We start from the raw sequence: 62,331 nt of genomic DNA, 5'->3' as shown, positions 1-62,331 counted from the left end.
TGGAGGAATATGTAAATATTGATGATATATATATTGCTAGATATAAATTACAGAGATAAGAAGCCCAACTAAATCTTCTCTTATATAGAATAATAGGAGTAGAAACTCAAAATTGAATAAAGAAACCTTCATCTGGTTTCTTGTTTAACAGAAAAATTCTGAAATTCAGCGATGAAGTGCAGGCTGTGTAGCAATTTTTTTTTTTTTTCAAATAAATGATAATATTGGAATAATTGGGTTAATTTTATTAGAGTTGTGTGTAGAAATTTTTTTGCTGGATTCATTTAAAAAGACCCTTATATAATCCGTGATTTTACGTATTAAATTTGGTTAAAAGTTAGCTCATGAGTGTCTCTAATGCTGATAGACTCGTAACTACAAATCTTGGTAAGTGACTAAAAGAGCGAGTGTCATGCAGTCATGGTATCGAGACAATAACTGGCCAATCTAATCTAATGTGTTGTAATCTTTTCAATTATTAATTTCTGATTGAAAAGGTGTACTGTACCTATACCAGTTGTATGATCGGGTATATTGTTATGGACCGTAAGAATAAAAGGAGGAACAAAGACCATTTAAATACAGAACCAAACAAAAGGGAGAAAGAGAGGAAGGGAATTGAAATTTAAAAAAAGGAAAAGCGAAAAGGCCAGCAGCGTATCGTATATGCTCCAAGGCCTCGAATGCTCTAAGGTCACTTCTCTCTGCAATTACCCAAATCACTACGCATCTTCTTCTCTACAACTCCACATCCGATTTCTCAATTCTCGATCTGGGTTTCCTTTCACACGGTTCGTCTCTGTCTATCTTCCACTCCCCCATTCGATTGCGTTCAATTCCAGTTTTCCTTCACAAATTTCACATCTTTTTTGTCTCTCTTGCCTAAATTTTGTTGCTTTCAGATCCAAACCTTGATGGGTTTCAGGCCCTGTTTGTACTACATCAACATTAGAGCAAAATCAGATTGAATTCTCGGGTTTCAAGCTTTGTGGGTTATGCCTGGGCTATTGGGAACCTCTTTATAGCTCAGAGGGTGTATTGCTCACTTGGGTTTGGCTGAGAGTTGAGTTTTTCTTGGTTTTTTGGATCAATTGTAGTGAATTGAGAGTTTGGAGGATCTGTGGTTGTGTAGGAAATATATAATTTTGGTAGTAGACAATGTTCTATGGTGCATTAGTATGGGACCCTTGGCTCATTGTTGTCCAAATTGTGTGCCTTCAATGTCTGTACTATCTCACTCTTGGATTGTTCTTGGCAATTCTTGTTGGGACTCGCGTGTCGCGAATGAGCCTTGTGTATTTCTTTGATTATGCTACCCTCACCATCTCCACTGTCACCGGGTGGTGCGTCGTTACTTCCTTTGTGCTCAGTGCACTTGCAAGGTGAGAACTCCATTGTACTTCTCTTTCCGTTTGCAGTTGCAGTTCAACTCAATTAGATTATTTTTCCTGTGTTTTTCGTTTTATCTTGCTGGATGTATGCTGCTGCATTGAGTAGTTATGGTTTAGGAACACAAAGTGGGAGTGCATTCGAGTTTTATCTTGTGCTTGTAGAAGTAGAGCTAATAAAGTTTGTGAAAGGAAAAAGTGTGCTTGTGAATTGTGAAAACACCATTTAATATGCTGACATGAAGAGTTTAAGTAACTTCCCCTCTTCTTTGTTTACAGCGCTGGGTATCTACTGCTTCTGATTGAGAGGTCAAAAAAGTGCTTAGATTTTTCAGTCACCCTGTACATCGTCCATCTCTTTATCTGCATTGGTTATGGGGGTTGGCCTTCTTCAATAACATGGTGGGTTGTAAATGGTACTGGAATTGGAGTGATGGCTTTGTTAGGTGAATACCTCTGCATGAGACGTGAACTGCAGGAGATCAAGATCCCTACAACACGATATCGCTCAAGTAAGAGTCCCCCCACCACTTAGTATGTTAAAGTAAAACTGAAAGTGTGCAACATAAAATTCTGTTGTTAATATACTTGTTGAATTAAACCTTCTTTTGGGTGCTAGTGATATTTCAGTCAAGTACCATTTTCAATTCAACCTCATTAAGGACTTGATTTGTTATGCTATTCTGCTACATTTTGGTTTGAGCATCAGGAACTTGCACTTCTTTCCTATTTGTTGGTAGTTTTCATTAAATCAAAACTCTTTCTGTTATTTCCTAGATGAAGAGAAAACAATAATCTTGCTACTTTAAATGCCTGCTTGTTTAGTGAGATTCTACAGTCTCTAACATGTGTAGGAGGAACTTATATGCTACAGATACACTGATTTTTTTAAAATGCAGTCACTATTATGCGTAGGTTTCAATTGGTCCAACTCTGTAAGAATTGATAAAAAGCAATTGCATAATTGCCCCTTTCTTTCTTCACAAGTTGTTGTAATGTATGCAAAATTAATTTGGAACCATCTCCATGCAGATGTTTGACTGAGGAGAAACGCAGCATGCAAGAATATTCTGGTGGGGTTATAGAGGGTATTTTTTGTTTCTTTGGAGGAGCTTCAGGATAAACCTCATGAACACCACATCCAATATTGGATGAGAAGAAATATTTTAATCTGTGGATTCTTTTGTCTATGCTGGTGGCAATTACATAGAACTCCTGTAGAAGTTTGACACAGTGCTTCAAATGATGGGAGGTTTGAGCACATGAGACTAGGTATGAAGTGTTATAGGAAAATCATAATGTACAATTCTAGGTGGAGCAATGAATATTGTGCTTCTGATTTCACTCTCTCTCTTTCTTTCTCTCTCTCTCTCTCTCTCTCCTGTTCTGTTTCCACATGATAAGCATTATCAATTCAGTTTATATTGTTATTGTTATTGTTATTATTATTATTATTAGTTTCTTGGTAATTTTTTTTGTTTGGTTGGAATCTGTTGTATGATGATTTGGAAATTTGCTACAGACACCTTTAACCTTGTAATACTTGTGCAATTTTTTTTTCTCACTTGGCTATATGATTGTTAGTCACATATTCTAGTTTGGCTATGGCTTGTATTTACTGCAGAAAAATGTTAGATTGTAAGCAAATTGCATGCGAGAGTTTGCAAATTGAAAAATAGCATTTGATTATGTCTGAATGGAAAGCTTTCTGAAGTTGGACAAGCTATGAGCTAATTTGATGAATACTTAACAAATTGATTCTTGGTATCACAAAATTGAACATTCTAAGTAATTTTGATATCTCTAGGCAGACTGATAAGGTACTAGCATGTTAGATTTCATGCTTCTATAGAATGTTAAAAGTATGTAAATTCACCTTTCTAAGGGTTAGAAACTTAGAATATCTTTTCTGTGCCAATTTTAGTTTTAGAAAATACATTTTGGAGGTCAATTTTTAGTGCCTTTGAGATGATTTTGCTTCATTGCATTAGAATGAATTTGGTTTTCATTGAGGGTCACCTATCAAGCATAATTGTATACATTTATGCAAATCTTGTCATGTAGCTGACTCTCTCACTATCATCTGTGAACTAACACAGAATTGAATAGCCAGTTAAGTTGAAGCTTAACCATGGTTATTAAACATGGAGGCAAAAAACTTACATGTTTGCTTTTTTTTTTTTTTTTGCCTCAGAAAAATTAGAAGTACTGCTGGCCTCACTAGAGCTCTTCCTAGTCTGCTGATGAATGCAGAGTTAATCTTATATCTTTCCACCCATTGTCCCACTTAATCTCCATCTGAGTTAGGACATCATGTCGATACAACTAGTGTCTGTCTTTTGCAGCCCAGAGAAGTTGTAAAACTCTAAGCCAGATGAAGAAAAACAGTTGTGAACAAATTGTTGCTTAATGCTAGGATTCTAAGAGTAAACAAAAGAGCGGAGATACTGACTTACCTGTCACGTCCAACATTATCCTTCTAATCTGTCATGCAATTAAAAAGGATGAAGGACCATTATCAGTAAACTTTGTTTTATCGCTAAATTGGTCAGGCATGTCTCCCTCACTGCTGCATTCCTTCTCAAGTCTTAATATAAAACAAAGGTTCAATTTCATTTGTGGTCTGACTAGTTTCATCTCTTAATCTATGTACTATTTGTATCCAGCATTCTTTGAAGTTGGCATATCGAGTAGTGCCTAGTAGAAGCAGAGGAATGTAACATTGATGCAAATGGCGTACATATTGCAAGTAAATTGAAAAAGAATGCATGCATAATCATCCATCGAAATTCTGTCACTTTCTGCGAGTAATGAGTTAATTTGATGAATGATTCTGACTAACTGCTTTATGAAAATTAAAATGGATGTGCCTTTGCAGACTGTTGAGCTACAAGTGTGTTAGCATTATACTGTAGATGGAATGTTTGGATCTTGGAACACTAGAAAAGTCAAGGCTCCTCAATTCTTAGTTTTAGAGGAGACATTTTGAGGTTAATTGAAGTTCCTTTGGAGGATTGTGCTTGAAACAGGATTTCACCGTGTGGTTCCTCCCATCAACTGTAGCAGCATAGATACGCTGTGCACTATTGATAGAGAAATTGATAGTGCTGACTTTATGCTCCAGTGTTGTTTTTGCCTCAGCATAAATCTATTATTCTTGCATAACATTACTAGGATGATTACTAGAGCAGTCCTTCTATTCCCCATCTTTTGAATTGATGAATGGCATTTAGGGTAAGCTGCTTTTATCACAGCAATGGAAATTGCACAAGTTTTACTATATTTAAGTACAGGTTTTTATTTTGATTTATTAGATCTCACGGCCTTTAGGGTTTTGCATATCATTGCTGACTGTGCTTCAGAAATTCCTGCATAAACGTCTAACCAGTTCTGGGTGTGAATAAACTTAGATTTCAATTTTCCTTGCTCATTATATCTCTTGCCTGGTTTGTGAAATAGAAATTCAATGAATGGGAAGATGAAGCTTATACTATGATCAAAAGTCAGAACTTGGAGTTTAAAAACTTCATAATTTCTAATTCAAACAAAATGGTTCTTTTCAATGGATTCCCCACAAAAAGACGTACAAAAAAGGAAAAACCGCTGGCCTTACTAAAGCTCTTCCTAGACTGTCAAGCAGTGCAGAGTCAGCTTAGCCATATATATACTTCTCCATCCATTCCTACTGAAGCCCTTTACGAAGTCATGCTCGAGCCTTCCATACTGATGATATGTCAGCTACAGCTTCTCCAACTGTGAGATAGACACCATTCATTCCGAATGACTCCAAAGTCTTTGATTGGTGTAGCTTTTCCATCACACTTCCAACAGGATTTGCCAACACAAGCTAGGGTGGTAAACAACACCAGTACGAAGATAAGAAAAATGTCTTCCCAAAATTCGCCAGAAATTCACTACCGAAGGCAATTTCATTAAACCCTTACCTGAAGCGATCTTTTCTCCAGAATCTTTCTGAGTTCGGACAATGTGTCAATACCACTGGTGTCTATGGCAGTCACAGCTGAGATAATATGTAAAACCGTCAGTCTAATGCAGAAAAACATTTGCAATGGCACTTTTACTTAATGTTATGGTAAACATAGGTGAAAGAATTCATGTAATGTCCTACCTGTCATGTCTAATATTACACATTTTAGTGTGCCCTCATTGTTTGCTTTTATCCTCTCTTCTTCTTCGCAAACCCATCTTAGTATCCTGTAGTAGCAGAATCCGCAAGTTAGAAAACCATGACCAGAAGTTTCTCATAAATACTACACCATTTCTTAGTGTAGAAGTGTTTCTTAAAACCATCTGATACAACCTTTCACATTTAACCCCCATTTGCTAATAACATGAGAGACTTGTTGTATACAACTGTTATAGGGAAGAGTTTCTTGTAAAAGGGGAGTGAAGTAAAACTGACCTTTCTTGTAGGTAAGTTGAATTTGCAAAGTAGAAGGGTGCCTCGATAGCTAGAACAAGAAATGAAGGAATCCTTAAAGCTTCTCTGTATCTACTGAGATTCTGGTATATTTGTGTTCCTGGAATATTCCCCATAGCCAAGGTGTTTGGCCTGGTGACATGAAGAAGGATCTTGAAAACTGATACTACAACCTGAATGTACAGATAAGTTGTTAGAGATTGATGATAGAGAAATATCATTTAGAAAAGAAGAACCCAGTTTAGGAATTTTATTTTTTTCTACAAGAAGATTGAAGCTTTGTGAATCCTGTAACTAAATTTTTAGCTTCATTGTCTTGCTTTCTAATCTTAATAACATGGTCAATGAAAAGACAACAGAAAACCTAAGATTAGGAAATCTTACTGCAATTGCGAGACCAGTTGGGACAGAGATGAAAAGAACGCCAAAGAAGGAGCATAAACAGGTCATGCAGTCGAGTTTGTCAACTTTCCACAAGTTATATGCAGCTTGATAATCAATTAGTCCACTCACAGCCGTTAAGATTATGGTAGCTAAGATAACATTGGGGGTGTAATAGAACAGTGGCATTAAAAAGAGAAGAGTTATAAGCACAGCTGCAGCCATAATAATGTTTGAAACAACTGTTTTTGCTCCAGCATTGTAGTTCACTGCAGATCTAGAGAATGAACCTGAAAGTAAAGAATGTATTTATAGTTATTGCATCTAACCAGCGCATTTGCATTGGTTTAGGGTAGTCTAAGTATCACATTGTAGGATCAATCTTTACCTGTGGTAACATAACATGAAGAACAAGAACCACAAATGTTCATGAGCCCGATTGCCATCATTTCTTTGTTTCCATCCACTTGGTAGTTTTTCAGAGATGCAAATGTTCTTCCTACTGCAATTCCTTCCTATAATATAAAAACAGGGCTTGTATAATAGCTGTAGGTGTATAATACTTCATAAGAGTCGAGAATTAATGAGAAGCTCTTGCATACAACCGTTGCATATAACCCCTAAACATCACATAATTGATCGAATGATCAGCATGTGAAGGTTTAGCGGATGTATGCCGTGCTTTTTCTAGAAAAATGTACCAAACTAAATGAGAAAGGGTTAATCTTCATGGTGACTTACGGTCAGAGACAAGATCCCAGTGATAAGGCCAGTTTTCATAGCAAGAGCTAGGTAAGGGCCATTGAAGTACAGCATGTTTGATGAAGGTGGATTAAGACCCTTTGGCAAATGACCAATCTGTTAAATAAACATTCTACTTTAGAGAAGTAATTTAACAAGAATCTTCCATATACCACCAAGTTTAGATGTTAGTTCTTACAAAGGAGATTCCAGGATTCTTTGAACGGAGGAGGAAGACTATGAGTGTGGAAACGATTACTGATGTTAATGGAGCTGCTGCTGCAACCCAGAAGAGTTTCGGGTTTCTTTTGCTCTGTTCAAAACAAGAAAAACAAACGTTTCAACATATTATAACTTGGAAGAAATTGACACATACTTGTAAGTGATGGTGTTGAAAGTATAGAAAGACACTTACAATATGCCTGGTTGTGAAAAGAAATAGCAGGAAGCTGAAGCCCATCACTATTGTTTGCCATGACCACTGCACATCAGAAAGAAATATTACTAACCCAGTTCTACTATCAGTAACTTTTCTGTTAGAAGCACAGTAAACTTTCACCATGTATTTTCAACCGAGTACCGACCATTGCTAAAAGAGTTTATCAAACATAGACTACCTCCCGACAATATAAAACTCTAGCTTTATACAATCGGAGATTAACTTGAGATTGGACTGAACTATCACCCAATACGTTAAACAAAGTTACGTCTATATCGAATTAATCTACTTCGTACTTGTCAAAAGTACTTCTTAGCAGACAGACACATGAAATGACCTTAAATTCTTCAGCTGTTGGAAACATGAAGTAAAGCAAGTGAGAGATTCTCTTATTATAAATTAAAAAAAGGTTGACACCTGTTTGGTTACGATAAAGCGTCTTCTAGATACCTTCCAGTTTTATACGATATACTTTGGAACCTTTTGATCACTACGAGAAAGTAACCTCTAGAAAATAGCTAAGCAATCTTTTTCTCAGAGCATTAGTAACAGTAGCAACGACATTCTTCCCAATAGTACCTTTCATGATTTTATTCCATGATTTTGCTTGTACCCAAAAGTCCTACTCTTTTTGTCCTTAAGAAATGAAGAACAAATTGCTTGACCTTGCTCAAAGAACTTAATTACCTCTCCTCTGTTGCTGAAAACTGACGCCATGACTGGAATAAATTGCATTTTGGTGGTGAAGTGGACGATCCCAAGCAACCCTTTCAACTGTTGCAAGGACACAATGACTGCTGCACCGGCCATAAATCCAACTAGAGTTGCCTTTGACAGAAAATCAATTATGAAGCCTAGTCTGTAATAAGATATCCAATCAATCAGTTAGGAACTCTTTTTTCAAGAATAGATATTAAACATTTTTTAAAAATAAGGCGGAAAAAAAAATTAGTACCCAAATAACATTTTATAAAATGGATCCACATATTTTGTATTAGAGGGTTTATAGCCCTAGAAAGATACTTCATGTTAAGAGATCCACATATTTTCTATTATGCGTTTGACGCTCAGCTCAAGGCACTAAAACACTTGTTCTCTGTAAATTAGTGGACTTGACATATTTTGCACTAGAGAGGAACACATCAAGCTCGGAGAATCAAAGAATCGTTTTTTACTTTGATTTAAAAAGAGCTAGTATAAAATCTATGAAAATTACTAACATCCTCTAAATATTTTTTGTCCGGTAAAAGTAATGATTAATAATATATCAGAATGTTGTTACTATCAGTTTTTCTCCAAGTAATTTATTACCTTAGGAAACCCAGAGAAGCCTGGAACAGACCAGCAAAACATGTAGCTGTGAAGGCCAACTTGAGATAAAGAATTGGCTCTTCAGTACTAGAGACGGCCTCACTTAACATTGATCCCATGACTAATGATGCTATTGAAACTGGACCAACAGCGAGATGCCTTGAACTCCCAAGCAGTGAATATATCAGTGGAGGCACAAAACTTGAGTCTGCATAGAAAATCCAATTAAAATTTAAGTGTTCATGGTAATTAATTGTTACATTTATGATCTAAAATGGGACTTGAGTTCAAGTATTACTAACATAGCCCAACTATTGGTGGCAAACTTGCAAGCTTTGCATAACTGATACCCTGCAAAAATTAAGAAACAAGTTCAATCAGATCACCAAAAACCTGAGTTGTCTTAAAGTTGTAATTGTTTAGGAGACTAGCACTATAGGATTATATACCATATTTGATTCCCAGCAGAACATGACAATATGGTTCACATGACAGTTAAAAGACAAGCATTTATATCTAAATGATGATGAATTGAAATTGCATAATCCCCCTTTTGGATTTTCATTAAAACCATAGCCACCTTTCTTTTTTTCTTAATCAAAAGCCATGCAATAAACGCAGAGCACCAAAAATCTGGCTTGTTTGAACCCAATAAATGACAATACAAAATTTGCATATATACCTGAGGAATTGCAAGGCTAGCAATAGTGAGGCCAGAGATGATATCAGACTTCAAAAGCTGAGCATTGTATTCAGGACCCCATTGGAAGATTGGGAACAAGAATTGAAGAGCCAGAAGCAGTTTTGTGAACCAAGTTTGGTTCTTGAATCTATGAAGTGGGTTTTCAGGGAAAAAGATCTCACCAAGCCTATGCTTGAGTTTCTGCAAGGTGCTCTGTTTTGGTGGCAAACAAACCCTGTGAATTTCAGGGGGTGGCATTGCCTCTAAATCTATATCTGATGGGATTCTCACAGTGGTGGTTTGATGATGATCATGGTGGCATGGAAGGTCCTCAACTCTGTTTGAGTTGACACCCATGTCTGATTCTGATCTTCACACTTAGGATCGGACTCTCTCCTCTCCCTCACTAATGCAGAATGAGCACCCTGTTGGAATAAAATGACAGTATGGATTTGTATTTATAGTGATTTTGAAGGAAGTGGGGGTGGCAAGTGTCTGGAAGGCAGTTATCATGCAGTTGTTCTTTTCCTATTAAGGGGTTGTTTGGTCCATTTGTATTCAAAGCTTCTTCTTCTTTTTTCTTTTTCTTTTTTTCAATGATATATATTTTTTTCTTTTCTTTTTTATAAGTTAAAGAAACTTTTCTTTAAACTTAAGAATCAACCTAAATCATAAAAAGGAGAACATCAAAGTCTTTTTCAAAGTGGTCCTTGGTTAATGAATCCATGGTGGTTGTGGGGGTTTAATTGGTTTACCACGACAATTTCTTGCTTCAATTTTCATTAAAATAGATGTCATTTCGAATTTCTTTGTAAAAGTTTTTTTTTATTACTATATTAGTTTCCAAAACCAGGTTTTTTCGTGTTTGCTATTTTAATATATATATATATATATATATATAATTTATTACACATTCCACATGTTAAATAAATACAACCAAGAGGTCTAGGTAGCATCTCATGTCTCTCTCTACGGAAAACCCTAGCTGTAAGTGACTCTCTCTCAAAACTCTTCTCACTCATCCGGCAACGTGTTCTATGGACGTTGTTACAGGACGGGTAGGCTTAATGTCGCTGTTTATCTGCAAGTACTGGCGTTGGGCCTTTGGTCAATAGGTTTTGGGGTTGAGGGTTTGCATGGTTTTTGGCCGGCAGAGGCTTGGTAGGAGGACCGGAATGGCAGCGACTGGTCAGAGTTTGACGGAGGAGCTGTACGAGAACGTGGTGGAGGGGGTGGCTGGATCGATCTGGTTTGCAGGGTCTGTGGGTGGTTGGCAAAGTGGGGTTGCTTTGATCTATAGTGGTTATGCTGGGCAGACTCTAATAAGATGGGATCTAACCTCCGATCCAGTCTGGTCCGGTGTCTGGCTGGGGATGGGAAATTCTAGTTTAGGGGTGATGGCTGGTTTGATCCTGATCTGGCTTAAGGGGGATGGGTGTGGCGGTACTGTGCTTGTCCGTGACTCCAATGTGGCGATGGCGGTCTGGTGGGAGAGGCGGTACGACGGCAATGGCCTCCTGCTCTCTTGGATGGATCTTGGGCCTGTGTCATGACTTTGGGCCAAGGCTCTGCTGTAGTGGGCCTGATTTGGGCTAAAGTTGGGGTTAGGTCTCAAGTTTTGGGCCCAGCCTTACATTTTATTTCTTTTATGTTTTTGTTTATTTATGTTGTTTAGTTTTGTTGCGTTTTATGCGAGCAATAAGTCCCTACATTAGTTGTGTAGGGCTAGTTGGGCTATATGCATGTATGTGCACTCAGAGTGCCTTGTCTACTATAGGTAGGCAGCGAGTTCCTTGCTTTGTCAAATGGTCGCTACCGCCTAGTGTCAGGGTGAAGATGAGTGTCGTCGGATCTATTCTCCGACAACAACATAGTAGGAAAGTTGTGTTTATAGTAATTATGCTATGTTGTAATCAGGTTACATATTGAGTTAACATAGTAGGAAAGTTGTGTTTATAGTAATTATGCTATGTTGTAATCGGGTTACATATTGAGTTATCTTTCCGTTATGTCACTACTATATCAAAGTAAATGGAGTAGCCAGTATAACACTCTTTGCTAGTTGGTGCTTGTTAGAATACATGTCTTCTGTAGAGATTCCTAATATTATTTCGGGACATACTCTAGATGCTTATTGTAATCAGAAGTTTAGGCTCAATTCCCCCACCCCTCCATGTATTCTGCAGTTTCATTAATCAAGGCTTGAGGTGCACCAACCCTTTATTAAAAAAAAAATACAACCAAACAATAAAACTTGCAATAAATAAAATTCTAATTGATGAAGTTGTAAATTCCATTATTTCAAAATTTCTTGACAATTTATAATTGTCTCATACTCTCATCCAAACACAGTGTTATAGGAATGTCTGATGCATAAATGAATTATGTATCCTTAATAGAGTATCACTATATGTGACTTTAACTAAATCTTTTTCACAATTGGTTAAGCAGTAATAATTTATGTTCTCTAACCAATCGTCCACACTAATTGATACAAAAGTTAGGGCAATTGAGGGGTGCCAATTTCCCGTTCTGGGTTCCGACCTTTTTTCTGTGCACTTTTTCTTCGTTCATTTTCTCTCTACTTTAAAATGTATATTTACTCACTTTTCTTTTGACTTCGCATGCATTAAATTCAACAATCAACAATATATAACTGTTTTTTTTTTCTTTGTCTATACTTTTGTATATTTTCTTCATTCATTTCACTAGTTTGCACTCTATTGTGACATACAATAGTGTTCATCTGGTCAGTTGCTGACCAAAGAATTTATGTTCAACAACCTTTAGATTTACATCTAAGGGTAGAAAACAAAACACCTCAACTTAATAATAATTCTCTCTGCCCTTCAACTTAGATTTACATCCAAGGGTGTACAATTAATTACCAATTAACAGACTATCAAAATATGACTTTCTATTATTAGTTATTTGTTGACCTTTTTACTCACAGAAAATAATATGATGCAATTACACAAGTTAATCGAAGTGCAAAGTAGCATGAAAGATCGTCTGCCAACATGGCCATGTTCTGACACCCTTGGCCGGCTTTGATCTTTTGGTGGGAGAGTGCCTATTCATTCCGACGCCAAGCTGATTTTTGTCAAATTGTGCGTTGGAGCTCGATGGGTAGTCAAACCACCGACTACTCAAATCATTACACGGCTGCAATCCATAGTGTAAAATCAGCGCTGCGTTTCAATGCTGCTGCTCTTGCATTTTTAATTCTTTGTATTTCTGATGCAATTTTTGCATCTTTTCTTTTCGCATTGTTTATTTTCTTTTTTATGCCTATTGGCTTGATATAGTTGTAATATTTCAATTTTAATAAATGGCTGATCTCATTTTACTAAAAAAAAAAAAATAGTAATCCAAATTAATGCAATTTAGTAAAAGGAAATATAACAATAATAATTAATGTACAACGGACACCACTCAATCTCCAGGAGAGATATAAAACAACTATTAGAAATCATTGAAAAAATAAAATTAAGTATTTATATCCAAAATTATGAACCTAATTAGAGGGTTGAGAGTGAAAAATTACTTTCATTTTTTTTCTATGGTTAATTAGAAGAACGGTGAGTTCATGTTGTTCCGTTGCCGGACATATTCAACATATCAACGGTGTGTGCAGACTGCAGACACTTTTTTTGTAATCAATATTCGACCCGAAGAGTCTTCATGTGGTCACTGTTAAGGCTTTGGGATGCTCAAGGCACAAAGAAACAGAGAAATTAAGGCTGCAGTCAGTAAATTAACTCTGCAACTTAATATGATCGAATTGATTGGATACCTTAGGGCAAGCAATCACTTACCCCACACCAAGTACTATAGTATTATATTGACCAAAACATTATTGCATGTGTTTCTTTGTATTGACCGTTGGAGTTGCATATATATGGATTCGATGAAAAGCTCGAGTGCTTGCTTTGTAGGATTGAACTCGCGAGATGGAGCAGTTGGCACAATTTCTTTGACCAAATGATTCGATTACCTAGTTAGACACTTAGACCTACCAGATCGAAGCCAAACCATATCCTACACCAGATATAAAGTGAATGTGCACACTTCAAAAAACACGAAAAATGCAGGCATCTTCCTTTAGGTCATTATGCGAGGCAATTTAATTGTTGATTGAGACTGAGTTCTTGAGTTAATTTTTTTTTATTCATTCATGTGAATAATTTAGTTAAATTACTTTTATTCATCTAAACTAAACTAGGCACAATATAGTTAAATTTATTGTTTGGTCACCTTTATGATCAACTCATCAAAGTATTAACTTTTTCTCCCATTTCCTTGGATTTTGTTTTTCTTTTTGTTTTATCTTGGAAATGCATGGGTGGTGTTGTGTGCCTGTGTGGTGTTCTAGGTTGAAGGGGGGAGTTGTGTGGTGTTGTCGGGCTTGTTTCAAGTTAGTTTGGTTGGGCTAGACGCGGCTTCGATGACATGTGACGGCTTGAAGACAATCGATGGAATTCTACCCGTCTCGATCTAATGCTGGATTGCTGGATATTGTTGATGAAAAATTAAAGTGGACTCCCTGACTACTGCTATATACATATGTTGTCATGGGGTCCAAATGATGTTATGGTACAATATGATTGTTATGTACCAGTAGCACGATTCTAGCTCCAATTTTATTGTTCTTGATTTGTTCGATTGAAGTAGTAATACCTAACATTATTATGTAGCACAATGTTAGGTATTACTACTTAGATAAATGATATTTTTGTTCACAATATGAGTTTCAGTCCTTTATCATCTCTTAGGCCCTTAAAATGAAACAACTATATATAAGGGTCATTGACCCAAAACACCAAAATTGGTCAAAAGTATCTCACTTACCCCAGTCTCCAGCAACAAAATTTTATTCTCAATCACCATTTTTAAAGAAAAATGATAGTTTTGCCCTTAAATTAATTAATTAATTACACATGCTGCCAAGATCCTCTCTCTCTCTCTCTCTCTCTCTCTCTCTCTCTCTCTCTCTCTCTCTCTCTCTCTCTCTCTCTCTCTCTCTCTCTCTCTCTCTCTCTCTCTCTCTCGCTCGCTCCCTCCTCCCCCCAGATCTCCACCGCCGGCACCGCATCAATCAAATTCAACGGACAGTTCTTGCCAAGATTCCAAACCCGATCGTTCACGTACATGCCCGGAGATGGAGCTCCGCGTCAATCAAAATCTCTGGCGATGGAATCAGACCGCTCGTCACGAACGTCATCGAGAAGGTGATGCACGCGCCGGTCTACTTCGAGAAGTAAGATGTCACTGACGACATACTGAGGGGTGCCAGAGGAGGTGATCGAGTTGATTAGGAAGAAAAAGGTATGCCTGGTGGCCTGGCGATGGCGTTAGCTAGCTGAACATGCAACTTTGGTAGCGACCGTGGGATCTAACTCGGGCAACAACATCGGAATCGGACCGTGCAAGGCATTAATGGCGACGAGCTTCCAAGTTTCCAAGCAACGACGTGGGATCTGACCCGAGAAGCAGGTGTGGGTGCCTAGAGCATTTTCTGGATGCCCATATAATTTATAATAAAAAAATAAAAAATAAAAAATTGTGGGCAGAAGTCTGAGAAGGAAAGAAAAAAAATGTCTATTGGAGGCAATAGATGTCTGTTAAAGGTCTATTGGGGGTAAAAGACGTTTTGAATTGATGCAATCTCCTCATTTTTTATTTAATCAAAGTTTTATTTGTCTAATTTTAAGAATATTAGCTCCCATTCCCGCGACCGAAAGTTCTATTAGGGGGCAATACAAGTTTATTCAGGCGGCAATGAACCTCTCTGGCGCAATATGAGATCTACAACAACCTCTTTGGAGACTTCAGGCAAGGTTTCAGAAACCTCTATCGGCCCCCAATAGACGTCTATTGGGGGGCAATAAACTTTTCAGGCGACCTATGAGATCTTCAACGACCTCTTTGGGGACCTTCGGCGAGGTTTTCAAAGAAGTTAGGTGGGCTGTGGCAGGTGACCGGATTTCGGCAAAAGTAGGTTAGAATTCGGCAATCGGTGACCGGGTTTCGGTGAAGTTTCCTATGATTTCTCTCTCTTCCATTCTCTCTCTCTCTCTCTCTCTAAGTAACAAAGGGATGAGAGTAATAAAATAGTCTAAAAATAAAATAAAAAAACTTAATTAGGTATTAGGGAAGATTTTCTTAGTGTTTTGGATAAAAAGGAATTAAAAAAATTTAACGGGATAAGTGGAAAAAAATTCCTAGAAATGGAGTAAATGGAAAAAATCCCTATATATAATTTGTTCTTTTTGAAATGAAGACATAAAGTGTATAACTTTAAATTAATCAAACCCCACAACTAATGGTAGATCGATTATCAGTGTTAGGTTAAACTTTAGGATCGATGTTTATTAATGAGTACATTTGAGATGGTAAATCTAAGTGCCTAACTAATTTAGCTCAAAAGAGCGCATGCCGGCCGGTATGATACAGTTGAATCCTACCAATTCCTGGGTACCATTTGGACTATCGCGTCAAAAAAGTTGTTAAAAAAAAATGATACCATGACCTCGACAATAATTCCATCACTAATTTGAATGGTTAAGACATTAACTTTTTGTTTGAATAGTATTGCCAATTTGTATATCTAGCCATATGATATCGTAAAAGGGGTATAGATAAAGTGGCTTTTTCTAAGTGCTTAATTGAAAATTATGGTCCTGGTAGAATTCCTAACAGAAATAGTATACTTGAAGGAACTTATCAAGATACACATGTATGGTACTGTAATTTATTCCTGGGGATCTAGAAATTAGTGTGGAGAAGAAACATCCGTCTTTGATTGGTATTTTTTTTTTTGCTTGCCTTTAATTTGGCAATCTCGGTGCATTATGAAATTGTTTTGATGTGGAAGACTACTGTCTTCATGATTCTTTTCACAAAGAAAAGAGGAAACGAAAGATTATATATATAATTCTTAAAGCTAAACTCAAAAACTAAATTGAAATTAAGCGTTAATTAGTATCGGTCTAAAAAAATATTTCATTCACACAAAAAGAAAAACATGACATATGACAGCTCTGATTTTCTTTTTATTTATCATTTGTGTGCATGGTATGAGCTGCAACTTCTAGCTTTCTACTTCATGACTTAATTAGCATGATCTTCCTCATATGGTAAACCATACAAAGAAAAACATATTTGAATGCAAGTTGTCTGGATTAGCGGTTATTCCTCGACTCAAAAGTTCAAATTCTTTAAGATCGATCATCCGCTCTCTTATCATGATAAAATTATAGTTGTCGATTTACTGTTGCTCTAGGAAACAAAACTGGCCATGCGGTTAGTTATAACATTGTAATTCCATCTTCTAGCTAAGAACCTTGCACAGAGCAGAATCCCCACGAGTCAAAAGTTCAGCTGTTGAACGTGCTGTGATTTGGCCTCCCACAAGATAATATCTTGAACCACTAGCTAGTATTATAGAAATTTCTAAGGCCAGGGCCAGAGAGAATACTTTTGACTTGCAGCACACGTATCTCCAATAATATACGCAATAAAAGAGTAGAGATTCTATTGCAGAAGAAGGACGGAGACAATTGCTTGTACGCGGCGATAGGAAGATGCATTTCATTGCTTGTTATATATAAAGAGATTGCAGAAAGTTGAGCTATATGGCCGATCAATTCTTGTTGGTGCATGTCCACAATTGATGGACCAGTTTAATTATATCCCATTTTCCTTCTTAGCTAGGGCCTAATTCTTTCTGTTTTTTCCTTTTTAGATATAGAAGAATATTCTGGTTTGTTGGATTTGAAGAACTAGATCTGATAGGTACACATGGACTCATGGAGTGCCATGCATCACTGTGAACTAGTTCACGATTGCAGGAGAGCACTTGTGGTTGTGGTCAGTTTCTAGGGTTGTGGTTGCAACACCTCATTAATTCATTCAATCAAACCCCAGTTGGTTTTATTTGCCTGACAGGAACTGATTCTTCTTTTTCTGGAAAGAAAATTGAAAACAAATAATTGACAGTCTGGTCGTTACGTACTTTGCTAGCTAGCTAGAGCAAGCAAGCAAGGAATGATACATTTTTGCTTTGGACGTATTCAAAATGAGCAGAAAGACCACAACATTCACCGGCAAATATCACACTTTTAATTTGATCTGTCTATCGATCTAGCTAGTAGGTCTGTCATTCAATAGCACTTCATCTTCAAAGCAGTTATTTTATAAACTAAACATTTAAACTCAAATTAAACACAAGAACGTATATTATGCAAAACGAGGGTTGGGTTCGGACTATCTAGAGCTACACGTACGCAATTCCTTTCATTTTGAAATGAACGCATATCCAAACGATATGACTTTGCACTTGTATATATAGGCAAAATTATTAAAGGATGAAATATGTGGTGCTTTATAATTTTAAAAGTGATTGTTGGAATTAAGATTTGAATTTGGCTTTTCATACTCAAAAATATTTATTTTTAACCAAACAGTTACAGAAACACTTCATTCATGAAAGCTAGCTAGGTGATCAGCTCATATCATGGCATGTATATATAACCCTGATCAGGAAGTACAATAGAGACTTTGCATTTGAAAATGAATTGCACAAAACACGTTTCCTAGACCTAACTGCTGGCTCCAAAAAGGAGCTGAGTGCCATTATTTCAGATATAGCCAAGATACTTCAATGGATTTTAACTACCAATGCGCAATTGATCGAAAGGGAAAGCTGAAAGCTCCACCAAATTATTTAATACCAAACTTAATTATCAACATATGTATGATCATTCTTATTGCATATATTGTTTGTAGTTGAATTTGCACTCGAATACTTAGTAGATCATACATATAATGATCGACTTATTCCGACAAAATATATAACATGTCGAATAAACAATGTCGATGTCATTTGGAAACGAATAGTTTCAGTAGAATTGAAATATCGAATAAAAGAAACATAATCCCACCAACTAATTCCGAAACATATTTCGGAACATGTACCCTATGATAAACTTCGATCACATGTAGCTAGGTTTTTCAGAGGTAAGTAGACTAACTAATTTCACGTTTGTAATTTGCTCGATATACCTATCCACAATACCACTTTCTTTCAAGGTAGCTATAGACTAGTTGAATGTCAATGTCATTCATGAGGATCCAATGCAGCAAGAATGCCCTAATACTACATGCAGTTCCCACTGCTGGTTTATCAATCAAGTCTCTGTGGGCGTTCATCAATCAGTTAAAAAAACCGTATGTAATCTAGTACATTAAAACAGAAGAAGCTGCATGCTAGCTACTAGCTCTGGTCCTCTGTACCGAGTGTCTGAGTCCTCCATTAATGACCAAAACTTAAGTCGGGTTCGTCAGCCAATGTTGATAAAATTAAAAGCATTATGAAAAGGAACATAGGGCTGTGAATGTTGGCAAATGCACTTCTATTGGTTGAGATTGGGAGAGCATTGAGTACTTTGAGAAGGGGAATGAGTGCAGAGGTTTATCCTTGGAATATACCATCGGCACATTCTGAATTCTCATCTCTTTCACAAAGTCACAAACACCTTTTGGTGTCCTTTCATGGCTATAATCATTCTCGGCTCGACTACTGGTTTTAATTTCATGAAACTTCTTTCGAGTTGTTGTTTCTTTAAGTACACATATGGATATGGTCCCTCCCTCCACCAAGTCAACTGGGGTGGACAATATTGAAGCGTTCAATTGATCGATCAAGCTCGCTTAGCTTCTGCTTGTGCTTCTGCGCATCAGTTTTCTACCGTAAATATTTGTGGTGGTTGAGGCACTACTATTCTAGAACCTGATTCAAGCTAGCTAGCTAGAGGGCTATAAGGCTATACTAATCTGCCATATATAGACCAGTTATGATTGCGCGAAATCGGTTGAGTAAAGTCAAATTCTTGCTAGCTAGGGTTTCAAGTACGGATTAGAGGATTGTTGAAAGTAGTCGGAAACAGTTTTTTTTTTTTTTTTTGGTAATGTAGTCGGAAACAGTTTGAATATCTTCCTAGCTAATTCTTGCATTCTGTTGTTGTGCTGTTCGACTTGCTATATGTAAACCCCAGGGCCGAGAATGTATTTGTACGCGTGTCATTTCCTTTTATGAAGTCCGTATAACAACATGCAACTGTTGTATACAACTTTCCTTTAACTAGTGACATGCATGTGGAGCAGTGGAGGTAGATTGAATATGAGAGAAAAGTTGAATACAACGATTCGATGGTCTTTATTCATATGGGTCAAAGACGTAACTGACAATGGTGTTTATCACTAATAAACCCTAGCTAGGGATCAGGGACAAAAGTAGTTGAGGAATGATTGTATATTAGAGTTCTGATGAAGAATGAAATATATCATTATAAGAGGACATAGCAGCTCTGACAAGTTTTACTTAGAGGAGAGAATCTTGCGTGGGGCAGTCGCAAGGATAGGTGGTGGGGCGGACCGATCACTGTCTATGGAGTGTTTTGAGTATTGCACTTTGAGGAGCAGGGGCAGTTTCGGAAAAGATAGAAAATTTCCTCTCTTTTGATTGGGTGACCCTAAATCCACGTGGCGGGGAAACCCCCACTTAAGAATTTCTTTACTTGTAGTGCGCTAAGTTTCTGATCTTCATAAATTAATATTTGATCTAGGGCTTTTAGCCACTAATTAGTTACAATTATTTGTTTAATTAGAATTATTACATAAAGAAGACGACATAATGAGTTTATGTTCTGAGTGCTAACGAGATTCCATGGATATTCTTCCATCTGCTTATTTAGAGATCGATGGGGGTGCCATTGGTGGCTCGATCGCTTCTCATCAATTCATGTCCGCAAGAATGCATGGGCAACTAATGACTTCCATTAATTATTGCTTAGTTATATTATCATATGTTTGACGGCCGAATAACGTAATATAAATAAACATTGGTTAGGACTGGTCGGATGACTCTGCACACTACCGGAATTGCATTAAAAATAGAAATGAGCTATGGAGTTCTTCTTTTTTCGGAGCTATTTAGGGTTTACTTCGACATTTTGGTTAGCTCTAAACCCCGAGGTTAGAACATTAACATTTCAACATACTTAAGTAATGAACTATGGAGTCGGTACGTCGTACGTGGTACCTTTTAAAGGAGTTAGGAGTTAAGAGGCACGAAAGGGGCCGGGGTAACTTGGGAGTTGGGACCTTAACTGCAAGGCCGAGAGCATAACTACCCTACAAGCCCTAATGAGTAAGTACTAGAAAAGGATCAAATCATTTTAAAGCCAATACGATAGCAAAACTATCAGGACGTACTCCATGAGATCCGAAAATATTTTGGTCATATTTCGATGTTTTGTGGCAAGTATCTATGTAAATCCAAGTTTACTCCAATAACTAACGCGTTAGTAGTGGACTCGAAATACCGGATTAAACCATGAATACAATCTCTGATTGAGAACATCGGATTCAGATCAAAATATGATATACACACATTCACAAGTTATACTTATTGCTACCGAGAAAAAGAAAAGGGAAAGAAGAGTTAAACTCATTCCTACTAATTAATCGAATATTAGTTCAGTGACAGATGAGTTGGAATAACCAGACCCTCTATAATCAAAACAATTAATTGTCAACTTTTATATAGTTCGTTAGAGGGTTCCATTAACTCGAAAGCCCAATATGCATGGCCTGCATTTTAAGGATCAATTATCCTACATATAACAGCCTTTTAAGGAGAAAAAGAAAGGGATTTTGTCTATTTACCTCAATTCTAGGGATTTTTTTTCCACTTACCCCATTAAGTTTTTTTTAATTCACCCTTACCCAAAACACTCTTAAGGATATATTCCCTAATACCAGATAATTTTTTTTTTTTGAGACTGTTTTACCCTCACCCCTTTGTTACATAGAGAGAGAGAGAGAAAGATCATAGGAGACTTCGCCGGAGCTTGATCACCGGCCGCCGCCCACCAGACTTTTCTGAAAACCTCGCCGGAGATTCCTAAAGAAGTCGTCGGAGATCTCATAGGTCGCCAGAAAGGTTTATTGTCTTCCAAATAGACGTCTATTGCCCCAATAGACATCTATTGCCCCAATAGAAGGACAATAAATCTCTATTGCCCCCCAATAGACGTCTATTGGTCTATTGGGGGGCAACAGAGGTTTATGAAACCTCACCGGAAATCTCCAAAAAGGTTGTCAGAGATCTCATATGGGGTCGGACTCAGTCGGAGAGGTTTATTTCCCCTCCAAATAAACCTGTATTGCCCCCCAATAGAACTTTCAATCGCCAGAATGGGAACTAATCTTCGTAAAATTAGACAAATAAAACTTTGACTAAGGAAAAAAACGAGAACATTACATCAATTCAAAATATTTATTTCCTCCCAATATTGCTCCCTAATAAAACATTTGTTTTTCTTTTTCTTTCTTTCAGGGTCTTCTACCCCCACTACAAAAAAAAAAAAAAACGAGGCCTGAGTTGTGGTACTCCACCGGATCGGGTTATGCAAAACGATGGCAGCTGGTGATTCTGCCTCGTCGAGGAGGCTGATCGGAGCAGCAAAGACGACTGGTGATTCTGCAAAACGATCGGAGCAGAGGCCGGAGAGTTGTCGACAAGGTCGGGTTATCTAGTCATTTTCCGGCCATTTTGGTACCCTCCACCGGCATAGGAGCCTCGGTCATGGAGCAACCCAAGCTCAGAGGTGTCGGGTTTGAGTTGTCGCTGGAGTTGAGAGAGAGAGAGAGAGAGAGAGAGAGAGAGAGAGAGAGAGAGAGAGTAAGTAATTGTTTAATTGAGTTGAAGGCAAAATGGTCATTTGGTGTTAATTTGGGTAGGTGAGAATAAAAATTTGTTGTTGGAATAAGTGGAATAATTTTTGTTCAATTATGTTCTTTTAGTCAAGGACCCAAAAGGAAAGAACAATAAACAACATTCAAACAACAAATCCTCTAGAAAGCGTCTTCGAGCTTCTCGGAGCGACTTTGGTTTCGAAACCTAGGTTTCGACTGGCGGCGACGTTCTTCCTTCAGGCAAGGCGGCGTCCGTGGAGCGGCCAGGTTAGGCGGCGGCGCGGAGCGGATCCTCAACGTCGATCATGGGTTGCGGCGAGAGGTTTCTGAATTGGAGGCCTCTCTGATCGTGTTTTTTCTGGGTTCGATCCAGCCCGTGAGCGTCCTACGGTGTAGGCGTGGAGGAGGTGGGTTGCGGATGACTTCGATCTCCTTGGTTTTGACTGTTGTGCAGGTGCTCGAAATTAGCAAAGCTGCATCGTTGTGTCATCGGAGGCATCAACGAGTCGCCGGCTACTGTGCAAGTGATCAGATTGTAGAGTGTGGGTCTGTGATCTCTGCAGTGATTTGATTTGGCTGGTGGTTTAGCTTTGAGTTGCACCGGGGGTTCTGCTCGAAGTTCTGATGCTGTGGAGAATGGACTGGTCGCCGGAGGGCCTTACGGTGGCGGAGGCGGCACGGCTGCAGTGGCCTAGGGTTTCTGCCCTATTGGCTAGGGTTTGGGCTTGGGCCCTTGGGCCTGGGGTTAAGCTTGGGTTGTTGGGCTCAAATATGTGGGCTCAATTTTATGGGCATAGGCTGATGGGGCAGGAAAACCTTCCTGTTGGACAAGATTCGATTTGGGCTTGGGCTTACGGCCTTGGACCCAGGTCGAGGCAAGCTGGGCCCTAATGTATTAGGGTATTGAGCCTGTGTGAGGTTGGATAAACTTCTAAGAGTCTTCTATGACGTTTCTAGTTTCTTGCTTGTACCACAATTGCGTGATTGACAAGTGAGGGTTAGTTGAATGATATCTTTCTGTAGGAGGCGAGGTTTTTTCATTCTTGTATAGGCTCGCTTAAATGTGAGTGTCCCAGTGATCCTTAATAGTGTGCTTTAGCTTAGGTAGGTTCTCCGGATTTTCTTGCCGGATTTCTTATGTAAGTTTTGGTAGACTACAGCTTTTTTGCTATTGATCTAATGATATCAACTTCTATTTCAAAAAAAAAAAGGACCCAAAAAGAAAATAAACGAAAGAAATTAGGGACAAATACTAGGCAACTGATCACTCTCAAAAGATCCGAATCAACTGTTGACAAACCAGACCAAGCTCTTAATGTCCTTTGTTAACTATGTTATTTTAACCTTACCTTTTGACCTTTTGTTTGTGCCATAACATCATCAGAAATATATATACAAGACGAGACTCCCATGTTTTACCTCTACTAAGTCTCACTGCCTTGCATTCGGAAAAATGAGAAAGGCGAGGCCTTCCAGTACCCCATACAAGGAGCTCTCAACACGGGGTCTAAACCTTGGTTGGTTGAACCACATATATCTTGTGTTCTTTATTAATTATGAAAAGAAAACTTAATACGAAGCAATCACACAAATGCAATTCACTTTCATTTTACTCTTAGCTGATAGTTCCATATGAGAGGACGATTGTCATTTACCCGGTGCACCTAGGAGACAAAGTTAAACTTCCTCATCGTTTTAATGGTACTAATTAATTAGCTAGCTAATACTTATTTACTACTAATTTTCTCTACACGTACTGTTATATAAATTTCAAAGTTTGAGTCCCTCTGTTTTTTTTTTATGACAAAATAAAACCACGCACAACACCCATTCCCAGCTGATTTAACTGGAATGTTGGGGACACCGAACTAGGTAAACAAGAAAACCATATCTTAGGGTACATTTGATCATAAGCAAGAGATGTTAAGTGATCTGCGATGAAGTTGGCCTCTCTGAATTTATGTCGAAAAATGATAGATTGAAATTTTGTAGCTAGCGTCTTGATATCCTTAATCAAAGTTTGAATTCTCCAAGGAATGTTTGCTTTACCAGTGAGGCAGTCAATAAGAAGTTTTGAGTCTCCTTCAACGATAATATTAGACAACTGCTAGGGATGAGCAGTATGCAGTCCTTCCTTGAGAGCAGTAGCTTCAGCAACTAAAACATTAGTAGATCCAATATTCCTACATGCAACAATTAAAGGATTTCTATCACAATTTCTAATAACAAAACCTAAAGTAGCTTGTTTACCTCTAACAGACCCATCAAAATATAGCTTAACAAATGAATCATAAGGACGATGCCATTTTATTTGGTAGTATTTAATTAGAAACCTTAATAGAAGTATGGTTAGAGTTTACCTGGTTATACGAGTTTTCTAGATGAGAAGCAGTGACCAAAGTAGAAAAAGCAGACACAGAAGCTTGTTTAAAAACAACTTTGTTCTTAGAATTCCATGCAAGTGGACCAGAGTAACGTAGAGATTTTAGAAAGATTATCAGAACAGTTACTTTCATTTGAAAAATTCTCTAACCAAGATATCAAAGAAGTAGACGTAGATAAATGATTAGGCAGTTTAGAAAACCAAACTTGAGAAGCAAAAGAACAGTGAATAAACAAATGATCACAGGTCTCTATATGAGTACTATAAAGAGGACAAACAGGAGAAACTGACAAATGATGTGAAATCCTATCTCGAGTTTTTAGCCTTTTCTAATGAGAATCCAAGCAAAGCAAAGATTTTTATTTTAGGAGGGATATTTAACTGCCACATTAACAGCTTAGATTTTGAGTGAGGAGGAGAAATACTAGTAAATCACTAAATTGCATATCAGAAGCACTCTTTATGAAAAACATACCAGAGCTAGAAGGTCCCCGGACAAAAGAGTCAGGACAGTCATAGATTGCCTCAATTAGCTTAACTGCCACATTCTGGATAACAAAAACATAATCAAGGTTTCAAATTTATCCAAAACTATCAAAATTTCTATCAAAATTTCCGTAATTTAGAAGTACTGAAACAAAATTAATATGCTATATCATTTCTGTCAAGAGTTTCCCAAAATTTTCTATACATTTCCGCAAAATTCTTAATTTCTGAAATATCTACACACACAAAATATATTTAAAAATTCACACTGAAATTTTGTCAAAAATTTCTCCATGTTTTTTAGAAACGGTAATTGAGAGAAAGTTGTTGTGTATTCTCATTGATAATAGGGGTCTCTTTATGTAGAAGATTACAATGCATAGAATCTGAATTGTACAAGGAAAAGAAATCATACATTGAATGGATATCTCTAAGATTCTCCGAGATTATCTCTAATTAAAATCCTATTACCACTAGGTCAAGTAACCTAGAGTTTGGGCCAGACACAATTTGGATTTACTTAAACACTCCCCCTTATGTCGCCCAAAAGCGGTGTTTCTCTCATTGCCTCGTCAAAAACCTTGCAGCGTAACAAAAACCTAGTTGGACAAAAATAACATCTGTCGAAGGAGAAAAAGAGCACAACACACCCTTCACGTTTCAAGATCAACATGGAGACATCTCCCCTTGATGTCTGTGTCTCCCCCTGATGACCACGATCATGGGAGTTCAGATAACTTTCGCGATCCAATGCTTGCAACATGTTTCTCGAACTTGGATTTAGGCAATGACTTAGTAAATAAATCTGCCACATTGTTCTCAGATCAAACCTGGTTTACTTTGATCTTGAAGAGCTTCTGTTGTTGCTTATCCTAGAGGAACTTAGTCTATATGTGCTTAGTGTTGTCGCATTTGATGTAGCCTTGCTTAATTTGCTCAATGCAAGCAGCATTATCGTCATAGATGCTACTAGGCTCATCTGTGGTGGATTCCAAACCACAATTACTTCAAACATGCGTAACTATGGATCTAATCCATATACATTCACGAACTGCTTCGTACGTGAAGAGCAATAATCTCTGCATGGTTTGAAAAAGTAGCGACTAAGGTCTGTTTAGTAGACCTCCAAGATATCGCTGTCTTACCCATAGTGAATACATAACAAATTTGGGAACAACCTTTGTGTGGGTCAAAGAGACACCCAGCATCAGCAAAACCTTCCAAAACACTTATGTCATTTTGGAATGGGGACAGAGAACGCAGACTACTTTTGGTGGCATTCTTGACATATGATGGATCCGAATCCATAGTCTCTCTATAGGGATAGAACAAGCTCATATCAATCATACCACTTAGGTATCGAAAGATATCTTCAACACCAGTCCAATGGCGTCGTGTTGGTACAGAGCTATATGTAGCTAACAAGTTCACGACAAATGAGATGTCCGATCTTGTGCATTGTGCTAAGTACAATAATGCGCCTATTGCACTAAGGTACGACACTTCTGCCTCTAGCACTTCTTCATCGTCTTCTTTTGGACTGAATGGATCCTTCGTTGGATCAAGACTATAGATGACCATTGGGGTGCTTGAAGGCTTAACTTTGTCAATATTGAAATGCCTAAGCATCTTTTGGGTATAAGTACCATCTTCATGGTGCTCAAGTTCCAAACCGAGGCAAAACCGTGTTTTCCAAATATCTTCCATCTCAAACTCGAATCTAAAGTGTTCAGCGGTTTCCCTCAACTCTTTAAGGGTGCCAATTATGTTCATGTCATGGACATAAATCGCTACTGTTGCAAATCCGGAACTTGTTCTTTTTATGAACACACATGGGCATAGTTCATTGTTAACGTATCCCTTCCCAATCAAGTAGTCACTTAAACGGTTATACCACATCCGTCCGGATTGCTTCAATTCATATAGTGAGCATTTCAATCTTATTGCAAACACGCTCTGTGGTTTAGAGCCACTTGATTTGGGTAACTGAAGTCCATCTGGGACCTTCATGTATATCTCTGTATCTAGATCCCCATATAGATATGGAGTAACCACATCCATAAGCAGCATGTTCAGTTTTTTGGAAACTACCAAACTGACAAGGTAGCTGAACGTAATAACATCCATTACGGGAGAATAGGTCTCCTCGTAGTCGATTCCAGGGCGTTGTGAGAAGCCTTGTGCCACAATGCGAGCTTTGTACCTTATAATCTCATTCCTCTCATTACAATTTCTAACGAATACCCTTTTATGACCAACTCGTTTGGTGTTAGGTGGTATTGGCACAACTGGCCTGAATACATTTCTCTTCGCTAGAGAATCAAGTTCTGCCTAGATCACATCTTTCCATTTTGGCCAATCAGCTCTACGTTGGCATTCATCAACAGAGTGTGGTTCGTTGTCATCGGTCTCAATAATCTCACGCACTACTGAATATGCGAATACATCATCAATGATGATGAAGTTTCTTTCCCACTTCCCATATACACTAGTGTAATTTACAGATATCTCTATGTTCTCAGGGATAGGTTCTGACATTGAGGTGCCCCCCAAAGATATCTCTTGGACATAACCATAATCTGGAACATTCTCATGAGACGGATTTTGAGTATCGATGATCAAAGGATTTGTTTGTGCCTCATTAGCTCTCTTTCTAGGGAAAATATCCTTCGAACCAATCGGTCTACCGCGCTTCCTCGTGGGACTTGTGGCCATAGATGCCCCATAACTGTCATTCTGGGCAGTGGCGCCATCTCCTGGTGTCACAAGAGCGGCGTTACGTCTAGTATTTGGGACATCAATCCTTGTAGGCACGTTTGCAGTAGGTATATATGATCTCGTCATTTTAGCAACATCAGAAAACTCATCAGGCAGAGTGTTTGCTACATTCTGGAGCTCGATAATTTATCGCACTTCAAGTTAAGACTGTGCGGTACAGGGATCGAGATGAGACATAATGGGGACAGACCATGACAATTTCTGTCATTCCTGTTGAACATATGTGTTCTTATCTCCCCCTACTGACAGGAAGACTATCTCATCAAAGTGACAATCAACAAATCTAGCGGTAAAGAGATCGCATGTCAAGGGTTCAAGGTAGCGGACGATGGTTGAAGATTCATATCCAACGTAAATGCCCATTCGTCGTTGTGGACCCATCTTAGTACGCTGTGGTGGCGTAATAGGTACATAAATGACCCAAAAATGCGTAAGTGCGAGATATCAGGCTCGTACCCAGTCACTAGCTGTAATGCAGAATAAGGTTAGGTGGCAGTGGGTCGTAGACGAATCAGCGTTGCTGCATGAAAGATTGCCTATCCCCAAGCGAAAACAGGGAGATTGGTGCGCATAACCAATGTCCGTGCTATCATTTGTAGTCGTTTGATTGTAGCTTCCGCAAGACCATTTTGGGTATGAACATGGGGAACTAGATGATCTACATCAATTCCTAGTGACATGCAATAATCATTGAACGTTTTCGATGAAACTCCCCAGCATTATCAAGTAATTGACTTAATTTGGTGGTCTGGGTAGTGAGTCCGTAGACAGATAATCTAAGATAGGAGTTTAGCATAAGCCAGTGTTCTAAAAAACGGTCGCTTAGGAGCTGGGCGGCAGCAGATCGAGGTGAGTAAGGGCTGATCAGTGGACTTAGGTGGGGAGGAATTAGGCGGCCACCTGGGTGACCTGGGCGTCAGTTTGGGCAGTCTTGCCGATTAGGCGGCTTTTTTTTTGCGAGACATAAACTCCAAAACAACCATATTTGATCCCCAAAACTGCAAATAGGCCGTATTCGCTCTCCTCACCGCGTCTCTGCTCCACGTCTCCACTGGAGCTCCCTCCGAGCCACCGCAGCTTCCCCCCAAATCAAGATCTTGAAATCTGAGAAGTGGGAACTGAAACCTTGTTTTTGTAGAGTTATTCACAAGGTGATTGAACAATGAAAAAGAAGAAAAATTGATGAAGAAAAATATGAGAGACGATGGAGGGTGGTGGACTGGTGGCTATTGGTTTTGTGCAAGAGAGGAAGAAAATTTCAAGAGAGAGAGAGAATGGCAGGGCTGCTGTTTGTCAAGAGAGAGAGAAGATAGATGGGCAAGTGGATGTATAATTAAGAAGCATAATTGAATATGTCAAGAGGCGTGTCTTCCATGTTTCCTATATTAATTATATAAACATTCTATCAAAGAAGAATGAAGATAGAGAGGGAGAAGGAAGGAGAGCAGGAGTCCAGGAGAAACAGAGATGACAATTTTTTTGTCTTTCACGGTTCTCTTTTTGATGTCCCCTTCCCCATGTTCCCCCTTTTAATTCATTGGTTTATAGAATATCTTATTATTATTTTTATAAGTTATAATAAGTCTTAATATATTCATTTAAAAGTTGTATATATATACTCTTATATATATTTTTATATGATATAAAATAAATAAAAATTAAAAAATATAAAACAGGCTAGACGCCTGAGCGCTCCTCCCCAGCCCATGACCTGACTAGCACCTAGCGATTTTTCGAACCTTGGCATAAGTAGCATTTCGAGTCGACAACAACGTGACATGTGACCAGTGTGTCGACGCATAAACCAATATCATAAAGTATTTAAAAGGTCAGCATGATGGTTGAATTGGTCCACAGATATGCCCTTGGATTCTCTGTAAGAACGGAATGAGTATTTTGGAATCCTTTACGTAGGACGGTCTCAGTCCTAATTTCCCTGAGGAATACGCTTTGAGGGACCTTAGAAGCAACCAATGAGGATTTTGGTTGGGCCTGATCGTCTGAATCGCTATTAGAAGCAAAATTTGTGACTACATCACCCATCATGGCATTGGAACCATGGGAAGTGGCACCCATGGCACCATTGCCATGAGACGCCATTTTTGGCATTGTTAAGGAGGACATGGGTGGCCCTCGGCCCGCAGTGGACGGTGGCGGAGCCAAAAGCAGCTGTGACGGCAGTCACACTAAGTCCATGAATCAATCTTTGATTCTTGCTTCTTTTCGCTCGAAAAAATGGATGTCTGTGTGAAGTTTTCAGCACACGGATCATCATATGGCAACCAGGATGTCATAGTCGGTCATGCCAAAGCCAAAATGTGTCGGAATCCAAGAGATCTTCTTTTATTACATTATTGGATTCAATAGGTCGAATGGTCACTACTACAAAAAGTGCATCACACAACACCCATCAGACAAGAGAATAAAAATTAACTGTCGTCTGATAATGTGAACTCCATTGTACAACGGTGTTAATAAAGTTCTGTTGTGGGAATGCTACCAAATTGAAAACTTTTTCTTCAGAGTTCTATGACACAACAGAATTATGCATGTTCCGTTGTATGAATGACACAAAATTTAGAGGTAGATATCCCGTCATCACTGAACTCAAAATTCTCTCCGAAGACAAGTTCACCAACTTTATCACACAACAGAATTATGCATGTTCTGTTGTGGAAATGTGCTGCACGGTACAACGGTCTAGTTATTTCCGTTGTATGACAATTTGATAATTTCTACTAGGTGTACCAAGGGCAAGATGAAAAATCTTGTACAACAGGTATTGCCATTCTGTTGTCTGAATGAGGAACATAGGCGGCAACAATATTTTCATTTTGACTCAAATCGATTTGAAATCCTCCCACCAAACGTAGGCAGCGGCAAATTTCCCTCCTTCTTTTGGCACATATCATTTTATGTATACTCTCCTACGACAGTTTTTACTATCTGTTGTGGGATGAACTAAAATTATGGCCACCAATCCCATATGTTCGATAGAAAGAAAGAAGGAAAGGAAGAAAACAGAAGAAGAAGAGGGCTACAACCACGCAAACGTATTTTTCCCTTCCCATCCCCCTCCCCCCCCCCCCCCCCCCCCCCCCCCCGGGGTAGTCTCTCTGTCAAAATGTTGAGCCTAAGCCTCTCTCTGAGTCTAGCTCCTCGCTTCTATTCTTTCTTCCCCGATATACCGACCCAAATCCTCTATCCTAATTCACCAGTTGTTCGTAGTCTCCAGCGAGAAATTAGGGTTCGAAGCTCTTCACTTCTCCAAATCTGCCTCTAACTCCATCTACCTAGTCGATAATCAAAGCTCCGCTTTGCATTACCCAAACCAATTCAAGGCTTCTCGATCCGGTAAAGTCCCTATCTCTCACGAATTCTATCATCGTCTAGATCTGATTTCGCCTTTGTCATCTGCCAGTGCTTTTCCTTATTTGACTCCTAATCGAAATGGCTTATCCTCTCCGCAGCTGGCCCACCAATTCGCCAGACGGACCCAACTCAGTTGCTTCCACAACGAGAACCAACCCGCTATCTCCAAGGATGAACAAGGCCCGCCTTAGGAGGTCGTTCTCAAAGCTATTTCAGGTTTCGTTTTCAGGGAAGCTTCAACCTTTTTGAAAGTCGAAGGCACTGACAGAGCTCATTATCTAGCCAAGGTACTATCTTTTCCTAATTCTCTTTTTTCTTTTGTTTTCCCCCAATTTGCTTTGTTTCAGTTTTATTACAGACTCCATGAATTTCTGTTTTGCTTTTGTGATTTCGCGCGCGCGCGCGCGCGCGCGTGTGTGTGTGTGTGTGGGAACACATTTCTTTTCAAACTTAGCTAAAAAGAAATAGTTAGCCGGTTATTGGTTGATGGGTCTGAAGAATTTGTGGGTCTTCAATATGAATTGTCTGGTTCTGGAGGAAATGGAGTATGGGGATGATTTTGATAAGTTGACCAGTAGAGCTATCAATGCTTTGATTGTTCTGGGATTTGGGACCTTTGCGTGTCTAAGTTGCTATCTCTCTAGCTTATTTTTCATTTGGGTCTTTCACTACACATGTTGTTTTAGTAATGCACCTGTTTTTGTTTTCCTCTTATATGATTGCATTTAGATTCCCTTGTTTACTCATTTAACTGTTGGAGTGATGGGTAGTCGCTGATTTGCTGGTAATCTAGTAAAGTATTTTGTTTCAGATTTTGTTTTGGGTTTTGGGTGAATCAGAATTATTGACGAGAGCACCAAAGGATCCTGTTGAACCCGAAAAAGTTCTTAAAGCAGCCCAAGTCAAACTCGTCCTCACCACTCAAGTCACTCATCACCATTGGTATTATGTAGTTCACCCTTCTTGATCCAATTTAGAAATTTACTGTGTTTCTGACATTCTGTTATGTATATTAGCTTGGTAATCTGAATTACTAAGTTGCTATTTACTAATGGGTAGTCAAACATTAGAACACGAAGAAGAAGTTGTTGTGTACTAATAGGTAATCTGAATTACTAATTTTGGATAGTTTCTGATTTAGTGATTCTTCAAGCTGTTTTGGATAGTTTTTGATTCAGTGATTCTTCTGAGAACTCTCGATAATGAACATTGTAAGAGGCTAGGTTCCTGACATACTTTATTGACAAATTGACACTAGTCAGATTCTCTGTTTTAAGGCTAGGTTTCAGGTGGCTAGTTTGGCAGGAAATTTACTTTTCCTATACCTTCTGTATATGTTGAAACTCATGTATGTTACAGGTGTATGATATGCAATTTGAGCTCAATGAAATAGAAGCAAGGAGAGAGTAATATCCTTCAACAATATCCTTCCTTAACCTGTTAAATGCTCTTATATCTGAAGAAAGAGACTTAAGTGATAGAGGGCGCAGGTAACTGTTGCTGATTTGTTAAATATTTCTTTGTAATTTTGATCTCTACTTTGTCTAATTTTTTTCCTTATATTTTGAATAGTGATAAGGAGTTCTTCTGTTTTGCAGATTCATTGGAATTTTCAAGTTCATTTATGATCATGTTTTTAGGCCATTCCCTCAAAGAGCCTATGTCGATCCTTGTGAGAAATGGCAATTAGTTGTTGCATGTCTTCAGCACTTTCATATGTGAGTATATCTTATAGGTTTTAAGACTTGTCTTTATACATTTCACATATGTTAATCTCAGCCTTTTGTTACCTAATCCAAAATCATCTGATTGGGAGATGAGTCAAGTTGTAGAAATTGGATTTAAATGGAATGTGGATGAATTTTTAATATTTTTTTTTATCTCATATGAATTAATGTGCAGGATGTTGAGTCTGTATGACATCAGTGAAGAGGATATTGATGGTGTCATTGATCAATCTCAGCTTTCAACAGTAACACAATCTTCACTCCAGATGCAGCTACCAATTCTAAATTGCTAAAAGTATGTGTTCATCATGTGCATCTGTTCATATGTGCTGCTCATTGAATATCAAATCCAGCATGCATGTGCTATTGATTCTGCCATGGTTTTTTTTTCCTCATATCACTTCTGGTAGAGTTTAGTGATCTTCCTTCTCCTTGCTGGACTTCTCTTTGCTTTTACTCAATTTGTTTGCTTATTGCTTTAAAATGTGTTCTGTCTTATGATATTACAGTAAGCTTGCTGATAATTGTGGAATTCCATTCTTCATAAGTAATTCTATTATAGTAATATGATTGCTGACACTTAATGCAGAACCACATTATTAAAACCATTTTTACTCTTACTACTTGTTACAGGACTTTATGAGTGGAAAATCTGTTTTCCGGAACATCATGGGCATCCTTCTGCTAGGTGTCAATACCATTATAACTGAACGAACAAATCAAGTGTACGGGAGACTCTTAGAGAAGGCTGTGCAACTCTCATTGGAGATTATAATCCTTGTCTTGGAGAAGGATTTGCTTCTTTCTTATTTCTGGCGTCCTCTTTACCAGGTAGATATCTTGCAGATTCATAGCTATTTTAACCTCTAATATTCCTTACAAACTTTGTTACATGAACTTGGGCAGACTTAGGTGGATTTATACCTTTATTTGAATCTGTGAATCATTTTTAATATTCCTAGCATCTGACTTTCACCAATACCTATCTCATACCTTCATGGGTGTATGGTTTCTTAACTGAGGATAGTTCTTTCACATGTCTTGTTCTCCTTCCCGGGTGTCAGATTTCATCTGAGGTTTTGCCAGTGTCAAGCGGCTTTCATTGAGTAAAACCATCAAAATTAGCACATGTCCTTGTCTGCATTTTCATATTCCACTTTGTAGTACCAGCACTTTCGGGAAAAAAAAAACAAAGAAAAGAAACTTACAACCTAGAAATAATTGTGGTATATTCTGAACCATACTTTCCCCTATTTTAAGTTATAGACAAAATAAATTGGTATGGTATAACTTTTCAAACTTAAGTTGAATGGTAATTGATCATTCCTCGATCCTTGCTAAACTAATATGGCGGACTATGCATCTTTGTACTTTTACAAGTTTGACACATGGATCAATGTGCTGCCTTGGCTATGATTTTAGTTTCCAGGTAATGTGCATGGTAAGTTTACTCATCTATGATTTTAGTTTCCAACAATGCATTCACTTGGATGATTGTGTCAATTGCAATTAAAAACTTAATTGACTATGAGCATTTTTTTTTTGGGTGAAATTAACTATGAGTAGATTTTAACAGACCACGTTATGGGTTGGCTCCGCACAAGTTTTTGATAGTTTTAGCTGCAAAGTAGTGCAAGAGCATTGGCATGTGAGTCATAGTTTGCCTCCGCATTTGCAACTTAGAGATGATCTCTATTAGAACTTTGTCAAGAAATGAGGACCCACAATTGGAAGAAGATAAACTACTTGGCACAGGTATACTAGAAGGTCTAAATGTGAAATCTCCTCCTCAGTGCAGAAATGCATATCAACCTATCCCAAGGTATATGATTATCTAGTTGACTGCTTCTTTGATACTTAACCATGAATATATAGTCTTTCACAACTGTCAATTGTCAACTGTGTAGAGTTTGCATTTGTTATTGCTTGAATACACACAAGTGCCTGATGTAGACATTGTCAAATTTCTTCAAATCACTAAACATGTTTGCAACTTGCAGGCCAATTGCGTGGTCGGATTATTGTGCTTGAAATTTGTTCACCATTTTCTCTGTATATTACTGTTAAAAAGCATACCTTATTTGTTGACTTCATGTCTAGCCCTGTATTTTTGTGGATGAGATTGATGCTATTGGTGGACATCGTTTTAGCTAAGGGACCAGTGCAGACAGTGAAATCCAGTGAACACACATGGAGTTGCGTAACCAGTTAGATGGATTTGACCAACTTGGGAAGGTACTTGAGTTCTCGTTGATCTTGTTGGTTATTCAGATTAAATGGATGCAAAATACTGATTCCGGTGGTCTTAAAGATCTGGTGTTTTTCTTTGCATATTTGGTTTTCTAACAATGATATGATCATGGTGCAGGCCAATTGTGAGTGAGACTGTCACACCCCGAATTTTGAAATAAGGATTCAAATCCGGAACATGACTAATAACAATACAAATAACGTTCTGAATTCTTCTCTCAGAAACAACCACTAGTTACACCTCTTGATATTACATAAACCAAATCCTCAAGCTACTTATTACAGCACACTCTCACCAAATCAAATTGTAAAACTCAAATGAGTATAATTCTCCTCACAAAACAAATGCTGTAAATCTAATACTAATACTCTAAACCGCACGATCACAGCCCTGATTCTCCTGACCTGTGAGATTTCCCGCTACACAATTTGAATAGTGTACCGGGAATTGCAACAACATAAAACCCGGTAAGCTTTTGACAGCTCGTGAGTAAACAAGAAAGAACTGTTGATTGATTAAATTACAATTCTTATAACTCAAGTAAACAATCAACAAATATTGCAGCATTAATATGTGAAATAACATTAAAGCAACACATGCTTGATTTTCTTTTCACTAACACCTTCACGTATTCAAAATATATCATAGATAGATATTTGATCAATTTCACTAACACCTTCACATATTCAAAATATATCATAGATAGATATTTGATCAGAATAACATAAGTACATTTCTCCTTTTAGTGAATTTTTAGATTAACTGGTAACAAATCATAAATCCACGTGTTAGGGTCCATAATACCAAAACACGGGAAAACCAGGTTGACTGGTATCAAATCATAAATCCACGTGCTAGGGTCCATAATACCAAAGCACGGGTAAGCCGCAGCATACCAAGGACACTTCCAAGGCATGTATACTCAAAGTAAGCACCCTCCCTAAGAGTATAATAGTGCACTATCTGAAGGGACTATGGCCCACAGCTTAACAACCACGAAGCATAACCACGAAGCACAACCACGAAGCATAACCACGAAGCACATTTACCAGTAATTCACTTAAGCACGGGGTTGTTGTAATCACCCGGCTTCATAATTATACTTTTCAGACATAATCAATTTCACAACATACAATCTTTATAAATTTTAGATCGTATAAATGTATATGTACACCCATATAAAGAGACATATTATTTCAAGACAAATCTTTACTTCTTAAAATAATTTCCACATATTCACAACTGGCCATATAAAATAGCTTTCACACCACATGATCAACATTTCATTATTCAACAATTAAATGGGAGATTAATAGCTTGAATAATATCAAATCAATTCTCAATCATTTCATCATACCAATCACACGCCAATCAACATATATATTTCACGTAAATATATATATATACGTAATCATCCGCTCAGGAATGACCACTAATACCAACTATAGTTCAAGTATAAAAACCGTGAAATTCATTTGTATAATAAAATCATTTTACTTACCTATGGACCGTAGTTGATCAAGTCCATATGATTTAAAACAAATATTTATTCCACAAATATTTTCACACAATTACGACAAAAATAAAGTAATTAAATTTATTGGGTTCGTAATATGAACCACGTGAGGTTTACTCACCTCTAATCCAGCTGCGTCTTCTAAAAAGTCAAATATAACGATATTCCAAACGCTCGTCAACTCAAACCGTCAAGTACCTAATCAAGTATGGTCTTTGCTTAGTAAACGAAACACGAAATAAACCTAAACGACGATCCAACGGTCGGATTCGAAAATAAAGATGATCCAACGGTCGGATCCTCACGGATCGCCCTCCGAATCACTATTTCACAATTATACGAAGATCCAACGGTCGGATCTTCGCCCGTGACCTCACAAAGTCATCGGGACAGTCATACGATCAACATATTAAAATTTGAAGTAAAACCGATGGTCTGATCTTCACAGATCGTAAACCGAAGATAAAACGTAAATCCACTATTTATCAACTTTTTCTAAAATAACCTTGTAATATATCAAAACGCTCGTATGGATGCGTAGATCATCGTCCAGATAATATAAACTCAAAATATGGTCCGACGCGCCGCCACAAGCGGTGGTCAGACGGCGGTCAACGCTGCGGTCAACACGGCGGTCAACCACCTCCGATGCAAAAGTCGTCAACTACAAACTTTTTCAAAATAAAAGGGTGATCAACTTTCATACCTGGAGCTAAGTCTGGTTCGGCCTAGATCGTCCTAGATCAAGCTTTGAAGTTTGGATTAATCTGGTGCGTCGATTAGATTCCAGATTGAATCAGGGACGTCGAAATCTTCAACTCGTGATCTTTCACTCCACACTCAAAATCGTCGAGCAAGGAGGATATGAGGATGATCAGTGGGAGGAGGAGATCACTAAAATGGGAAGGATCGACCAAGGGAACGCCGGAAAACTGGAAATCTGGCTGAGTCACCGATCGGAGGCTAGGGTGTCTTCGATCCGGCTTTCGGGGGCAGCGGTGGAGCACGGCGACACCAGAGGGAGGCTTGTCGTGGGCCGGCGATCCCAGGGGAGCCCGGGTCCGTGGCCGGAGGGGCCGTGTTCGGCCGGGTCGGGTCGGAGGGTCGGCGGGCCTGGGGAGGGTTTCGAGCGAGAGAGAGAGAGCGGAGGGGGCGGGGGGGGGGGGGGGGGGGGGGGGACTGTTTAGCAAAAAGGAGAGATTTTCGTCCTTATGAAAAAAATCAGAAAATTTCCCTATTTATAGAAAATTCCCAAATTTCAAATATTCATAACTTATTCATACGAACTCCGAATATTGCGTTCCACATATGCATGCGATCGTATCGACGAGCTCTATAACTTTCATGAAGGAAATTTTCCCAAATTCAGTACGTATAAAAAGTCACTTTTTGAGATTCCCCTAAATAACGTTCGATTTCGAAAATAAAATCGTTCGAACTACTTCCACAACTTCTCCAAGCTTCGTACTCGCTCCTAATACCGAGAAATCAATTATAAAAATCCACGGAATTTAATTTGGATTTTTCGGGGTATTACAGAGACATTTGAGGTTATGTTGAAGATAATGTTGTTCAGAGCATTGCAAGCTTCTGTCATGATCTGCAGGTCCTGGACCAGATCCTGGACCTAGCAAAAGCTTCAAGGTCATCGGAAGTATATAGAGCATTACATTTGTGCAAATGCTAGCACTTTTGGATACATGAATGTATATATAGATGATTGACAAATGCTAGCTCTTTTGGTACACTAGACGCTTGAATTAGAATACTTCATTATGTAATATATATTGAGCATTATATTTATGCAAATATTCTAAGTAGAATATCGATAATGAACGAACATTGTATGAATACACATTTGTCGTCATTCACACAATAAACCACTAAAATCACTCAACGGTCTCTATAAAATTTTGTCGTCTCATTAGTACTCACACAACAGAAACAATAGATGTCAGTTGTCTAATGTTAAATCACATAACGGTATAGAAACAATATGTTGTATGACTTGTGAAGAATTTAACACTGAGCCTCACACATACAATAGTTACTTCATGATATCTGTTGTGTGAAGGAACTACCAACAACAGTTGCCATATTTTTTTGTTGTGTGATAAGTTAACCAACAACAGTATGGTATTACTTCTGTTGTGTGAAAAGTTAACCAACAACAGCATGTACTTACTTCTGTTGTCTGATCACCATCGAAACAACAATTGAATGCGCCGCATCCAATTTCTGGCATTGGCATGTGCAGAATCGGTGCAACGGTTTTAACTTATGCGTTGTGTCTATGGTATACACACAACGGTGTTTCACCGTTGTTGGAGTGTGCTCATCACACAACACCGAGATAGACGACAGACATGGTCCAAATCACACAACAGATTTCCACCGTTGTGTAATGCACTTTTTGTAGTAGTGGGTAGTGACATAAAGTCCACTAGATTGACACATAAGTTTCTCCAAGATGCGCTTTCGTCCATAATCATTAGAGGTAATGCAAAGGAACTCTTCTCCGTTATCAGTATGCGTTTCCGCATGGAATCCGTTGGCTCGGATATCTTTAAAACTCAATAAGGTTCAATTTGCCTTAGGAGCGTAGAGAGTTTCTTGAACTAATCCTGATGGCCCAGCCATCGTAGTCACAGAGGAATATGTAGGCAACATCTCTAAGAATAATTGCCTATGGCGGAGAATGGTGTGCGTAGTCGCACTATCCGCAAGACATTGCAGTTCTCCAGAATCCATTCCTAAAAGAAAAGGCTCGTAATTAAAAATGGGTCATAAAGAAAAGAACTCAACTTTTATTAATAAGCCAACGGAATTACATCATTGTTTTTTTCACTAGAGAGAATCTAATCCAAAAACTAGTTAATGCAAAACAATGGTAGTCGTCTAACTTCTTTCAGTGGTGCAAAACAATGCAAATGTGACCAGGTGAGTAGAGAGATATCGGTGGTGCAATGCTCGCTTAAGTACCACTTATCTCAAAATCTTCCTAGACATCACACTTACTTTGGGTGAGCCTACTTTGAAGAAAAACTAAACCATTGGCATTTACTGTAAAAATAATATGGCAATTGCCTACATCTTTTGGAAAATAAAAATACTTAATCAAAATCGCCAGTCTCTGGATCTTGGCCCTTGAAGTCTTCCACCCTTAGATCGAGATCGCCATCTTGATCTTCTTGTTCCATTTAATGTGCGTCCCTTGCTTCACGATACATGTTGTATGCATTTGCAACATTCTGGGATGCTTTACACGCCCTTGCCCAATGTCCGGGTAGTCCACACCTAAGACAAGCATCTTTATAGTCAGGTTCCCTTAATAGAGGCACTTTAGGAGCGCTTTAGGGATGGCTTCTCTCTTTGGTAGTGTCACCACCATAGCCGGAGGCTTGGCCTCTCTCTCTCTTCACATGTTTAGCTCCATGGTTCCGTACATGCCTATCTTGGCGGTTTCCTTCCTCTTTAGGGCGAGAATAAGGACCAGAACATCCAGAATTATCCCTTTCCTTAGGGTTTCCCTCCTTGCGCCCTCCCTTAGCATCACGACTATAATTAGACTCCGGAATTGGCTTGGCTCCCACGGGTATAGAGTTATAGTTCTTCACAAGTATGTTGTCGTGCTTTTCAACTACATTCATAGCACCAATAAGCTCATGAAATCTTGTGATGCGTCCGGCATTGACATTAATCCAATAGTTCTTGGCTATCATCAAAGCAGAGACGGAGAAGGTAGAGAGAGTCTTCTCGATCAACATAGTATCAGTGATTTTCTACCCACAAAATTCCATCAAAGACTTAATACAAAGTGCTTCCAAATTGTAGTCAAGTACAGACTTGAAATCACAGAAGCGGAGGTTATGTCATCTCACTTCTAAGTCTGGAAGTATGGAGTCACGAACGTTGCCAAAACGCTGCTTGAGTTCTACCCATAGTTTTCTTGGGTCTTCCTCATTGAGGTACTCATTATGGAGCGCGTCATTCATGTGCCTTGTCATGAGAATTATAGCTTTAGATTCATTCACCTCTCTCGTAGCTCTATTTACTTCAAAAGCGGTAGCTTGTTGTGGAGTAAGCACGTTCTGACTTGGCTCTTGGATAGTACACAGGATCCCATCAGCCTTAAGATGCTGGCGCACATCACGGACCCACTTGTGTTATCCTGCGCCTATCTTGCTCTTATCTAATGGAACAAAGCTCAACTTGTTCAGGTTACTCATCTTGAAAAACAACAAGAAAATAAGGTTAGTCTTGGAGCAAAAAAGGCTACCATGAAAACAATAAAAATTTCTGAGCGGAGTCGCTTCCAAGAAATTCTATTCCAAGAGGGGTTGGATTAGATCGAAACAATGATGTTTGTGATCGATCGTTTCTTCTCAACAAACTCTAAGTTTGGAGGACTCTACAAGTTCCAAGCATAGAGTGAGCACTGATTACACGCATGTTTATACGCATAATTGCACTCTAAATACTAGAATTAAGCTAGTCCTCAAGTTAATTAATATGTAATTAACCCATTTTTATTTATTTGTAGAAAATAAGCGGAGTCACGGATATCGGAAGAAATTGGCGCGAAATCGAAGCAAATAATGAAGAAATGAAGAAAAGAAGAAGTTTTGTTAATTAATTATTCTTTTCATTAATTAATCATTGGATAATGATTAATTAATAAAGGTTTAATCATCAAAGCATCATCACGTGCAGAAGCATGCATCAATTAAACAATTATTTGTTTAATTAAGTTCAGCCACTCAGAAAATGACATGTAGCAGTCCATAATCATCCTACTCTCTCACGCGCTAGTATGCCAGCCCTGTTGTCTTCTTTTCTTTGAAGCCAATTTGTTGCCGACACGGTAGCATGAACTTATCCCTTCTCCTTTTTGCAACGAAGCCGACCACACATTACCATATTCCCAGCCACATATATACCTCTCACCCTATTCTCTCACTGGGGGAACCTAGAGACGAAGAGGAGCCTCGCACACCAAAAATCCCATCAGACCCTCTCTCTTACCAACCCCATTTCCTCTCCTTCCTCTCTCACGCCCAGAATTCATTCCAATTCCCATTTTCCTTCATCAGCTGCACCACCACACCACACATCCTTCTCCATTTCTACTCCTCACCAAGATCCACACCACCCTCACCAAAATCTCTTCTTCTCACCAAGATTCACACTTCCTCACCAAGACCTACCTCACTAAGATTTCATCTTCTCATCAATTCCACAAATTTCAAAGGGGAAGCTCAAGCATCAAGAACTTCATCACCATTAAATTTGGGTAAAAGTGGGGAGTTATAAATCAAGGCTAGCCATAATTACTTTATAACAATTTGTGGCTTGTTCTTGTTACTCCTACTTCTCTTCACTTTGTTCCTCTTTAAATTATGTATATTGATGTTTGTTTAATGATGGGTAGTGAGTAGATTTGTTGTTGGGGGCTAGGGTTGTGTGCCCTAGTCCAAATCTTGTGTAAAAGATGTTTATTTTAATGTAATGATGCAATTTTTATATGATGGATGCTTATATCTATTTTTGTTGGGTTAAAATGCATGTCTAGGAGCCTAGTCAACTCTAGGGTGTGTATTTTGAGCATTTCTAAGATGGAGTTAGAGGCTTGACCCCCTCTAATTTCTAAGCTAGAAACCTTCAATTTCGTATTCGAGGGGTTATAAGCATGGTGATTTACACCTGTTGGGTGAATGCGCGGGCGGGTCGCTTAGTAATCTAATTCCTCGATCTTTAGGCCTCTTGGTGTGAATTAGAGACCCTTGAACCGGCTCTAATTCATGTTAAGTGAGTTCCTACGACCCTTGAACCGGAGTAGGAATACCATGAAAAGGAATTTCGGTCCTTGAGCCTTGAACCGCCTTGGATACGACTACCACCAAAGTAAAAAAATTTGTATCTACATTAGATTAGCTTCCAACACATGAGATTTGGGTGAAGGAACCTCCCTAGCACCCGACATTCTCATTATATTGTTCACACTTTTCTAGTTTAATTTCCTTGCATTTTTATTAATCGCTTTGCATTTTATTACTTTTTGTTAAGTTCAAATCAATTCTCAATCATTGAATCCATCGACTCATTTTGCATATTCACCTTGAGGCTACAAGTTAGTGGCTTTGAATAGGCTTGGTGTGAGCTAAGCCGAGCATTGCCAAGGCTTGGTGCCTTGATTGTTTATAGTTTTTATTTTACTTTTATTTTTTCTTGTGTGCTTTTAGTATCCTACCGCCAATTATCTTGGTTAGGTCCAACACCTAATCCCCGAGGTACATAAACTAAGGTCCAAATACTTCCTTTACTTGACACGATTCGTACGCTTGCGAGAGCATATGCATCAAGTCAAGTACGAACCCCCACAGTTCGGCTTGATTAGGTCTCCCCTATGAAGAAGAAAGGGGGGGGGGTAGAAGAAGGGAGTTTGCAAGTCCCCGAGAAAAAGAATAAAAACTTCAAAAACGGAAACTTTTAGAAAAAAAAAACCTTTAAATAGGTTGTCGAAAATTTTGCCCTGAAAAAGTTGCCGAAGATGTTACCGGAAACTGGTGGTCGGCGGTGGACGGAGCAGGGCTGGCGGTGAGGTGGTTGCAGGCGGAGCTGGTAGGGTCATGCAGGGTTGTGCGGGGCTGCTGTAGGACTTGTGCAGAGCTATTGCAGGGGGCTTGTGGGGTTGGTGCGCAAGCTGTCTGCAGGTCTCGGCAGGGGGTTGGCAGGTGCTCGGCAGTTACTTGGCAGGTGTTGCGTAGGCTCTTGGTAGGTGTCGCGCAGTCTCTCGGTAGGTGTTGCGGGGCTGTCGGTAGGTGCTTGTAGGGTTCTCAGCAGCGTCACGGCAGGGCTAGGCAGATCCAGTTCAGCTACTTCTAACGGTCGATTCAAGGCGATTCCGGCCGATTCTGGAGTCTGGGGCTACAATATATGTGGTGGTGGTTGCTAGGGATTGAAGGCTACGAAATTGAGGTTTTCAGGGTGAGGGATTCGTGTTGATAACATGTTTTAGAGAAACGATAATTGAGAGAAAGTTGCTGTGTATTTTCATTGATAATAGGGGCCTCTTTATATAGAGGATTACAATGCATATAATCTGAATTGTACAAGGAAAGGTAATCATACATTGAATGGATATCTCTAAGATTCTCCGAGATTATCTCTAATTAAAACCCTATTACCACTAGGTCAAGTAACTTAGAGTTTGGGCCAGATACAATTTGGATTTACTTAAACACTCCAAAATTTCTGTGAAAATTGTATGCCACCGACAATGAATTTTTTTACTCATATTTCCATAGAGAAATATATGAAATTTTGATTTTTTTTTTAATCAGGTTGAATACAACGAAAAACCTTTTTGCTTTTATCTGCTACTAAAATCATTTCCAAAATTCATTTACTTGGAAGCAATTCAACCTTATGGATCGAACCACATCGAAGTAGCTCTTATTATTAATATTTTATATTGCTTTTGTTGTTCTTGTTCAATTTTATTGTTATTACATTCCTCCCTCCCCTGGTTGTATTTTTCTAAGGACATTACTTGGCTAACCATACGTGGTTAGCCTAAACTGACCACAACCACTAAGGAATAGACACATGTCAATTTAAACAAATTTTGTCTGCAGCTCAAGAGACACAACAGGGGGTATCATTATTTGATATATTTATATAATATTTTACATGGACAGGTATCTGTCCCTTAGTGGTTGTGGTCAGCCTAGGCTAACCAAACCTGATTAGCCAAATAATTTTATTTTTCTAATTATTAGTGAAAAATGCGTGATGGCCAAACCTCCCACAAGATTCTAGCCATAAATAAATAAAAAATTAAATCATATTTACATTATCAATATACAACACAATTATAATTACATATATATAAAAACACTAGTTTAGCAAACAACCTACTACAGTACCAGTTTTTTGAATAAGAGAATGATCTTTATTGCAACTGAATAGTTAGCCAACATGGTCTTTGGCTAGTATATCAAGAATACAAGCTGGTGGATCGTTAATCCAAACAGCATTACAATGGTCATCAAAAGCTAAACTAGCCAGCCTATGTGCAACCTTGTTGCACGATCTAGGAGCAAAACAAATTTTGGTATCTGGCCTAGCAATCAAAAGAGCCCGAATGTCTTCAATTATAGTTGTGTAAGGTAAAAGATCATATATGGGGTTTTGAATGTCCATTGTAGCTTTGAGACAATCTGTCTCAATTATTGCAGATTGCCCAGGATAAGTAGATAGTAGTTTCAACCCCTCCTTATTAGCGAGAAGTTCTACCTGTTTGGCATGCTGCACATACTGAACTGGACAAATGAAGGCAGCCTTGAAGTTGCCTTGAGTATCCCTGAGTGCTCCTCCTAGGCCAACTCAAATTTGCGGTGGTACAAAGCTCCCATCCACATTAATTTTCCAGTGACCTTCATCATTAGGTGACCATAAATGGCTGTAGCTACAAGCACAAGTTGCCTTGCCTTGCAGAATTCATCATGCCATGATAAAGCAGCAAACATGGTCTCCGTATCTGGTTGAGATGTTCCATGCTAAAACATATTATTTCAATTTCTCCATGCCACATTGCCCAGATTCCCATGAGAATCTTATCGAACACTTCTTGTTGAAGGTTTAGAGCCTTGTCCAACATCCAGACCTTAAAAGTCCATGTGATGCTCAATAGGCTATTGAAAATTGAAGGGAGGTGCTGCCAGAATTGTGATGCGCTAAAAGCAAGCGCATAATTTAACCCTGAAATATCGTTAGTAGTATAAGCAAATAGGGATCGTTCTATTCCGGGGATTGAGGGTACACCTGTAATTGTGTAACAAATAAAGAAAAGTATTATTTACAAAAATAAAATAAAGAATATAAATATATACAATTGTATAAACAAATAAAGAATTAAAATAACAAAGTATTATTTACAAAAATAAAATAAAGAATAAATATATACAAGTGAACAAAAATAAAGGGGGTTTAGGATTCTTAAAATTAAAATTGAAATAAATAAAATAAAGAAAACGTAAAAACATATATACAAGGGTGGAACGCAAGGAACAAAGATCAAAATCAATTCCATGTAATCAAATTCGATTCAAACCCTATAATTGTTCTTCAAAGTCATGAGAGAGGAGTTGATCATGTGAAACATTCGAAAGCAAATGATTTCCCATATTTTACTTTTCAATGCTAATTAACGTAAGCGAAAGCACCTAGATTAATCCTATCAAACATGCAATCAAGCCCTAGAAAGCTAGTCAATCATGACATGTTCAACGCATTAGACATAGAGAAAGGCTATCAACTCAAGTGTACAACTTAGTTATGGAAAAGTCCACCTAATTGCAATCCTCTTCAATTAAATTCGATTCTTGTCCAGAACCTTTACTACTTTTGATTCAAGTTACACAAAACGAAAAGTCGATTTCATGTTCTTAAACCTAGCACCAATTACATGCAAATCCTATAAGTGTCGACCCAAATAAGATAAACATATAAAAGTTTTCTATCAAGCAAATTTAATCGAACAAACTCACATAAGCAACTTAGAATCACAATTATAGAATTCGAAAACTTTATTTAAACATAGAAATTGGGCTTAAACTTTGCCCTAAACATTATTGTTAACTAGAAACAAGTTCATATGAATTCAAACAAGGAAAACAAAAGATCATTACAAGGAAAACGAATGAATTACACCGTGAGGGGAGATGAAGATGGAGAGCTAGATGGTTGGATCTTGAATCTTGGAAGCAAGCCTTCAAGGTGGATGATGGAGGATATGATCTTCACGGCTCCTTCTTCTTCTTCCTCTCCTTGCTTGAAAACGCAGAACTTTGCAACTAGAGAATGGAGAAGGAAAATGGAAAGGAAATGGAGAGATAAAGAAGATGAGATGGATGAAGGAATTGGTTTAGGAAAATGGGAAGGAAATGGAGAGACAAAGAAGATGAAATGGATGAAGGAATTGTGTGTTTAGGAAAATGGAAAGGAAATGGAGAGACAAAGAAGATGGAATGGATGAAGGAATTGGTTTAGGAAAATGGGAAGGAAATGGAGAGACAAAGAAGATGAAATGGATGAAGGAATGTGTTTTAGAGTGAGAGGAGAAGGTGTTTATATAGGGAAGAGAAAGAAGAGTGAAATTGGAAAAGATGGAGTAAATTAGTGTGAGTAATGATGGAGAAAACATGATGATTACACCCTAAAACATGGAATGTTTTTGGGTGATGATGATGGTGGATTAGTGTGAGAAATGATGGAGAAAACATGATGATTACACCCTAAAACATGGAATGTTTTTGGGTGATGATGATGATGGATTTCCTACTCATTTACTTCAATTTTATCTCCACCGAAAGTTTAGATTCTGCCCAAGACTTCTTCATAACAAATATTCCCCCATGAATGTAGATTACTGTGGTAAAATTTCAGAATGTATTGCCATGTGGTTGGGCCGGAAATGCTGCTGGACCTCTTACAGGTCCAGTTTTCCAGTTTTGCTTCTATAGAAAATTGGGCTGATTGTTTGAATGCCTTCCACTCATAGTTTGCTCTGGCACTCTTCATAAGAAATGATCCTTGGGCTTTCTAGAATGAATCTGGAAAGTTTCAACTCATTTGAAGTTCGGATGGTTAGTCTACCACTCCTCATTTCTTGTCTAGCTCGCTTTCTCATTGGCTCAATTTATCCAACACACGCTTTCTCAGGCCAAAATGCTCATTTTAGGGCCAAACAACTCATTTCATCATCATCTACTCCAATGTACCTAAAAAATAGAAATTGAGTTAAAAATCGATTCGTTAAGGAATTAACTAAGCAAAATGTGAGGAATTAACTATTAAAATACCGCATTAAAATGCTCCTATCAAATTCCCCCACACTTAGCTTTTGCTAGTCCCTTAGCAAAACAAAACAAAAAAAATCCAAAACAAAACAAAGACTTGACAAAAAGCAAGTAAATGACTCTATTGCTCCTAACTGTTGTCTCAGAGACTCCAAACTCATGGCTTTCACGTTAAACACTTAATCAAAATCACAAAGATAATTCTATAGTTAATAAACCTGTGACATTCATATGACTAAGCAAGATATGGAGAACTTAAGTTATACAGTGAATGATAGCATGTTTCGAACAAGTCCAATCCAAACTCACAGGGCATACTCTCGATTTTTCTCTCAGAAATAGCTATGCTTAAAAGCTTCACACTCAATTATATGCAAGAGAACAAATTGTAAGGCAACAAACAGCTTGCATATTTCATCAATAAACACATTTTGTGAAGAATTTTTAAAGACCTCATGAAATGACTAAGTGCACAAATGGACCTAAACCATAAGCTCGACTGCGTAACTGACTCCACTAACCAAAGACTGCCCATCTCAAGGATCAAGTCAGCACTTAAAACAGGTTGTAATGGGGCTAAGCTTGGGTTTTCGAAATGAAGATTAAGGATACAAAAAATCCTAAAGACCTAGCAGAGCATATAAGGACCACCTTATGTCATCATTTTTGTAGACCAAATATCATTTTTTTGGGCCAAACCTTCACTCTAACCAACATGGGAATGGACAAAGGCATAATTTTCAACTTTGAGCCTTCTACAAATTTGCAAGTCCAAAACCACACTTCAACATTTTCCCAAGAGTTTTCTTTTCAATTTTTCTTCTCTTTTGCCACTTTTCTTTCTTTCTTTTTTTTTTTTTTTTTTTCAAGGCAAAATTTTTTTCTTTTTTTTTCTTCTTGGATTTTCCCCACCCCACACTTGTCTTTCATCGTCACTCCTACATACTATGTCATGCTCTACTAAGTCCTTAAGACAAGGGTAGAGATATCCTGTACTAAGCTCATGGTAGGGTAGTGAGGGTGATGAAACAAAAGTTTTCAACGTAGGCTCAAAGTGGTTCATTCTAAGGAGTCCCACGACGGGCACAATTGGGGACACATGCTTGTTTGGCTATGGTGGTTACCCTAATGCCTTCTATCCTATCCAGGATCAGTGCATATTATGGCATACAAGTTTTGACAGTCACAACAGTCGAGTTCTAATATTCTCTAGTCCATTAAAATCTATGGCACATGATCATTGGATTTTCAAAGAATTATGAGGTTTTGCAAATACAGCCACGAAATTCTGGAATTAACAATTAAGCACTCGAAAAGAAAGTATTTTAGCTCAATAGCTCACTTCGGGTCAAATGAATTAGACTTAATCCTAGCATGCTTAATGAACCAAGTTACAATCCTATCTCAATTTTTCATACAAGTATCACAATGTCGATTAACCACAGAATTCAATTAAGTCCTATTTTGATTGTGAAAACCTTCAGCCATGAATTCGGAGACATGTTCATCCTACACGTTAGGAGCATCCTAAGACTCAAACACACAAAAACACTCTAAAACCAACATTTTTTTTTTTTTACAATTTAATTAATTTCAACACTTAGGTACGGGAACAAGGAGTCTCGATGTGCAATGGGACTGAAACAGCTACCCTTTTTCAAGACTATGTTTAATCCAATATACCTTAGTGTATCACAACATCAATTAAAAACACAATAAAAACACAATCCAACATCAACTATTTTTCATTTTTTTTTTTATATACTAACTACTAAAAACACAATAAAGCAATAATCATTCCCCCATACTTAATTCATGCATTGTCCTCAATGTATAAACAAATATAAATCATGCAAAGCATAAATCAAGCATAGAAGAGAAAGTTAACACAACGAAACCTAAAACAACCTAAAACAGTCACCAACGGTAAAGATGGAGACACCGAAATAAGAGGATTGCAAGGGAAATCCAGTCGATAAAAGATATGCAAATACTCAAAGGATAAAAGAGAAAGCCCGAGAATACGGAAAATCTAACGGATTAACCAAGCAATCCACCAGATTCGATGGGAAAGAGTTAGCAGCGACCAGTGTTCTTAGAACATGGTAGAGAAGGTAGAGAGTTGTAGAGTTCTTTAGTTTGAGTAGGGCTGGGCACGGGCCTGGCCTAACTAAAATTTCACTGTGCCCGGACCCGGCCTGTTTTTTACGGTTCGGGCCTAAAGCCCGTTTTGACACCTACAGGGACAGGCCCGGACCAACCCGTTTTCTTTCGGGCCCGGTTTCCGGGCTTTCGGGCCCAAATACCAGTTTTATTCTTTGCTATCTGCCCACACACACACACACACACACACACACACATACACACACACATATATAATCCAGATTCCATTCATTTCAACATGTTGAAGTTCAAAATACTATCCATATCCAAAACTCAACCTGCACATTCAAATACCCAGATATGTAGAGTTCATTATCCAAATTCAAATACAAGAAGTCAAGAACAATTTGGCATGCAATTCAACACAAAGTCCCAATTCAAATACAAAGTCCCAATTCAAATTCAAAGCTGCAATTCAAATACAACGTCCCAATTCAAATAAAAAGTCCCAATTCAAATACAAAGCTGCAATTCAAATACAATGTCCCACTGGAGCTGTCAGCGATGGTACAATAGCATTCCCATAAGTAGTCATGCTACAACCAAAACAAACAGAAAGAAGAATTAGATTAGTTATAATTTGAATAGCTTCGAGCAAAGGATGAACACAGCTGACATAAATATGTAACTTCTTTTTCCTTAGAGCAAAAAATAGGAGAGATAACAAATTTTACAGCTGAAATACGACTAGTACTCATTTGCTTATTGACTTTAAAATCCATAATCAAAAGAAAAATGAACCGTGTAGCTTATGGACTAAGTCTTGCAACTTACAGAGCTTTAACTAGTTTGTGAATTGATAATCCGTAAACCCAACTAAAATTAAAAGGTGTTTGCTCACTAGTCTTACTAGTTCAGCTTGATTCCCTCACAAAGTAATTGAATAGACAAAGTAACTCACGCTGCCCAGACCAGCAAATGTCCTTTGCAAACTGATCAGACTATTACACCTCTAGAGCCACCTCCAGTTCGAAGAACACCAGACAATCAGTTCGAACCGAACAAAAAACTTCCAGAGCCACCTTCAGACACCTCTAGAGCCACCAGTTCGAAGGCTTTTGAAGCTTCCAAAATCAAACAAAAAACTTCACTAACAGAATATCACAACAACTGATGAACTGAACAAAGAGAAAGAGAAAGAAACTCACCGTGATGTGAAAGGAGAGAGAGAAAGGGAGAAATTGCAGTCTCGGTCGTGCAGGTGAAGTGAGGAGAGAGAGAGAGAGATCGAGAGTGAGCGCAGTCTCGTCGTCTCGGCATCTCGCAGTGCATGAGAAGAGGGATGAAGGAGGCGGCCTCGGCGTTGGCAGATATGGCGGAGGCGGCGTCTCTGGGTTCAGATCGGGTTTGGGAAGAGGGCTGAAGGAGGCGGCTCTCTGGTCTCTAGGCTCAGATCTGGAAATGGCTTATTAGGTTTAGTTGTTTAGGACTTTAGGTATTTGAACGAGGGAATATAGTTCGGTGTGTCTGATCCTATGGTAGAGAATCTGAGCATATATTAGGACCAATAATAGTTGGACATCTGTCTCTTTTAACTAATACGGGCCTAAACGGGCCGGTCCGGGTTTGAGGGTTTTCTGGCTTAAACGCTCAGCCCTAAGTTTGAGTCCCCCTTTCCCTAGCCTAATCTCAAAAAATAACAAAAATACACTACGTGCATGGCACGCAACTGACATGTGGAATGCCATGAATTTAATTGTAGTGAAGTGGGATATATTAAAGAGCTTTTTACTAATAACTACAAAATAACATTACTATTTACCAATAGCAGACTCCAAAACCAATAGCCCATGCGGCTAATAATTGAAACAGGCTGTCAGCCCATTTTATAGAAAAAAAAAACTCAAATATTAAGAAAATTACGAAACATGCCACTGAGACTCACATAACCCATTTCTCCCAAAATCAGAACGGTTCCAAAATCGAAACCATCCCAAAATCCAAATCCTCCCCAAATCGATATAGGGTTCCGACGAAGGTAGGGGACGAAGTAGCTGGCGGATCGAGGCGGCGAAGCAACTGGTGAAGGGAGGCTGCCAATCCTGCGAAGGGAGGCTGCCAATCCGGTGAAGCAAGGGTGCGAAGCAAGCGAAGTGAGGCGGCGAATGGAGGCTGCGAATAGAGGCTGCAAAGGTTAGCATAATGCATTAGATATTATCTGTAATGATGAATCTTATAAAAAGATGTACAAACATGATTGGGCTACTAATTTGTAATTGCTGCAGTTTATCAATTTGACTATGTATTTGATTGGACAATACTGAAGTATCCACAAATTGGCTCCAGTTCCAGAACACAAGTAAGTACTTAATTTGTTGGGGTTTTCTCTAAAGGAAAATAATATCCTTTTTGTAATTTGTGTGTATATCTGCATCGATAATGATCGTTATTTCATTTGAATGTCTTTCTAGCAGGCAAGTGCAAAACCAGCTTTGAACCCTGGACCTTCTGCAGAAAGAACAGAAAGGCCTTCAGGTTTGTAAGTTTAAGTTTTCAAGCAAGGCTTGAAATCCATCAGTCTTTACTTATGTAAATAGGTGCTTACAATGTCTTCAATAGTTGGTCTTGGATCTGTGGTTTAGTCTTTGATTGAATTAATTTTTAATTATATGAATATTTCAGTGGGACAAGATTTTCGAGATAGATTCTCAGGTGTGGTTGAAGCATTTTCTAGAAGGAATGGTTATGGGCATGGTTCACATGGTGATAACTCCAGACATAGATCAACTGATGATGTGCCATCATCCAAAGATGTGGTGAGTGGTGCCAACATCTTATGCCCTTTATGTTTGAGAAATTCTGAGGGTCAGTACCTTTAGCCTCATGTTGTCATAGGTTTTGGCATGGGTAAGCTATAATGACCTTGTGTTGTTTATTTGTTTTGCAATTTGGTGGAGTTGTACTGATCCTAATTTATTTGTTATTTCTACAAGGCTCAGCAACATTTTGTTTGTAAGTCAGTAGCTATAGTATGATTGTTAGTTTTGTATTGAGGGTCAGTAGCTCTAGTTTGTGTTTATGTTAGTTTCTTATGGTTCTTTGTTCTTGCAAGTTCATGCATTAGTTGCAAATTTTGTTGCTTGTATCTTCTACTTCCTTTCATTTTTTTCTTTTCCAATTTTTATCTTGGAAAGAAATAGAAGAAACTATAGAGATTAGGCTCTAAGTTTAGTGACAGTTTTTATGTGTTTGAATGCTACGATTTTTGAAGAGAAAGGATTAGAGTTGTAATCGCCAAAGCATTTTTGGGCACACTTTATCATCCCTTATGCTTTGTATTGCCGATTGACTTGCAGGATGGAGCTAATGAGAGCAATGCTGAAGTGAGTAAATGCAAGAAGGTCAGGCTAGTATACTACTAGGGATCAGTACACTACTGAGGGTCAGTATACTACTGGGGCTAGTATACTACTGAGGGTCAGTACTCCAGGAAATCCTGCTGGAGAAACTTCTTCATTATGAGAAGAGGTGAAATTCAATGCAACTTTATGTGCAAGCAGCACAAGCCAGAAATAAATGATATATTGTTCAAGTTTCATATTGTAATGTTTATTATTAAATAAATGAGTTGTTTCTAAGAAAAACAAAGATGGAAACTAAAAGTGTAGATAGTGGTAATTTGCTATATATTAAACTGCCTGGAGGATAGTAGGATCGACTGAAAATTATGTAACGTGTAATTATCATATATATTTAGATTTCAATTAATCAAGCGTATGGTATAATGGTAGCCTTAGATTAATTAATTTTCTTATAATATTATAGACCCTATAGATAAGACAATTATATACGTAGTTCTACATTCTTCAACAAAATGACATGGTAATGTAACATCCCTATATCGATAGTGTCCAAAGCTTGACGACTAAGAAGTTTAGGGCATCTCCAACAGACTACTTATTTCAAAATAAATTTAATATTTAACTAATTTTAGATTAAAATTATACTCTAGCAGAATATTTAAACAAAAGTTAAATTTAACTTTTGCTAAATTTTCTAGCTATATTTAGCTAAGGCGAGAGAAAATTTAACTAAAACATAAATTTAACTTAAAATTAAGTATTCTGTGGAGCATAACTCAATAACTAACTAGTTATATTTCATTTTTAGCTATTTTTAGCAATGAATATAAGTATCACTATTGGAGATGCTCTAATCCATCAAAGCAAACAAGGACTTGTGTACAAAGCTCGACGATTATGAATGAAATTTCAACACACGTGTTGAAATTTCAAAGAGCACGAACGAACAATGAACCTTATCTGCTAGCCAGCTGTGATCGATAAACATCCATTAATTGCTATGTAGTGAAGAATTAGCGCAGGCGGTTGACCCATTAAGATAGGAGGACAAAGTCAAAGTAGAAATTTAGTAATGAAGCTCGATCTTCACCGTCTATTATAGTTAACCATATGAATGGACGGCATCTAACATATCTGATGACAACATGAGGACTCTTCCTTGACTCTTCAACCTAGTTGAAATATGATGACATGAAGACTTCGCTTAATCGACAAGCTTCCCATTTCCGATGGGTATAAAAAGAGGTTATGCCTCATTCTGCAACATCATCCCAACTTTCCAAGCAATTTTCTACATTATATCATCACTTAATCCCTGTGCTATATATTCACTACAAATGGTAAGTCTATGAGTCTTCACGTTGTCTTGTCTTCACCTGTGAGAGTTCGCATTGTGTTCTCAGGGAACTTCTTGTGAATGAGTTTTCTTTTGAGATGTTTTATTTCTTTTCTGGGAAAGCCAACACGAAGAGATATAAGTTAGTTATGTTAATGTACATTGTTTGAATTACCCTGAAGAGTTTTTGGGGTCAATTGTTGTCTAAAAGTACGTGATCGACTATTTGCTCTTGTCTTGGTATAAATGATGCTTCTGTGAAAGCTGAACCGAATTTCTTTTTTTTTTTCTTTTTTCTTTTTGGAGTGTTTAGTCGACTAAATTCGTATTATATATAGTAAAAGAAGGCATGCATCTGATAAGGTACACATATAGACTAATCACAAACAAATAGGGTCACTGGGGATTTATTAGCTGATTAACTAGTACTATAACTCTTTTCATTTTGATTTTAATACTGAGCTGACAAATTTCTACTTGTTTGCTGGTTTCTGCATTTGGTGTGGGGGCAGGCTCTTTCACTAACTATTGAGGTATGGTTGTTCATCTTGTCTTAGTCTTGTTTCTATGGGAAAAAAGTCTATATGTTCAATATTCACTCCAAACTATTAACAGTTTAATTTCTTCTGCAGAAAGAATTTGCTCAAACCTCAGAGAGAGTGAAGTCTGTAGATCTGCATTCAACTGAGCCATGGTACGTAAACAGGCACCTATCTGGCCATCTACAGGCAACTCTGTTATGTGATCGATCTCCAAACTTTGATTTTCAAACCTGTGTTTGTCAGTGCTGGTTCCTTTTATCCTTTAGTGTCGAAAATCAATTTAAATTTCCCACTACATATAACCTAATCATACTGCTTAATAAATTGATTAAATTCTATGCAGGATGCTAGCAAGTTTGTATTCAGGAACTATTTGTATTTGGAACTACCAGTCACAGGTAAATCCATCAGTCTGCAAGCTTGCACTTCATTGCTAAACTCGTGGAGTTTAATAACCCAATTTGGATTCTCACGCTTTTATTTATTCTGTCACATGGACTAACTTAATGTAACTGCACAGACCCTGGAGAAGTCCATCAAAGTCACTGAGTCACCAGGTACATAACAGCATTTTGTTTTAGTTAAGTTGCTTTCATTTCTTCTTAGTGGCATGCTGCATTTCTCTCAATGAAAGATCTCTTAATTTTATCATTTGTTTATGTGCTTACAGTCAGGTCAGTAAAGTTTGTAGCTCGCAAACACTGGATTATAACTGGGGCTGATGACAAGTTCATTCGCGTATACAACTACAATACCATGGAAAAGATCAAAGAGTATGAAGCACATACTGATTATATCAGGAGTGTCACTGTCCATCCAACTCTACCATATCTGCTGTCATGTTCTGATGACAAGGTTATAAAGCTTTGGGACTGGGAGAAGGACTGGGAATGCACTCAGGTCTTTGAGGGGCATTCCCACTATGTGATGCAAGTGGCTTTCAATCCGAAAGACACCAATAGTTTTGCTAGTGCCTCTCTCGATGGAACCATTAAGGTATTGTTGTTGCAAGGCTTATCTTGTTGCAAACTAGATAATCAAGTACTGCATCTTTGGTCTCAATACCTGTTTACCTGTCACTTACACTTTTACAATGTCTCTTTTCGTAGACATGGAACATTGGCTCTTCTGCCCCAAATTTTACACTACAAGGCCACTCAAAAGGAGTGAATTGTGTTGATTACTTCATTCACAGCGATAAGACTTACCTGTTAAGTGGTTCTGATGACTTCACTGCCAAGGTTTGTGACCTAATTGATAATCGTTTTTTCAGTATCAGCTTTCGATTTGGCTAAACATGAAATTGTTCTACCATGTGTCTGTAAGCCCTCCTAATCTGATTATTCTTTGATAAATTAATCATAACAGGTGTGGGACTATGAAACTACAAGTTGTGTGAAAACTCTAGAAGGTCATGAGAACAATGTAACAACTGTGAGTGTTCATCCTGAGCTTCCCATAATAATTACCGCTTCTGAGGATGGGACTGTTCATATATGGAATGCAACCACATTTAGGTAAATACTTTTCTATTTAAAATGCTTACATTGCAAAAATTCTATAGTTGTATTATCAAATAGTGAAAGCTTTGTGATGTTTGGCTGATTTCGTAAACAATTCTCATTGTTTCACAGTCTAGAGCACAAACTGAACTATGGTCTTGAAAGAGTTTGGGCCATTGGACACATGAAAGGATCATACAAGTAAGTTTCTTCTTTCTTTTCTATGGGTTTTTGATTTAGGGTTTAGACTATGAAGTAGAGGGACTTTTGAGGAGCTGTTTAATATAGAAAACAAGTTAACATGACACGATTTTCTTAATCTATTGCTCTTAGCTAGCTTCTCAGAATTTGCTTTAAGTGGCTCATTGTTTTATCAGTGTATATATGTCTACATAAATTGAGTAGGTGCTTCTTCAATTCTGCTTACAGGGTTGCATTTGGTTTTGACAATGGAACCATTATAGTCAAAATGAATGCTTCTGCTTGACATTCTGTGGACCTCCAAGCATGATGAGAAGCAAAGTGATGAAACAAAAGACCTCTTAAGTTATATATGCTGTAATTTATACCGAGAGTTGTAAATGTTGTATGATATCCTACTGAAGGAATATTCCTACGTGACCAATAAAAGTTTCCTTGCAAGGAATATTTATATGTAATTTGTTTGTGCATGCTTTTTAATATCCCTCAAGACTAGTTGTACTGCTTCTGTAATTTCTGTTTTATATAAAAGGAATAAACTTTGTTTGCGTTGTGGTATAACTTCCCAAAAGGAAAATTGTAAGGATCAGTGGAAACATTCTAATGCTTATGTGTCCATTTAACAATTTATACTGGTGAAAATGGTAGATTCAGTAAAATGTGTCCATTCATGAACTGGAAATTGCCATGGTGAGAGGAAGTCTTGAATCCATGCATGAGTTGGGATTCAAAGATCTTATGAGTACGGTGGAGTCTTAAATCCATAATAATTCAGATCAAAACTATTTGAGACAGAATACAATAGATGGAAAACATTGATCTAACTACTATTAATATAGCTTCATTCAAATGGTTCAGTCATCTTTCTGTAACGTTGGTCCAGTTCATTAATAAATATCTCTAGTCATGGGAACACAAAATATCGATTTTATGTTAAATTGGATCTTCAGTAGATGAAAACAATATTAATTGCAACAGTACTAACTGCCGCAAGATGTCTATAACTCGATCCCTTCCTCAATTGAGAATGGATGAGCCTCGGGGGTATAAAGCATTAATCATTATCAAGAACAAACTTTATGCATATGAGATATTACTTAATACTAACATAACCAGCCATTGAAGGCAAACTAGTAAGCTATACATAACTTCTTTCCTTGATACTAAAACATGGCTTATATTTGGTTCTCTAGCTAGCATTCTTATGTACAAACTAAACAGACAAGAAGTTAGCTCTTTCTGCTAGGAACCTTCCTATCCACATCAAATCCAACTCCTTCATACTTGAATCTTTCATTACTATTAACAGAATACTTTGACCATACATCAGTTTTACAACTTTACTGGACAAACTTAACAGAGTGCATTTCAGTAAACGACTGTAGATCCAACAAAGCCATAATAATTACAAATCACATTGGAGGTTCTTTTAAAAGCTTTGATTTTCATTCTCCAATGCTAAAAATCAGTGCTAATATGTCATTGCCACATATCTATCACTATACCACAAAGTTAATCAGACGACAGTTCATTAACTGTCGTCTGAATGATTTTGCTGCTGTTGTCTAGTAGCCTGTCGTCTGATTGACTTCATTCAGACGACAGTTAAAAACTATTGTCTGATCTAAATTCACACAACACATATAGCTAAGTATGTGTCGTCTGAATATTTCCAAATTAAAATAATTAGGTTTAACTGTTGTCTGTTACAAACTCACACGACAGTTCATTTATTAACTGTTGAGAAAAGCTATATTACCTCAACAGTTTTAGTAAAAATGTGTTGTGTGTAATGAATCTCAGACAACATCAATTTGTTATTTCTGTCGTCTGAAATGAATCTTAGTCAACATATTATTGTTATATCTGTTGTGTGATTTGAATATCAGACGACAGTAACTTTATTATACATGTTATCGGAAAGAAGATCACACAACATCAAGTTGTTATTTCTGTCGTCTGAAATGAATCTTAGTCAACATATTATTGTTATATCTGTTGTCTGAATTGAATATCACACGACATCAAGTTGTTATTTCTGTCGTCTGAAATGAATCTTAGTCAACATATTATTGTTATATCTGTTGTCTGAATTGAATATCACACGACATCAATTTGTTATTTCTGTTGTCTGAAATCAAGTTTACACGACATCAATTTGTTATTTCTGTCGTCTGAAATGAAGTTCAGACAACATGTATTATTTACTGTTTTTAGATGTGTTGTATGAGTGGATCTCAGACAATGGTTTGGTGAACCCTTCAGTTGTGTGATACCTTTGGAAACTACAATTATTTGACCTATATATGTTGTCTGAATTAACTTTGCACAATTGTTGCTTATATGAACATTCATATCCTGAACAAATCCAAAATATAACATTGTCATATATCAATGCCATCTGTTCTTACATTGCCAATCCAAAATATTTCCAAAAGTACATATCCATATCCATAATCTATAGTAACTTTATTATACATATCCACAAGCTGTCAACAGATTAATGAATCAGTTACCTCATAGAAGATATAAGCTATAGTAAGTATCACGGAGACAATGAGAGCAATTAAAATTGCAAGGCCTTGGCCACCTGAACTTAAGTGGAGAACTTGAGGTATTTGAGAAACAACAACTAGGATGATAGATATGACCATAATCCTTGCAGCATAAGTAGTCCAAATTTCTGTACTCACACCAGAACCTGCAATTGCAAATCAAATTACTTAAAAGCGAAGAAGCAGAAAAGCAGATGATAAATTGTAAGTGATCAAGGCAAGTATTGTACCTAGAAGTATAATGGCATCTGGAATGGCACTGAGTGTTAGTAAAATCATGACAATCAAATTTAAGTTGTCCACAAATGCAAAAGTTGTCTGCACATTTCAGCGGATGCATGACAGAAAAATGAGAACCAGATGCGTACCAATAATCAGAAGGATCAAGATCAACCTGAAACAATTGATATGTAGAATTAACACAAATCTAAAGCTCTGAAATGCAACTGATCTCGAACTCTTAAAATGGCCAACAGTAGCTTTCACATCAAGGAATCTTTCAAAGTATGAGTTACTCAATGTTCCATCGAGCATCATCAGAAACTTATGAAATGTAATGACAAGTGGGTAACAACTCGGAGGAATATTGTGAAATGAATCTTGGATATCCTTGAATTGGGTTTCATCCTCATCAAAATCAGCCATATCAATTAAACCTCTTCCAGTTGAGTTACCTCCGCCACATGCAAAACTGTGGACATCAAAATTAGCAAATTAAACTTGTGCCTCCAGTACTTCAATATATACAGAAGATTTAAATACCCTTCGTTTGGACTAAGAAAGAGACTCCATCATGAGCAAGAGAGATCAGTATCCTCGGTTACAGGTGTAGCAAGTCCGGAACTAGAATTTCCAAAATTCTTAACTATTAAAAGTACAATACTAATATACTATGGTGCATTCAAACTAGAATTTCCAAAAAAACACAGTTTAGACTTTAGACTCAAATGAAGTATGGTAGGTTGTTTAATTTACATGAAAAGTCATTATATTGGAGAGAATGATAATTATTTTACAAGGAAAAAAAAAATTAAAAACCATTTATAGTTTACTGTAACACGATAACCTGTTTGCAGCTAATTATAAACCGAGAAACATTTCGATTGTATGTTCTTTCCGAGAGAGAACAATGTAGTCTAATGATTCGTATCATAACCCTAAATTCACATTAAAACTAAAAGAGACAGAAAATGTCTTTTATGAATAGTCCACTCACCTGTTCAAGTGTGAAACATGTCGCTTGATGGCAAAACATAGCTTAGGACTCAATGTCACAAAAAGCTGGCGCAGAACTTTCCCTTCAGTAGCTGCAGAACTCTGCTCAACCTTGCTAGTATTTTGACTACTATAGCGTCCTTGAACTGCAAATTGGTGCCACTGTTCTTTTTGAAACAATTTCATGGTTAAAACTGTGGTTTTCCCAGTTCCTGACCGTCCCACTATAAAGGAACTTTTACGATAAAGGATAATCTCCATCTCTTCGTCTGTAACTTCAAATGGAAGCTCCAGTTCTCTACCCTCACGGTCTGACAGCAAGTGGTTTACTACCCCAGAAGATAAGGAATAAAATTTTAACAGCAACAAACTCTCGCTAACCTGTGAATTCTCAACATAGCTTCTACAATCAGAAGTGTCACCAACTAAATCACTCTGAGCTTCACTGATGCTAAGATCCTTAATCCGGAAAAATTCCAAAGACAGTGACCAGCTTTTTGGAACCTCTAGATCACTGCATACAAATGACAAACAAAGAAAACCAATAACTAGTTAGAACTATAGAAAAATGGACTCATTATTATTAAATTTAAAGGCATGGTTAAACAACATACCCATCAAGACACTTCTCCTTGCAAAGATTAATAAAGTTATCAGTACATCTGTTGAAAATACTATCCAGGCGGTTAATCAACTTTGGGGTATCCTCTAGAGGCAATATGTCCCAGATCTTTAATACTTGAACGTACTGCAGGTTCTTTGCAATGTCATTAGTGCAAACAATGTATAGACGTTCAACCTTAAATTTCTTCAAGATCATGGAAGAGCCACCAGAAATTGTCTCAACATTTTGCCCTGACAATTAAAACCTTCATCTATCAAAGGACACACAAATGGTTGATACAAAGGATAGCTCTCATCATAAACCCACCTCCCTCTTGTAAAATCACAGTCCATTTTTTTCTCTTACCTTCAACTACATTGAGGATCATATCAGAAACTATATAGACCCAGAGGCGCATAGCACAGTTCAACAACGATTTCAAAGCAATTACTATCAGATTTACAATTCTATACTATCAAATGTCAATTCAAAGCAGAACACACAGAATCAAAATTCAAAACTCATCATCACATCAAAACCATCGAAACAATCAGTCTTAGAAACTAGCAGATTTACAATTACCAGTAGATTATTTTGCCAAAAGAACAAGAAGTGAAAACCCATATAGCTTTTGATCAAATCTGAGAAAGAGGAACAGATCTAGTTCTTGATTTGAGAGAGGGACTTAGCCGTCACCCGTCGAGGAGAGCGAGCGCCGTCAACTATCGAGGGGAGAGGGAGAGTGCTGGTGCCGTCGAGGAGAGAGAGAGACGACAATGACGAGGAGACACCCAGAGAGAGGGCAAGTGTAGGTTTTCAGAGGGAGGTCAGTAGGTTTTAGATCTGGAATGAGGTTTTTTCGATGCGAGATGGGTGAGTTTCTTCTGGAAACAGGAGGAGGCGTGGCCGCGTGGAGAGGTGGAGGTGGCTCGATGGAGTCGCGGTGGGACTGGGCGTTTGAGCCTCAGAGAGTAGCCATGGCGTCGTGGCGAGGGACAGAAGGAGTCATGGTGAGGGACTGAGGGAGTCGCGGCGGGACTGAGGCTCAGAGGGAGTCGCGGCGGGACTGAGGCTCAGAGGGAGTCGCAGCTGCTGCAAGAGGCCAGGAGTGATTCTCAATTGTCAGATGGTGATTGAGTTTTGAGATAGTGTTGAGTCGGAGGGAGGCCGAGAGCAATTTGGGAGGGAGAGTTGACCCAAATTTTTAGCTAAGGGAGGGAACTCCGGTTTACTTCTAGGTTTTGGTGTTGTTTTTTTTTTTTTTTGGCGGAAAGTTTTTGGGTGTTTTGAGAGGGGGAAAAATAAATATAAATTAATGATTTTTTTTTTCGTTATTCAGACGACAGATATCCTTGTTAGTGTCGTCTGAAATCTCTGAAATTTATGAAATG

The 62,331-nt window shown here is 38.0% G+C and overlaps 3 protein-coding genes and 2 long non-coding RNA genes across 6 annotated transcripts; 4 read left to right on the top strand and 1 right to left on the bottom strand.

Moving 5' to 3' along the window:
- Positions 1-596: 596 nt before the first annotated feature.
- Positions 597-2,873, top strand: LOC112185091 (protein SYS1 homolog). Of its 2 annotated transcripts, XM_024323303.2 has the most exons (4): positions 597-791; positions 903-1,382; positions 1,668-1,900; positions 2,421-2,873. In XM_024323303.2, the coding sequence occupies exons 2-4, from the start codon at positions 1,159-1,161 to the stop codon at positions 2,426-2,428; spliced, it is 465 nt and encodes a 154-aa protein (XP_024179071.1). In that variant the 5' UTR covers positions 597-791; positions 903-1,158; the 3' UTR covers positions 2,429-2,873. The 2 variants fall into 2 exon arrangements, with proteins under 2 accessions (XP_024179071.1, XP_024179072.1); XM_024323304.2 differs by having other exon boundaries at positions 597-1,382.
- Positions 2,874-4,855: 1,982 nt separating this feature from the next.
- On the bottom strand, positions 4,856-9,740 carry LOC112185085 (probable sulfate transporter 3.4). The gene is made up of 13 exons (XM_024323289.2): positions 9,384-9,740; positions 9,004-9,052; positions 8,702-8,909; positions 8,078-8,249; positions 7,367-7,432; positions 7,151-7,264; positions 6,952-7,068; positions 6,599-6,725; positions 6,214-6,500; positions 5,812-6,002; positions 5,518-5,603; positions 5,333-5,409; positions 4,856-5,235 (listed from the first exon to the last, which is right to left on the bottom strand). Exons 1-13 carry the CDS (start codon positions 9,738-9,740, stop codon positions 5,092-5,094), a joined length of 1,995 nt encoding a protein of 664 aa, XP_024179057.1. The 3' UTR covers positions 4,856-5,091.
- A 22,807-nt stretch (positions 9,741-32,547) lies between these two features.
- LOC121051872 lies at positions 32,548-33,175 on the top strand. The gene is made up of 3 exons (XR_005807305.1): positions 32,548-32,654; positions 32,763-32,882; positions 33,067-33,175. It is a non-coding gene; the product is annotated as an uncharacterized LOC121051872 (long non-coding RNA).
- Positions 33,176-51,906: 18,731 nt separating this feature from the next.
- On the top strand, positions 51,907-52,407 carry LOC121051873. The gene is made up of 3 exons (XR_005807306.1): positions 51,907-51,982; positions 52,098-52,158; positions 52,306-52,407. It is a non-coding gene; the product is annotated as an uncharacterized LOC121051873 (long non-coding RNA).
- Positions 52,408-54,201: 1,794 nt separating this feature from the next.
- Positions 54,202-57,114, top strand: LOC112185088 (coatomer subunit beta'-1). Its single transcript, XM_024323299.2, has 10 exons — positions 54,202-54,325; positions 54,834-54,854; positions 54,954-55,015; positions 55,207-55,261; positions 55,384-55,420; positions 55,534-55,859; positions 55,973-56,104; positions 56,232-56,380; positions 56,498-56,566; positions 56,795-57,114. The coding sequence occupies exons 1-10, from the start codon at positions 54,215-54,217 to the stop codon at positions 56,850-56,852; spliced, it is 1,020 nt and encodes a 339-aa protein (XP_024179067.1). The 5' UTR covers positions 54,202-54,214; the 3' UTR covers positions 56,853-57,114.
- Positions 57,115-62,331: the final 5,217 nt, after the last annotated feature.

Source organism: Rosa chinensis, chromosome 2 (assembly GCF_002994745.2).
Source record: "Rosa chinensis cultivar Old Blush chromosome 2, RchiOBHm-V2, whole genome shotgun sequence".
Taxonomy (NCBI): domain Eukaryota; kingdom Viridiplantae; phylum Streptophyta; class Magnoliopsida; order Rosales; family Rosaceae; genus Rosa; species Rosa chinensis.
This window is presented reverse-complemented; position numbering and strand designations above follow the sequence as displayed.

Excerpts from the sequence above, each read along its gene's own strand:
- LOC112185088 (XM_024323299.2), top strand. The coding sequence starts at position 54,215 with ATGGGTATAAAAAGAGGTTATGCCTCATTCTGCAACATCATCCCAACT. Across the intron at positions 55,262-55,383 it reads TTTGGAACTACCAGTCACAG|ACCCTGGAGAAGTCCATCAA; the intron begins GTAAATCCATCA and ends GTAACTGCACAG. Across the intron at positions 56,381-56,497 it reads TGGAATGCAACCACATTTAG|TCTAGAGCACAAACTGAACT; the intron begins GTAAATACTTTT and ends ATTGTTTCACAG.
- LOC112185091 (XM_024323303.2), top strand. The coding sequence starts at position 1,159 with ATGTTCTATGGTGCATTAGTATGGGACCCTTGGCTCATTGTTGTCCAA. Across the intron at positions 1,383-1,667 it reads GTGCTCAGTGCACTTGCAAG|CGCTGGGTATCTACTGCTTC; the intron begins GTGAGAACTCCA and ends CTTTGTTTACAG.
- LOC112185085 (XM_024323289.2), bottom strand. The coding sequence starts at position 9,740 with ATGGGTGTCAACTCAAACAGAGTTGAGGACCTTCCATGCCACCATGAT. Across the intron at positions 8,250-8,701 it reads GCTTCTCTGGGTTTCCTAAG|ACTAGGCTTCATAATTGATT; the intron begins GTAATAAATTAC and ends ATCTTATTACAG. Across the intron at positions 6,501-6,598 it reads TTCATGTTATGTTACCACAG|GTTCATTCTCTAGATCTGCA; the intron begins GTAAAGATTGAT and ends CTTTACTTTCAG.